This window comes from Dromiciops gliroides, chromosome 2 (genome assembly GCF_019393635.1).
Source record: "Dromiciops gliroides isolate mDroGli1 chromosome 2, mDroGli1.pri, whole genome shotgun sequence".
NCBI classification, from domain to species: Eukaryota; Metazoa; Chordata; class Mammalia; order Microbiotheria; family Microbiotheriidae; genus Dromiciops; species Dromiciops gliroides.
The window spans coordinates 605,244,106-605,300,173 of record NC_057862.1 but is presented as its reverse complement, the minus strand read 5'-3'; the positions used below and the strand labels follow the sequence as shown (position 1 = coordinate 605,300,173).

The 56,068-nt window shown below is 40.5% G+C and overlaps 2 protein-coding genes across 2 annotated transcripts; one reads left to right on the top strand and one right to left on the bottom strand.

The window, feature by feature from the left end:
- Positions 1-4,674: 4,674 nt before the first annotated feature.
- LOC122742179 (transforming growth factor beta regulator 1-like) lies at positions 4,675-6,023 on the bottom strand. The gene is given in 2 exon segments (XM_043986246.1): positions 4,675-5,385; positions 5,387-6,023. Coding segments are annotated over 2 exon segments (1,098 nt in total). The 5' UTR covers positions 5,839-6,023; the 3' UTR covers positions 4,675-4,739.
- Positions 6,024-11,387: 5,364 nt separating this feature from the next.
- On the top strand, positions 11,388-17,987 carry TMEM247 (transmembrane protein 247). Its single transcript, XM_043981653.1, has 3 exons — positions 11,388-11,513; positions 14,537-14,881; positions 17,775-17,987. Exons 1-3 carry the CDS (start codon positions 11,388-11,390, stop codon positions 17,985-17,987), a joined length of 684 nt encoding a protein of 227 aa, XP_043837588.1.
- The last annotated feature ends 38,081 nt before the right edge of the window (positions 17,988-56,068 follow it).

Sequence of the window (56,068 nt, the reverse complement as noted above, 5' to 3'; positions counted from 1 at the left end):
TTCTCATCACGAATATCTGAAAGTCTTCTTTTTCATTAAAGTCCCATTTTTTCCACTGAAAGATAATGCTGAGTTTTACTGGGTAGGTGATTCTTGGTTGTAATCCCATTTTCTTTGCCCTTTGGAATATCATATTCCATGCCCTCTGGTCCTTTAATGTAGAAGCTGCTAGATCTTGTGCTATCCTGACTGGGGCTCCACAGTACTTGAATTCTTTCTTTTGGCCAGCTTGCAGTATTTTCCCCTTGACCTGAGAGCTCTGGAATTTGGCTATAATATTCCTAGGAGTTTTCCTTTTGGGATCTCTTTCTGGAGGTGATCAGTGGATTCTTTCAATTTCTATTTTAGCTTCTTCTTCTAGAATTTCACAGCAATTTTCCCTGAGAATATCTTGGAAGATGGTGTCTAAGCTCTTTCCTCGATCATGGTTTTCAGGTAGACCAATAATTTTCAAATTATCTCTCCTGGACCTATTTTCCAGGTAGGCTGTTTTTCCCAAAAGATATTTTACATTGTCCTCTATTTTTTTTATTCATTTGGATTTGCTTTATTGTGTCTTGGTTTCTCATAAAGTCACTGGCTTCCATTTGTTCAATTCTCATTCTTAAGCAATTATTTTCATCAGAGAGCTTTTGTACCTCCTTTTCCATTTGGCCAAGTTGATTTTTCAAGCTGTTGACTTTTTTCTCATGTCCTTACTGCATCACCCTCATTTCTCTTTCCATTTTTTCCTCTATCTCTCTAACTTTATCTTCAAAGTCCTTTTTGAGCACCTCTATGGCCTGAGACCAATTCGTATTTTTCTTGGAAGCTTTAGATATAGGGACCCTGATGTTGACATCTTCCTCTGAGGGTGCCCCTTGGTCTTCCTTTTTACTGAAGAAATTTTCTATGGTCTTCACCTGTCTCTGTCAGCTCATCTTGCCTTTCTTTTACTAGACTTTTAGCTCCTTAAAGTGGGGCACCGTTTCCAGGCTGCAATATGCCAAGCTTAAGAGGTCCCAGGTGGTATGATTTAAGAAGAATCAGGTTCTTCACTCACCCAGCCTGTTTCCTGGTCCTTAGATGACCCCAGAGCAACTTGCTAATCAACCAGCTTTGTGTGTTGTGGTTGTTAGCTCCGATGAGCCTGTGCCCCTCCCCCACCTGGGCCACTGCTACTTGAGCCTACCTCCTGGTTCTCAGCAGGGGTGTAAAATCCAAGTTCTGCCTTAGCACCAGCATAGACCCCTATAGTCTCCCCCCTGCCCAGGGCTCAGCCCACTCACCAGACTGTGAGCTTAGTTCCAGACGACACTGGCACTTTAGCTGATTCAGAGGCTCTGAGGGGGTCTCCTTCTCTGGTGAGGCCTTCCTGGGACTGTATCTGTGTCAGGGTGACTGTGAGGTTGGCCTCAACTCCTGTATCAGCACAGCAGCTCCCTCCTTCTGACCTTCCAAGCCGTTCTTGGTTAGAAGATTATTTCAGTACATTCTTCTGCAAGTTTTGCTCTTAATCCATTTTTAAAGAGTTAATCCTCTTCAATTTGACTGTGGAATTGTTGTTCAATTGTTTCAGTTGTGTCCAATTCTTCATGAGCCCACTTTGGGTTTTCTTGGCAAAGATAGTGGAGTGATTTGCCATTTTCTTCTCTAGCTCATTTTGTAGATGAAGAAATTGGGGCAAACAGGGTTAAGTGACTTGCTTAGGGTCAAACAGCTGATAAATGTCTAAGACTGGATTTGAGCATAGATCTTCCTGATTCCATGCCCAACCCTCTATCTACTGTGCCATACAGAAGAATACAAACAGTTAAACAGAAAGGGTTCTAGGTGGAAAGTGAAGGAGATTTTGTCCATGTCTGATTTATGAGGCAGCTTGGTGGATACAGTGGAGGGAGTGCTGGAAGTCAGGAAGAGATGAATTCAAATGTCATTTCAGATGCTTGCTAGCTGTGGAACTCTGGGCAACTCTTCAAAGTGTCAATTTCCCTTACCTATAAAATGGGGAAGATATTAGTACCTCCTTCAAAAGGATCAAATGAGATAATTTAAAGGGCTTTATAAAGCTTAAAGATCTACATAAATTCTAGTTATGACTATGAATATGATGGTGGTGGTGGTGATGTTTTTATTCCTTCTCTTCTAAATTGCTTGAGATGCTACAAAGAAGATATGAAGTTTGAGTGGGAAAGACATGATTTCTTCAGCATCTGCTCTAATTTCTTCCATTTAAACAAGTTTTCAAAAGAAGTCCCCTTTCCAAGCTACCGTGTGGTGAAAACAACTGAAGTTTTGACTTCAAAGGTCATAGCCTAAAGTCTATACACACTTATAGAAATAGCAAATATTTGTCTGACACCCAGTTTTTGTGTTTTCCTTTATCTTTTAAAGGTTAGCTTGGAAAAAAATATATACATCTATATACATATATATGTCTGTGTGTATATATGTGTGTGTGTGTGTGTGTGTGTGTGTGTGTGTGTGTGTGTGTGTGTGTGTGTATGAGAACTGTGGAGAGTCTAAAAGTAAACCAGAGGCTGGCTAGAAAAGATTTTCCCTTAGGAGAAACTGCCATCTCGTGGAAGAAAAATGTTACAGCTGTTCTGGGAAACAATTCTCTTTACTAAGCCCCACAGCCTCTTTTGATTTCTACAGCATTGAAAACTGAAGTTTCCATTAGTGACTTTGGCGGGGTATGTGTGTGTGTGTGTGTGTGTGTGTGTGTGTGTGTGTGTGTGTGTGTAAAGGAATAAGAAAGTAAAGGCAAGTAGAGAGAGTACAACTAAAGAAAATTATAGGAATGAAAAATAATCCACATTAAAAGATGAATAATTTATAACAGATCATGGGAAATGATATTTAATCATGCACTATACAGTATTATTATTTTACTATTTCATAACACTATGGTATAGAAGAAAAATCTTACACCTATCAAATTGGCTCAAATGATAAAAGGGGAAAATGATAAATGACCAAAGAAATGAAAAGAACTTGTATATACTAAAATATTTATAGCAGCTCTCTTTGTGGTGGCAAAGAACTGGAAATTGAAGGGATGCTCATCAATTGGGGAATGGCTGAACAAGTTGTGGTTTATGATCGTGATGGAACACTATTGTGCTATAAGAAATGGGGAGTAGGTTAACTATTGAAAAAACACAGAAGGGCTTGCATGAAATAATGAAGAATGAAATAAGTGAAACCAAGAGAATTTATATACTGTAACAGCAATATTGTTTGAAGACTAACTGTGAATGACTAAGCTATTCTGAGTGTTATAAATATCCAGATCAACTACAAAGGACCTATGAAGGAAGATGTTATCTATCTCCAGAAAAGGAACTGATAAATAAAGTATGGTTTTACCCATGTACATATAGATATATCTATTTCAAATGGTTGTCTTCTCTAGTTCGGGATTGGGAGGGAGGAAGGGAGACAGTTTGGAATTTTGATTTTAATTATAACAAAAAATTTATTTAAATTAAAAAAACACACTGGTGTTTTCCAGGGCAAAAGACCTAACCTAAAACCCAATTTCTGACATCTACCTTTCTGGGCCTCAGTTTCCCAATCTACAAAATGAGAGGGCAGGAACAAAAGATCTCTAAGGTCACTTCTCATCCTAAATCATATGATTCTAATTGTATCTTGCTTCTACTGATATTTTAAACAACTTGGGATCAGAGACTATGGCTTCTCCTATGATCATGTTAGGCACTCAGTAAAAAAAAAATATATATATATATATATATGGGACAGTTAGGTGGTGCAGTGGATAGAGCACTGGCCCTTTATTCAGGAGGACCTGAGTTCAAATCAGACCTCAGACACTTGACACTTACTAACTGTGTGACCCTGGGCAAGTCACTTAACCCCAACTGCCTCACCAATATATATGTGTGTGTGTGTGTGTGTGTGTGTGTGTATGTATATATATATGTATACACACACACACACACACACACACATATATATATATATATATATATATATATATATATATATATATAATTGAACTAAAATGCTGAATTGGAAAATGCTCCCAGTAACTATATATAGTCATTTTAAGTTCATGGCCATCAGCAGCACCGATGCTACAGCATAGATTCTCATGGGAGGCCATTTTCCTTTTCAAGATTTGGTTTTAAACTGTAAGGCTATATAATTATATGTGCAGTAGATCTGGCTAAGTTTGATCAGTGGTTACAGCATTATGAGCTTGAGCTAATCACTTCATCGATGAGGTTTTCTCATCTGAAAAAGTCTAACTCCAATTAACATCATCTCCCCAGCCACAGACTACATTGGTGACCTCAGTCAGGCATCTCTAAACCACAGACCATGTGCTGTTGACAGTCACAAAGGTCTTGGTTAGACACAAAAAGCAAGCAGAGCATAAGATGACTGAAGAGAATGTTGCCCTATGGATAATTCATTACAACCTCTTCCCATTACTGAAGAAAAAAAACCTCAAAGTATAAAGCCAAAAAGAACCCGAGTGATTGTCTAGTCCAACTCCTTTTACAACAGGAGCAAATCATGTATCAGAGAAGTGGAGAGACTTGATCAAGGTCACATAGATAGTCAAGTGTTGGAGCTAGGATCGGAGCCCCTGGCTCTTAGGCCAATGTTTTTTCTACTATACCAATGATCCCCAACCTTTTCTGGTATGAGAACTTCATATGTTCTGAGTTTTATCGTAAGTTAAAAATTTCACCATGACAAGCCTGGTGTCATCTCTGTTGCCTTGTTCAATCTGAGGACTGGGCTGGGCTGCACTGGGATGGAGACTTAATGTGCTGCAGGTGAGTGTCTGGCAGGGACTCATGTGTCAGGAGCATGGGCTGATAGGATGACACAAATGATGCAGGCTGGAGCCCTGGGAGATCCAGAGATCCTGGTAGAATAGGATCATTGTGATCTTCTTCAAAGGCCTGTCTCTGAAAGGCCTCAAAGCTCATAGCTGCATCATTGTCTGGCAGCCCCTGGGGGACCTGACCATCCCCGGGTTTACACACATCAAACTTCACCCACTGGTAATTGACACATTTCCGAGCTCCTGGACAACTCTGGATCAGGTTGTGAATGGTTGGATGAGAAAACCCAAAGAAATCAGCTCCAGATGGAAGCACATTAGGAAGTAGCTTCCCCCGAGTGGCACTGATGATCTTAAGTAGTTCAGCATGACAGGCATTTGCAGAAGAGCCCACAATGGCATTCTCAGGGTCATCCTCAGGCACAATCTCAAACTGGGGCTGCCTACCACCATCCTTGATTTGACAGGTGTATAAACACTTCTGGTCCAGGCACTTCATGCTGGCATACACTTGGGTACTGCAGAAACCCACAGGGTAGATAGCGCTCTCATCATGGAAGCCAGGCCGATCAGTGATGATCTTCCACTTTGTTGTTTTCTTTTCCTTTTTCTTTTTTCTCCTTCTTGGGTTTCTTCCCAAATGGTTCTTCAACCACAGAGCTGGATACAGGAATAGGTCCAGCTCCTTGAATGGGACCCACAGAGGTGGCCACACCATAATTCAAAGGCAGGTTAGAACTATGGGTGGTTGCTATAGTCTGGGTCTCCCCTTCAGTCAGAGTTTGCAGTTGAAGTAGCTTTTTCAGGAGGTACCTTCTTTCTTCTTTTGCTTTGATAAACTTCTCCTCAAGGCGGGCAATTTCGTCACAAATAGCTGCATTTTCAAACACCGTGGCCTTGGCTGCCTTCCGCAGCCGGAGGTACTTCAGCCGGTACTTCTCGTTCTGACTCTTCTTTGGGGGCTTTTTCATCCTGGGCTTGCTCGCTTGCAGCGGGGACAGAGGAGAGGAGGCAAAGCCGCCCAAGAGGCTCATGACCCGGTTCGGCCGCCGAGGCTCCAAGGAGCGCGTTCCGGAGGCCCCGCCTGGGCTCGCAGCATCGGCTACTGCTCCCTAAAGAAGGAGGAGAACGGTTCGCCGGCTCCGAGTCGGGAGGGGCCGCGAGGGCCCCAGGACACAGCTGCCCAGTCCCGCTATATGGTACTGGCGCTGCACTTCCGGGTCCCCCAAATTGCTTTCTAAAATGATTGTACCATTTCACAACTCTACCAACAATGTATTAGTGTGCCTATCCTCCTACAACCTCTCCAACAGTGAATGTTGACATTTTTTGTCATCTTCTCCAATTTGAAGGGTGTAATGTGAAATCCCAGGATTTTTATTTGTGTATCTCTTCTTCTTCTTCTTTTTTGGTGGGGCAATGAGGGTTAAGTGACTTGCCCAAGGTCACACAGCTAGTGTCAAGTGTTTGAGGTCAGATTTGAATTCAGGTCCTCCTGAATCCAGGGCCTGTGCTTTATCCACTGTGCCACCTAGCTGCCTCCGTGTATCTCTTAGCATTAATGATTTGGTACAATCTTTGCAATATTTTGTAATTTTTCTTTTGAAAATTATTTATTCATATCTTTGACCATTTATCTATTGGGTAATAACTATGAGTGATAGATATTCACAAACACACACATATGCATATATATACATATATGTATATACATACAAACACATATATAATCTTTATATATCTTGGATACCAAACCCTTACTTGGCATCGAAGTAGCACAGTAAAGTGCCAAGCCCCAAGGCAAAGCAAAAACACCTGAGTTCAAAGCCAGCCTCAGACATTTACTAGCTATGTGACCCTGGGCAAGTTGCTTAACTTCTGTCTGCCTCAATTTCCTCAACTGTATCATGGAGACAATAAAAGTCCCTACCCCTTACGGTTGTTGAAAGGATCAAACGAGGTGATATTTGTATGAAGGATTTAGCATAGTGCCTGACACATAGTAGGTGCTTAATAAAAGCTTGCTTCTTTCCTTCTTGGTACGCTGCCAAGAAGTAGTCATCCAGCCTTTTCTTTCTATCTTCTTTTTCCCCCTGGGGTGCCCTGTCCCCATTTTTCATTGTCGGGAAGTCTTTCCTTCCATCAGATCTTTTCCAATAGCACAGCCAGCTGAGTTAAGCTGAGTCAGGGAAGGAGAGAGAGGTTCACAATAATAATAGCATTTCTATAGTTTTGCACATTATCTCAGTTGATACTCAGAATAACACAGTAAAGTTGGTTCTATTATTATTACCATTTTACAGATGAGAGACCTGAAGAGGTTGACAGAGATTAAGTGACTTGCCCAGGGTGTTGCACAGCTAGAAAGTGTAGCTAAGATGGGATTTGAAGTAAGGTCTTCTTGACGTCAAGTCTAAAAATCTAATCACTTTACCACCTAGCTACCCTTCATAAATGGTCCACTGTCCAAGGAAGGCAAGCAACAAGAGCACACTTATGTACACATCTATGGAGGGGCAATAAAAAATGGGAGGCAAGAGCACAGAAGACAAAACTGGTTCACTTCATAGTTCTGCAAAGTGTCAGATACATAAACCCATATGTACATACAATAGCTAGGTAGTACAGTGGATAGAGCACTGGCCTTGGAGTCAAGAGGACCTGAGTCCAAATCTCACCTCAGATACTTACTAGTTGTGTAACCCTGGGCAAGTCACTTAACCATAATTGCCTTAAACATTCAGGGCGCCTTCAGATCTATATCTTGCCACTGGACCCAGATGGCTCTAGAGGAGAAAGTGAGGTTGGTGGCCTTGCACAGCCCTCCTTCACTTAAATCCAATTCAGTGCAAGTCATGATATCACCTTAATGTCATGGTTCTCTTTGAGAATGAAGGACATGAGTTCAAATCTTACCTTAGACACTTGACACTTACTAGCTGTGAACCCTGGGCAAGTCACTTAACTCTCATTGCCCCACCCAAAAAAATGAGAATGAAGGACAAACAACAAGCTAAATATATACCTAGAGTAGATACACAGTGTATAGTATAAAGGACTTGTAATCAGCAAGACCTGAGTTTGAATCCTGCCTTAGATACTTCCTAGCTGTGTGACTCTGGGCAGGGTACTTTAACCTCCATCTGCCTCAGTTTGCTCAACTGTAAAATGGGATAATAATAGCACCCGCTTCACAGGGTTGTTGTAAAGATAAAATAAGTTAAAAGTACGTAAAACTCTTTGCAATTCTTAAAGCAAAGTTTGGCAACTGGTTGGCTCCCTTTTGTTCCTCTATCTTTTAAAGCTAGTGTCATTTAACCCCTACTGATTGTTTCAGTACTTCTTCAGATCCTCTGGCCAGCCCTGGTAGTAGCCAGGGTAGGTTTTAGGGAGCCACTGGCTCTGCATTAATTCAGAGTAGCTGCTCTGATGTAGGTCCAATGATTTGACCCAACTCTTGTCTTGCCCATATCAGCAAACCTCCACCTCACAGCTAATAATAATAGTAACATTGATAGCACTATGTGCCAAGCAGTAATTTGATCTTCACAACAACCTACCAGAGAGGTAGGTGCTATAATTATCCCCATTTTACAGATAGGGAAACTGAGGCAAACAGTTTAAGTGACTTGACAAGGGTCACATAACAAGTAAGTATCTGATGTTAGCCAAACTTCCAGTGGAAGAACTTTTGGAAGCTATTAGGCTCCTCTCATGTGGCAAAGGGCATGGTGCTGATTCTATTCCAGCAGAGTTTTACAAAGATCTCAGCTGCTATTCCTACTTGGTTCTGGCTACCTACATACCTGGACTCTAGACTTGGCTCTCTTCCAGAGACTTGCCAATCTGTCCCAGTGTCCATTTTATTGCCCAAAGATAAATCCCTACCTCAGTCTTTTTCTGGGGCATGCAATTCTTAAAGAAAAGTTTGGCAACTGGTTGGCTCCCTTTTGTTCCTCTATCTTTTAAAGCTAGTAACATTTAACCCCTACTGATTGTTTCAGTCCTTCTTCATAGCCTCTATTCTAGAAATAGAAATTGCCTCCAGTGTGTCCAGGAAACAGTTCTCCAACTGATAGCGGGAGACCATCCCATTGATGTCCACTCCCTTTGCATAAGGGGCTAGGCTAGGGAGTGGCCACTATCTCCACCCATACCAAATACCTTCCTATCCCCACTATTCCTCCTCTACTCTCTTCCCAGTACAGACATTGAATAAATTAGACATGACCACAAGGGGGTGCCCTTAGCCAACATAAGACACATGACAGTATTTTAGGGTACTCAATTCTTCCCAACAGAAGAAAAACAACTCCATCCAAAGAACAGGATTTTACATACATACATGCATACATACATACACACTGTGATTTTTATCTATGTGTCTATATATATATATGTATCTATATGTATCTATCTATCTATCTATCCATCTATCTATCTATCTATATATTTTAAGTAAACCACAGTGAATCAGGAATTATCTAATCCTATGTTTTTAATTTGAGGGGATAGATTAAATAATCTCTAGGGCCCTTCCAGGAGGCAGCTAGGTAACTCAGTGGAGAGCACTGAGCCTGGAGTCAGGAAGACCTGAGTTCAAATTCATCCTTAGACACTTACCAGCTGTATGACTCTGGGCAAGTCACTTAACTTCTGTTTGCCCTAATCCACTGGAGAAGGAAGTGGCAAAATACTCCAGTATTTTTGCCAAGAAAACTCCATTGACAGTACTGGAATGCTATGGTCCACTGGGTCATGAAGAATTAAACATGACTGAATGACTGAACAACATCACGAAGGTCTCTTCCAACTCTAAATCCTAGATGTTTGATTCATTTATTCTCCATTATTCCACAATGAAAAGGTAACTAGTAGAATGAGGGCCCAAAACCCCTTTGATAGAACTGTTATAGGTAGAGACCTCTTTTAAAGTTCTCCTCTAATACCTGCCCCATGGCATTTGGAGGTGATCATGGATGGGTCCTTATGTCAATGGGACACAAGCTCTGCTAGGTTGTATATAACAAGATAGAAAGGCTTCAGGCACATACCTGGTATTACCATGGGAACCAGGCTAGCTGGGTTTGAAGATGTCCGTGATGAGGTTGACCACTGGATTATGAATTTTTCATATGGACAAGGGAGAGATCTTTTTGCAGATGGGAAAACTGGAAACTAGAGAAGGGAAATTACCTTAGGCACATGGTAAGTCAAAGTTAGTACTAAGAAATGCAGAGCCTGTCTCCGGACTCCTAGTCCAATGCACATGATACAGTGCCATAGTTTTCTGTCTCCCACTTAATCAATCATTGAAGCATATGCTGGGCTCTAGGCTAGGCACTAGGAAAGAGACAGAAGTCATGTGACATCCTCAAAGAAAGGAGGATTCACAGATATAAGCCCTGCTCAAAGTCTATTTGCATAAGATTCTACTTGGTGGTGATGGATTACTCGATTCTCTATGTATACATGAGAGGAGGAGTTGACCAGAACTGGAGAGAAGAGAGATGCTTTCTGATCTTCTGACTTCAAGATCTGAGAGGTCCCATTGTTCGAGATTCACTTCAGGGAGAAGTCCATAAAAGGAAAAAAAAAATCTGGGAAGAGGCCTACCTGCATCATACCTTCTTCCTTTCTCTCCCTTCAAGAACCTTCCCAAGAAGAGCATCTTCTCCCTCAGAATCAAAAGATCAGGCTCCCTCCTTTCCCAAGCTCTCACCAACCCTTGCCATCTTCACCCCTCCAGGCTCCAGCATCAAGTAATCAATCTCCACCAGTGCAGATAGTCTTATGCAAATGAACTTGGAGCCTCTTGGCTACCCAACTAGATTGCATCATCCAGAATAATAAGGGACAATTTAGATACCCAGATTCCCAAGTACTAGGAGGGGATGGTCATGAGGGCTAGAATAATTATTGGAGAGCTTCACAGAGAAAAGAATGATTTGGTGTGGGGCTTGGAGGATGATGGGATTTGGACAGTCCACTGGGGCAGGAGGTGTTCCTTGGCAAAATCATTAAAGCTCGTACATTCCTCTTTATGACCCCCTTCCCCTAACCACTATCACCACACACATACCCTTTCTATGAGCAGATTGACAGACATCCACACTTTGCCGATAGGAGCTGAATGTATTTACCTTCCCAGGAGAATTTGCATTTTCAAAAAGGGGTTTGGAAAGGACAATACTCAACCCAAAGGAATGGATTTCTAACACTAGAATTCTAAATTCCCTGGCAGGTCAGTGGGGGAGAGAGAGAGGGAGAGGGAGAGGGAGAGAGAGAGAGAGAGAGAGAGAGAGAGAGAGAGAGAGAGAGAGAGAGAGAGAGAGAGACTGAGACTGAGACTTTGGAGCAAGGAAGGCTTTCTAAAGACCCTTACCTGACACCGAGTCAGCAACCACCTTCTCTGGTTCTGAGTAAAGAAATCTCTAGTCCAGGCCCCTAGCAACTGGTGGAATGTGGGATATTATGAGGGCAAGGGATTGTGATGGCGGCTGAGGATGGAATCTGGTGAGGCCAAGCCAGTGCCCTGAAAGTGCCCCCTTTGACTTAAATGAAATCCATTTTGGTTGGTTGGATGACAGCAAAGGGCAGAGAGATTCTGAAGGCTGCAAGTGAGGGCTGTCTGGTTGATTCAGTGTATGCCATCTACCCTCTAGTCCTGGCAGAGATAGGGGTCTCCATGGTAAGAGGAAGATTCTGGGCCTTGACCACCCCTATTCTAGTCATGACTTCTCAGTGGTATGATTGGGGTTTTGTTATGCTGGGGCAATCAGGGGACTGGGGTTATCCAAACACATTGGATTTCCTGAAGGCCACCAATGATGCTGGATCAGATGGCATACTCTTCAGACAGGAGGGAAATTTTGCACTGAGATATCATCCCTTCAACCACATGCTATTTCTTCTATACCTCACCATATGCCTCATTAGGCAACTAGGTGGCACACTGTATATAGTGTGCAGGGCCTGGAGTCAGGAAGACTCATCTTCTTTGAGTTCAAATCTAGCCTCAGACACTTAATAGCTATGTGACCCTGGACAAGTCATTTAACTCTGCCTCAGTTTCCTCATCTGTGAAATGAGCTGCAGAAGGAAATGGTAAACTATTCCAGTATTTTTACCAAGGAAACCCCAAATGGGGTCACAAAGAGTCAGATATAACCGAAAAATGACAGAACAATATACCTCACTTATCTCTTTACAGCCTTGTTGACACTTCTACCTCTCTAGGTTTTTGTGACTCTTCCCTCTCCTGGTTCTCCTCCTACCTATGTACCTATGCTCAGTCTCTGCTGGATCATCATTCAGGCCATATCCATTAACCATGAGGGTCCCCAGAGTCTCTGTCCCTGAGTTCTCCTCTCCCTCGACACAATTTCCCTTGCTGATCTCATCATTTCTCATGTATTCCTCTCTCTGCCTCCTTGTCTGCCCTGGATTCAAGTTTCAGTCAAAGTTCTATCTTCAATAAGAGGCTTTTCCCCAGGCCTCAATCTTAGTTCCTTCCCTCTGAGATGATCTCTAATTTACTTCTGTATGTATGCTGTTTTGTATAAAACTTTTTTGTGTTTTTTCTCTCTTTAGAGCTTCTTGAGAACACGGACTGTCTTTTGCCTTATTTTGGTATCCCCAGTGCTTAGCCCAGTACCTAGCATATATATAGAAGGCGCTCAATAAATAAATGCTTGTTGACTGACTTCTTGGGAGCCTGGGCATCTTTCACAATTTCCTGGGCTCAGGTCAGCTCTCAAAAACAAAACAAAACACATCCATTGGGGAAAGGCTAAACAAGCCGTGGTGTACGATGGGGATGGAATATTATTGTGCTCTAAGAAATGACAAGCAGGATGACTTCAGAAAGGCCTGGAAAGACTTGGATGAACTGATGCATAGTGAAGTGAGCAGAACCAGAACGTTGTGCACAGTGACAGCAATATTGTTTGATGAAGAACTGTGAACGACTTAACTATTTTCCATAATACAATGATCCAAGACAATCCCAAAGGACTAATGATAAAGCATACTAACTACCTCCCAAGAAAGAACTGATATTGATGGAACACAGACTGAAGCATGCTATTTTTCACTTTCATTTTTTCTTTTATGCACGTTTTCTTATACAAAATGACTAATATGGTAATGTGTTACATAATTGAACATGTATAACCTATATCTGATTGCTTACCAACTCAGGAAGGAGAGAGGGGAGGGAGGGAATAAAGGATAGAATTTTGAAACTCAAAACTTTAAATAAAAATGTTTATTATTTAAAAAATATATAAAAACAAAACAGTGACACCAGCAAAGCTCTTCCATGATAACTCTTGCCCCTCTTATCTGTGTTCATCTTCCCCCTCCATCTGTTTCACCTACCCTGAACCCCTTTCCACTCACTATTCCTATCAATTAATCATAGGATTGGGAACTTGAAAGGACCCTAAAGATCATTTAGAAAAGGGGATGCTTAACCTGAGGTCCATGAACTTGATTTTATAATGCAAAGACATGCATGTGTATATGTGCATGCACGTATGTGTGCAGACATGTATGTGTATTGCATGTGCATTTATTGTGTGTGCGCACTGTGTGACATGTACATGCATGTATATGTGTGTGCACATACATATATGACTATTTCAATAGAATTATTTTTCTTTGAGATGGGGTCCATAACAGAAAAAAGGTAAAGAACCCCTACTTTAGAACAGTCCCCTCACTTTACAGATTTTTTTAAAAAAGACAACTAAAGACTCATAAAGGGATCTTGCATGTAGTAAAAACTCTCGGGTTTTGCCAGGGTATTGTTTCCAATCAATGGAGTGAAAGTGCCCCTGAAAAGATGGGAGGGACCAAGGTCTGTCTCCTCACAACAGGAGGGTGGGGACCATATGTCTTCTCTCCTCACAACAAGTGGGTGGGACCAGGGCTGTCGCCTCACAAAAAAAGGGTGGGGACCATAGGTTGGCCTCCTCCCAACTAAGAGGGTGGAGACCACAAACCTGCCTCCTCAAACCAGAAGATCCCTCATGGAGGGCCATGTCTCTTCCATCCTCTGTACCTCCCTTGGCACACAGTGTAGGGCTGACCTCATGTTGATGGAGGTCATAGAATCACAAGATTTTAGAGCTGCAAAGAGGCCTAAGAGATCATTGTAGTCCAACAGCCTCATTTTATAAATGAGGAAATCAGAGAAGTGAGAGTTCTCTAAGGTCTTGCAGGAACAGAGAAGGGAGGGACTAGAACCCAGGTCTCCTTATTCCCCTGCTCCAGTGATCATCACTACCCCCACCCCCATTTTTCCCCCTTGGTCTGTTTCTAGGTCTGAAATTCTACCACTGGGAACTTTGCTATTAAGCCTGCCCTGTAGCACACTTTTTAAAAGTCACAAATGCCCCTGAAAGGGACAAAGCTTTCTGTGTGAATGAGTTGATTAGAGATGTTTTCTTCCAGATAGATGGGTGAGGAGAAGCTAGGAGCAAGGGAGGGAGGAAGCCCTAGGGTATTTCTTTAAACTGTGCCCAGTTCATCAGATTCTCTCTCTCTCTCTCTCTCTCTCTCTCTCTCTCTCTCTCTCTTTCTCTCTCTCTCTCTCTCTCTCTCTCCCCCTCCCCCTGTCTCTGTCTCTGTCTCTCCCCCCTCCCTTTTTCCCTCCCTCCCTGCCTCTCCTTCTTCCTCTCTCCTTCCTTCCTTCTCTCTCTCTCTCACACTCTCTCTCTCCTTCAGGAGTTGGCCTATGTGACCCAAGCCTCTTCCTATGACTTCCTGGAGGACAGTGGGGCAAATGTGGAGAGCAGCCCCCAAGAGGAAGTGAAGCAAATGAAGGTCCAGGCCACCGAGCTTCTACCCTCAAAGCCTGCTCCCGGCAAAGGGCCTGCAGGCGATGAGCTGGAGCCTTCAGCGGTGCCGCGGGAGGTGCCGACTGAACGCACCACCACAGAGATGGAGCTGGAGAAGGTGCGGATGGAGTTTGAGCTGACCAGGCTAAAGTACCTGCATGAGGAGAACGAACGTCAGCGGCAACATGAAGAGACGATGGAGCAGCTTCACAGACAGGCACCACACCAGCTGGTAGGTGCCTGAGCGGGTACCGGGGGGCCTGTGGGAGAATCTGCACCTGATATATCGATCACCTGCCCTTGGAGTTGAAACTTGGACCTAACCATTCCCATAGATCACAGGTGGAGTTGATCATAGGATTAAGAATGGAAGGGGGCCTTTGACATTGTCTAATTCAAGCCCCCTTACTTTACAGATGAGTAAACTGAGGTCCAGAGAAGGTAAGGGACTTTCCTAAAGTCACACAGGTTGGTGATAGATGCAGAATTTGAATTCAGGTCCTCTCACTCCTCCTGATCTAGGGACAGTAAATCAACAGGCATTTATTTTGCTATCCTTGTGCTAACTAGTCCTTTAGCACCATACTGAGTGCTGGGAACACAAAGAAAGGCAAAAACATCATTCCTCCCCTCAAGAAGTTTACATTCAGTTGAATGGGGAGACAACATGCAAATAATTTGACATTACAAGATGCCTACAGTGCAAATGGAAGGTAATGTCAGAATTTTTTCCTGTGTCGACTTAGACAAGTCACTCTCTCGCTGGGCCTTGGCTTCCCTATCTGAAAAACATAGCAATACTAGCCCCATATGACTCACATTAAGAGTTTTGTTATCATCATTAAGTCTTTTTTTTTCCCCGGGGCAATGAGGGTTAAGTGACTTGCCCATGGTCACACAGCTAGTAAGTGTCAAGTGTCTGAGGCTGGATTTGAACTCAGGTCTTCCTGAATTCAGGACTGGTCTTTATCCACTGTGCCACCTAGCTGCCCCCATCATTGAGTCTTAAAAGTCGGTGGGACCTGGTAGGTCATTCCTCCTATTCAATGCAGCAATTTTCTTTACAAATCTTGGCTGACAAATGGTCATCCAGTTTTTGTTTGAACTTTTCCAATCACAGGGAGTTCATCACTTAGGAGTACTGCTCATTCCATTGTTGGACAGCTGTTACAAAGATCTTCCTTTTATTTAGTGAAATCTTGTCTCTTATTAGTCCTAATTCTAACCTCTGGTGATAAAGAATGTTTGACAGAATTAAATCCCATGGGATAACCTTTGAAATATCATAGGCCCCTCCTAATCCTCTTCAAGTTAACCCAAATTCCTTTGATAGTTACTTTTGTGTAGACACACTCTAGTTTATCAATGTAATTCAAGTATTTTTAAAATCAATATCTTCATAAAATGTGACATCGAAAGCTATAAATAATATTTCAATAGCATTCAGACCAATGGAATATTTAAGACCCCTTCTACCCCTTGGATCTGGAATACTACATCACTTTCAATAGAACCTACAATCACATTAGGTTTTCCAATAGCCAATCATATTGTTGGTTCATATTGAATTGCTGTCACACCAGGTCTTCTGCTTTCTACTCTTAGCCAATTGATTTTATGACATAAAATACCTGATTTTCTGTCCTTCTATACTTCAAGGTGCTATGATTTCAATGATGTGGGTACTCCTTCCACGTACAAAAATCACAACCCTTCTACAATTTAGTGGATGGATTTTGAGAAATGCTGTAGCTAAATAGACAGCCTACCTGGATAAGTCTCCCCAAACTAGGCTAGGCTCACCTTGGACAATAGGCGGTCCCATACTCAAAGGCTTGTTCACCTTGATGGTAATACTTGCCAGTCTTTGTGTTCTGATGACATAGACTTTGAGACTGTATTATTAACCCTGGTAACCCATTATAATTCTGCTGCTTTTCCTCATCTTGGAGTGGAGGTGGTCCTCAGTTCTAGAAAGCTAATGCTAGAAGTGTACAAGTTCTGGCAGGGCCTACCATTTTGAAAATATTTTGAGCAAGGGTCACAATGAGGATTGGCCTTGCTACTAAATAGGTTCAGCACCAGGTTGGCCACCAATTGAGTTGTTTCCAACCACAGAAACCCATAAAGATCATCTAATAAGGTGTGGGGCAATTGTGAGCTGTGTTAATTGTTGGAATTTCCACACCAAGGAAATTATGGATCTTTGGAAATGTTGAGACTTTATTGTTCTTATTATTATTAATAATTTTGACCAATTGTTATAGCCCATCAAAACCTTTTGTATTCTGATTCTATCTACTCTATTAGCTATATGAGCTGTAATCTCAGCTTTATGTCATTGATATATTTGATAAATATGCCTTTTATGGTTGTTCAAGTCATTCATAAAAAAGTTAAATAACACAAGATGAATTCAGAACTCTGTGGCATACTATTTAAAGATCATTGTTCAACTTGATATGGATCCATTAATGACACTATTTGGGTATGGTTTAATTTTCTCCCAAATTCCTCAGTGTTCCTATCAGTGGCAGATTCCTGGGCTTGCAGGGACCATGACACTGACATAGGACTCTCACAGGTCTTTATAGGAAGGGGGGAAGTCAGAAACAATAAGGCTCCCCAACATGGCCACAAAACAGCCCATGCTCAGTCTTGTCCTACAGTTCTCCCAGAAGTTGGTTAGGTATGAGGTTGGGTATGGTGGTAGATAGATCATTCTACAAAGAGCTCCAATTGTATTAGCTTTTTCATCCTCCATTCCTGGCTCATGTTGAGTCAGTGGTCTTCTTATCTGATGCCAAACCAGGTTTCTCCCTGGCTGTTCTTATGCAGTTGGATTTGGTCTCTGGGACCAAAATCCTCTGGGAGATTAGAATGAAATTGTCAGGCGTCAATGACACTGATGCCTGAAGGTGGGCCACAGAGACAGCTGTCTGGGCTAGGAAAGGTCAGTGAAGAGGAGATGGCCCCACCCTCCCAGATTCAAGGTGGAGGCAGAATGGGAATGGTGGTTGGGGCCATAGCCATGGGAGTCCTGTGTCCAGAGCAGGCAGAACCCTTCAGCTATCCCAATGACCTGAGGCTGTGCTGAGTTTCGGTCTCTTTTTCTCCCCCTACAGTTCCCAGGAGGATTCCAAGACCTCCTGCTCCCCCAGAATCAATTTGCCATGTTCCTGTATTGCTTCATCTTCATTCACATCATCTACGTCACCAAGGAGATGATTTTCTTCCTCTTCACCAAGCATTACCTCTTCTGCATTGCTGCCATTCTGCTCTGTTTGATTAAAACCTTGTGGTCATACGTCCCTGTGCCCCCTGCTCTACCTACCTGATGGTCCCCTATGGAAACTTAACTTTCAAGTAGGCAAAGTCGGTCCTTTCTTTTCCTATCCCAATTCGTCCTTCTCTGGTATTCTCTCTCATTCTCAGGCACCAGATGATTGCTTCCACTACTCCCAAACGTGTTCTGAAGAAAGGGATAAACCTTTGTTCCTGTGCTCCCTCCCTCTCACATGCTTTTGTCCAGGCTCCTCTCATTTTGAAAGGGAATGTATTTTGTTCCTTGATAAAGGAATTTTATACACCAGCTAACAGGTGGGAGAGCTATTTTGGAGAGGAGGGGGCCTTTCAAGATCCATATCAGGGGCAGCTAGATAGCGCAGTAGATAGAGCACGGGCCGTGGAGTCAGGAGTACCTGAGTTCAAATCCGGCCTCAGACACTTAACACTTATTAGCTGTGTGACCCTGGCAAGTCACTTAATCCCAATTGCCCCGCAAAAAAAAAAAAAAAGATCCATATCAGCTCCAAGATCAGTAATTCTGGAGGGGAGGAGGCCTCCTGAGATCAATCAGCTCCAAGTGGGGAGAAGGGAAATGATTTGTGGCCCACCCCATGACCACTGACCTAGCCAGCTTTTCTATGAGATTTGTGGAATCAGGATATGTAGGATTCTTTTTGACTATTACCTGGAAGTAGATGCATTATTATCAGAAAAAAAGAGATCCTGTTAACCCAGGACCCTGAGTGAGGCAATGTGTAAAAACAAGGACATAGACCACAGCAGACAGACTGACAAGAACATAACAGATGCACAGGCAACCATAAAATGTAGACCTGTGAAGGATCTCAGAGGCCAGCTTGTCCCAGGTGATCTCATTAGTACTCATAGAGTTTTGAGCTATAAGGGAGAGAGAGGTGGGTGCCTTAGCATCTATGCCAGTGGTTTCCAATTCCCCCCTTTTTCGTACTTTTCATAAAGCGATCTATGCAAATAATTTTCTTAACTTGTATTTTATTCAAATAAAGTTAAGAATTTATTATAGGGGCAGCTAGGTGGCGCAGTGGATAGAGCACTGGCCCTGGAGTCAGGAGTACCTGAGTTCAAATCCGGCCTCAGACACTTAACACTTACTAGCTGTGTGACCCTGGGCAAGTCACTTAACCCCAATTGCCTCACTAAAAAAAAAAAAAAAAGAATTTATTATATTGGGGCAGCTATATACCTAGTGGATAGAAAACCGGCCCTGGAGTCAGGAGGACCTGAGTTCAAATCCGACCTCAGACACTTGATACTTTCTAGCTGTGTGACCTTGGACAAGTCACTTAACCCCAATGGTCTCACTTTTTAAAAATAATAATAATAAAGCCTTTGTATCCCTAAGAGAGGGAACGCGTCTTCCAACAAGAATTTATTATATTGTTTATGGCACAAAAATCTTAAATATATAATAAAATCAAATAGTACAACATAAACAGGAATTATTGATTGATTAAGTTCTTCATAATTTACTTGATTCCCAAAAAATCCATCACAATAATAATTTTTAAAAATTTTTTTGGTTTTTTTTGGGGGGGTTTGCAGGGCAATGAGGGTTAAATGACTTGCCCAGGATCACACAGCTAGTAAATGTCAGGTGTCTAAGGCAGGATTTGAACTCAGGTTCTCCCGAATCCAGGGCCGGTGCTTTATCCACTGTGCCACCTAGCTGCCCCCCACAATAATAATTTGATGGTAGTGTGGCATAATAGAGAAGCAGGCTTCAAGTTTAAGAAGACTTGAGTTCAAGTCCCATGACACAGGGGTTGCATGACTCTGGGCAAGTTTCTTAAGTTCTCTGTATTCCAGGCAACTGTCTATAAGACTAAGTTGCAGATGTAGATTTGCATTGGTAGAAGGTGTTTCTTCCATGTTCCTTATACCAATGAAATCACAGGTCCAGTCTAAAAACAGTCTACAATTATAATTATCCCTTCCACATCTCGGTGGCATCCCTATGATCTGGAAAATCCACATAAAAGTTCTTGGCCCTTCTTTCATACCAGAGAAGAAATCTGAATGATTATGATATTAGGAGATAAAATATGTAATATACAACACTATACATATATTTTATGCATTTCTGAGTTTCTACACTTTTTCTATGTCTTCAGCTGGCCTTTGCGTGTCATCTACAGTTTCCTCAAACACTCCCCCAAAATTGCCATTTAATTTCTTATGCCAACCCACGATATATCAAAACCACAATAGGGAAAATTGAGACGTGAATGGGATAATTGTTTTACTAATATTATCGGTAGGCTTATCTTTTTGGGGGGGTGGCACAATGAGGCCCAACTGAGATTTGAACCTAGGTCCTTTTGCTCCAAAACCAGTGGTTGGGGGAGGAGGGGCCTTATTTATTTTTCCATTGTTCCTCTCTCTTCCCAGCTCACATTCATATCCATTCATGCCTCTAATCCAGCCTCTACCCTCCTGTCTCTTATACAAGGACATTATCTTTGCTTCCAGAGATGCCTCTCCAAAGTGTCCATTTCAAATGTGTACATTCTACTCTCCACAACTCTCCCCAAGACCCTTTTCTGTGCTCTCCCACAAAGGTTTATGTTTTCCTTCTATCTGCATCCCTGTCTGCATCCAGGGTCCTCAGTTTCTTTCCTGTGTGCCTGCATTCACTATCTTCTGAACCATCCCTCTAGTGCTAGGCTCTTTCTTTTTTCAGAGTGGTGGGAGGTAATTGGGGTTAAGTGGCTTGCCCACGGTCACACAGCTAGTAAGCATCTGAGGTCGAATTTGAATTCTGGTCCTCCTGACTGGTGTTTGATCCATTGCCCCACCTGGCTGCCCCTATTCTCCAGCACTTTCCTGCTCTAATTCCCCCATAACCGGCCCAGTGACTCATTGGTTTGGTCCACTAGTGCAGCCCATACCCTGAAGGGCCAGGTGTCCCTATACCTGCAGCACAACTTTCTGTCCTTGGTCATCTCAAAGAAACTGCCCTGAGGATCACAGGGCTCCCAACTGCTGATGAAACAGACAGTTTGGGACTAGGTTAAGTCCTGCTTTTTGAAGTTTCCACAGCTAGAGGTGACTCCCCATCTTCTCCTGAACCAGCCCACAATCTTTCAGAGGAGGAAGACACAGAGACCCAGCAGCTAAGTTCAGCTGTTGCTTGAAGATGTTGTGACCCTGAACTTATCAGGTTCTCTGGTCACCACTTCCTTGGCAGGTATGGTCTCACGGCAGAAAATATCCAATAGTTTTGGCCATCACTTCGTGCCCCGCCTCCCAGAGGTGTATCTCAGATTTTGGAAAACTCTAATCTAGTCCTACCCCCTTGTTTTAACAGCTGAGGAAAAACTCAAGCCCATACAGGTTAAGTGACTTGCCTGAGGTCACAGAGAACAAAGTCAGAATTAAAACCCAAATCTTTAGACTTCAGATGCTGCACTCCTTTCATAGAATCCTGCTGATATTCTGCACTAAATCTGGGACATAGATAAAATAAGCACCAAAGTTTGGATTTGAAACTAATTTCTCTAAACACAGATTCACTTCCCTTACCACTCTATTCCTCTGTTCCAAGTCACTTTCATTCAAGTGTTAAGTGCTTACTAGGATATGTATAACATAACAGGGCAGCTAGGTGGCCATGCTGGTTCTAGAGTCAGGAAGACCACAACACATCAAAACTTATGGGATGGGGTGGCTAGGTGGCACAGTGGATAAAGCACCGGCCCTGGATTCAGGAGTACCTGAGTTCAAGTCCAGCCTCAGACACTTGACACTTACTAGCTGTGTGACCCTGGGCAAGTCACTTAACCCCCATTGCCCCGCAAAAACAAAAAACAAACAAAAAAACCCAACTCATGGGATGCAGCCAAAGCAGTTCTTCAGGTAATTTTATATCTCCAAATGCTTCCATGAATAAAATAGAGAAAGAGGGGATCAATGAATTGTGCATGCAACTAAAAAAGCTAGAAAATGAACAAATTAATTTCTAATTAAATACTAAATTAGAAATCCTAAAAATCAAAGGAGAGATTAATAAAACTGAAAGTAAGAAAACTATAGATTTAATAAACCAAGAGCTGGTTTTATGAAAAAAATCAATAAAATAGATAAACCTTTGGTCAATTTGATTAAAAAAAAGAAGAGGGGGCAGCTAGGTAGCACAGTGGATAAAAGCACCAGCTCTGGATTCAGGAGGACCTAAGTTCAAATCCATCCTCAGACACTTGACACTTACTAGCTGTGTGACCCTAGGCAAGTCTCTTCATCCATTTGTCTCAGTTTCCTCATCTGTAAAATGAGCTGGAGAAGGCAATGTCAAACTGCTCCAGTATCTTGATCAAGAAAACCCCAAATGGGGTCATGAAGAGTTGGACACAATTAAAACTAAAATGGCTAAACAACAACAACAAAAAAATGATGTGTGTAAGATTTAAAATCTTTACTCTTTAACAATTACTATCATTAGGGTTTTTTGCTCTTTAGCATCTACCTCTATCTGAAATCTCTTCACCTATGCATGGTGCAGGTTTTACATGAGAGCAATGAATCCATGAGTCTTTTTCACCAATTTTAATGGCAGTAGGAGTTGTCAATAATACCTGAAAAGGTCCCTCCCAAGCGGGCTGGGTTCCACTGATTCTCTGAAAATTCTTTACATATATTTTATCCCCTGGGTTGAAATTATGCAATGAAAAGTCTAATGGTCCTGCCTGGACCACAGCTCCTGCCTCATGGAGTTCACGTAGCCTGTTCTGTAATTCCTGTATATAGGAGGCAACAGAAGTATCACCTCCCACCAGTGATGTATAAACTGGGGAAAAAGTTTTAGCTTGGATAGGAGGGTGACCAAAAAGCATTTCATAAGGAGATATATGAAGTTCTCCTCTTGGTCTACTGCGTAGATAGAATAATGCCAATGGTAGAACATCAAGCCATTTCAAATGGGTTTCAGTACATAATTTAGTTATGTTAGGCCCTAAGAATTAAAAAGGCAAGAAAGCAAAAGGAAACATTCCCCACTCTCAAGGAAACTTACTTTCTACTTGGGAGGAACAGTACATACTGGCTAAGTACATACAAAATGTGTGTGGGTGTATACATATACATACATACATACATACATACACATATAATATGTGTATGTATATATATATATACATATATATGACATAAATTCAAAGTAATTTCAGATGATCAATGGGAAGAGAGCACTTTCAGCTTGGAGCTAGATCAGAAGAGACCTCCTCTAGAAGCCTAGAAGGGATCCAGGGCTTCCAAATGGCAAGAGGGTCAAGAAGGGAGAACACTGCAAACTTTGGGGGTTGGGTTACACAGACACGCCCATGAGATCTCTAAGAAAACATGGGAGATACACTTTTTATTCCTTGTGGTCTCCCTTTTTTAAGAAAAACCTTCGGGGCAGCTAGGTGGCGCAGTGGATAAAGCACTGGCCTTGGATTCAGGAGGACCTGACTTCAAATCCTGCCTCAGACACTTGACACTTACTAGCTGTTTGACCCTGGGCAAGTCACTTACCCCCCCCCCAATTGCCCAGCAAAAAAAAAAAAAAGAAAGAAAGAAAAAAAAAAGAAAAACCTTCTCTCAATCCTCATATTTCTTGAACTTCTCTTCAGCCTTTGACGATGTTGATCACCCTCTCTCCTAGATACCCTTTCCACTATAGGCTTTCATGATTCTGTATTCTCTTATCATTTAGTCAATAAGCATTTCTTAAGTGCCCACTGTGTTAAGTGATGGATTTCGTTGTCATCCTATCTGTCTAAATGCTCTATCTCAGTATCCTTTGCAGGTTTTAAACACTTCTTTCAAATATTTTAATTTTTACAATTAAATGTAAAATATTTTAACAGTTTTTTTAAAAATGTTGAGTTCCAAATTTGCTCCCTCCCTCTCTACCCCTTCATTAAGAAGGCAAGCAATTTGCTATAAGTTGTACATATGCAGTCATGCAAAACACATTTCCATATTAGTCATACTGTGAAAGAAAACACATACTAAAAAAAATACACCAAGAAACATAAAGTTGAAAAAGTATACTTCAATCTGCATTCAAACTATCATTCTTCTTTCTCTGAAGGGGGATAGCATTTTTCATCATGAGACCTTCAGAATTGTCTTAGATCATTGTATCGCTCAGAATAGCTAAGTCATTCACAGTTTGATCATCAATATAATATTGTTACCTTGTATAATGTCCTCCTGGTTCTACTCACTTCACTTTGTATCATTTATTATTAATTGGGGAATGACTTGTACTCTTATTTCTTAAAGTAATAAACATTTTTATTTATAGTTATTTATAGGTTCCAATTTTTATCCCTCCTTTCCTCCTCCCTAAGGTGATAAGCAATCAGATATAGGTTATGTATGTATGATTATGTAAAACATTACCATATTAGTCATTTTGTATAAGAAAACTTGAATAAAATAAAAAATGAAAGAAAGTGGAAAATAGCATGCTTCAGTCTGTGTTCCATCAATAGAACTTCTTTCTTTGGAGGTGGATAGTATGTTTCATCAATAGTCCTTTGGGAATGCCCTGGATTATTGTACTGCTGAGAATAGTTAAAATATTCACAGTTCTTCATCAAATAATATTGCTGCCTCTGTGCACAATGTTCTCTTGGTTCTGCTCACTTCACTATACATCAGTTCATAGAAGTCTTTCCAGGCCTTTTTGAAATCATCCTGCTTGTCATTTCCTATAGCACAATAATAATCCATCACCATCATATACCACAGCTTGTTTAGCCATTCCCCAATTGATGGACATTCCTTTGATTTCCAATTCTTAACCACAACAAAAAGCTGCTATAAATATTTTTGCACAAATAGGTCTTTTTTTTCTCTTTCTGGGGATGTCTTTGGCATATCAACCTAGCAGCAGTACTGCTCGATCAAATGGTATGCACAGTTCTATAGCCCTTTGGGCATAGTGCCAAATTGCTCTCCAGAATGGTTGGATCTTTTCACAACTCTACCAACAGTGGATTAGCATCCCAACTTTGCCAGATCCCCTCCAACATCCAACATTTTCCATTTTTGTTATATTTACCACTTGGATAGGTTTGAGTTGATACCTCAGAGTTGTTTTAATTTGCATTTCTCTGATCAATAGTGATCTAGAGCATTTTTACATATGATTATAGATAGCTTTGATTTCTTTGTCTGAAAACTGCCTGTTCATATCTTTTGACCATTTATCAATTAGGGAATGACTTCCATATTTATTAATTTGACTCAGTTCTTCAAAACAAAACAAAAAAATAAAAACAAAAATAATTTGACTCAGTTCTCTATATATTTGAGAAATGAAGCCTTTTTCAGAAATATTTGTTTCAAAAATTATTTTCCAGTTTTCTGCTTCCCTTGTAATCTTAGTAACGTTAGTTTTGTTTGTGCAAAAACTTAAATTTTATATAATCAAAATTATCTATTTTACACTTTGTTTTGCTCTCTATATCTTCTTTGGTCCTAATTCTTCCTCTGCCCATAAATCTGACAGATAAACAATTCTATACTCTCTTAATTTGCTTATGGTATCCTTTATGTGTAAATCATGTGCCCATTTTAGTAAACAGTGTGAGATGTTGGTCTACACCTAGTTTCTGCCATACTGTTTTCAAGTTTTCCCAGCAGTTTTTTGTCAAATAATGATTTTTTGTTCCAAAAGCTGGGATCTTTGGGTTTATCATATACTAGATTACTATAGTCATTTACTATAGTATAATTTGTTTTTTTGTTTGGTTTGGTTTTGGTTTTTTTTCTTTTGGGGTATTTTTTGGTGGGGCAGGGCAATGAGGGTTAAGTGACTTGCCCAGAGTCACACAGCTAGTTAAGTGTCAAGTGTCTGAGGCTGGATTTGAACTCAGGTCCTCCTGAATCCAAGGCCAATGCTTTATCCACTGTGCCACCTAGCTGCCCCTACTATAGTATAATTTGTACTGATTCTATTCCACTGATCCATCTCTCTATTTCTTAGCTAGTACCAGATTCTTTTAATAATTACCACTTTACAATACAGTTTGAGATCTGGTACTGCTAGAATACCTTCTTTTGTATTTTTTTTTCATTGATCCCCATGATATCCTTGAACTTTTGTTTTTTCAGATGAACTTTGTTATTATTTTTTTAATATCTATACAATTTTTGATAGTTTGATTGGTACAGTACCAAATAAATAAATTAACTTAGGTAGTATTAAAATTTTTATTATATTGACTCAGCTACCCATGATAAATTACTATTTTTCCAATTATTTAGATCTGTCTTTATTTGGGTGAAAAGTGTTTTGTAGTTCTGATCATATAGTTCCTGTGTTTGTATTGGCAGATAGACTCCCAAGTATTTCATATTGGCCACAATTATTTTAAATGGAATTTCTCTTTCTATCTGTTGTTGCTGGACTTTGTTGGTAATATATAGAAATGCTGATGATTTACATGGGTTTATTTTGTATCCTGCAACTTTGCTAAAGTTGTTAATAATTTCAAGTAGCTTTTTAGTTGATTCTCTAGGATTTTCTAAGTATAAAATCATCTGCAAAGAATGATAGTTTTGTTTCCTCATTCCCTTTTCTAATTCCTTTAATTTCTTTTTCTTTTCTTATTGCTATAGCTAACATTTCTAATATAATATTAAATAATAGAGTTGATGATGGGCATTCTTGCTTCACCCTTGATTATATTAGGAAGGGTTTTCCTCATTACAGATAATGCTTGTTGATGGTTTTAGATAAATAGTACTTATCATTTTAAGGCAAGCTCTTTTTATTCCTTTGCTCTCTAGTGTTTTTTTTTCTTTTGTTTTTTTTTTTAAGTGAGGCAATTGGGGTTAAGTGACTTGCCCAGGGTCACACATAGTAAGTGTTAAGTGTCTAAGGTTGGATTTGAACTCAGGTACTCCTGACTCCAGGGCCAGTGCTCTATCCACTGCGCCATTTAGCTGCCCTCTCTAATGGTTTTAATAGGAATGGGTGCTGTGTTTTGTTAAAGGTCTTTTCTGTGTCTATTGGGATAATCATATGATTTCTTTTGCATGCTCTTTGCTTGTTGTTGTTGTTCAGTCATATCCAACAATTTGTGACCCCATGAATATCTTGGCAAAGAAACTGGAATTGTTTGTCATTTCATTCCCCAGTGCATTCCCATTTTACAGACAAGGAACTGAGGCAAATAGGAGTTAAGTGACTTGCCCAGGGTCACACAGCTAGTAAGTGTCTGAGTCCAGATCTTTCTGACTCCAGACCCAGTGCTCTATCCACTGAGCCACCTAGCTGATCTTTGCTATATACCTTTGATATACTAGGCTCAGATGTTCATAAAACCTGGTATCAACTCCAGTCACCCGACCTCTGACAGTTCACCTGACCTTTTGAAGCTCACAGGGTTGAAGCCTAATCCAGTATAACTTCACCTAAGAGTAGGAAAGAACACATACAAAGAAGCAAAGAACAAAGGCGCATATTCACAAGTCAAGTCATCCTGTGTGGGAAGATTAATATCCAAAGCCTTTCTCCCCACCCAGAGACTTACAGAATATCTTCCTCACTAGAAACAGCTAGTCAAGAAAGAGGGGTTAAATCATTCAGTTAGTGATGTTTGTAACCTTTCTCAGTTCTAGCTGAACAATCAATGGAAAGCATCTTCTTCACATGGTTAGCAAAGCAAAAAAACAAACAAACAAACAAAACAATGCATGAATGAAATTAATCAGAGCCTACAGGCTCTGATGTAGAAAACACTTCCAAAAGCAGGTTGACCAAACCTCCCCACTTAGTTTGGCAATAGGCAGAGAATGCTATACATGCTCTGAAGATACAGTTCTTTTCGACCAGTCTTCTGTTACACTAGAATAGAAGCTATACTTTTTTACTTCTATACAGAGTAATTAAGTAGCCTGAGACTTTGTGTGTGTGTGCGTGTTATCTTATGCTATGTCTCATTCCTATGGTGTAGGGGTGAAGTGAGAACTCTCTTGATTTTATTTTTGTTTCCTTTTCTTACTAGCCTATTCTTATTTCTACTAGCCTTCTCACCTACCTACCCCTCCACTGAAAATAGAAAAACAAAGCCCCTATAAAAATATTCACAGTCAAGCAAATAAATTCCCACTTTGACTGTGTTCAATAATGTATGTCTTATTGTGCATCTTGAATCTATCACCTTTCTGTGAAGATGTGGGTGGTATACTTCATCATCATTCCTCTAGAATCATAGTTGGTCCCTGCATTAATCAAAGTTCTCAAGGCTTATCTAGTTCCTTTTCTTTATATGTTTTTTGTCATTGTATAACATCTTTCATTCTGCATTAGTTCATATAACTCTTCTCTGTTTTCTCTGAAGCCATCTATTTTATAATTTCTTATAGTGTAATAATGTTCCATTACATGCATATGCCATAATTTTTATAGCCATTCTCCAATAGATGAGTAACTCCATAGTTTCTAGTTCTTTGATACTACAAAAACAGCCACTATATTTACATATGAATCCTCTCCTTTCTTTGAGCTCTTTGGTGTACAGAAATCCATTTTAAGGAACGATATTCTCTTTTAAAATATATTTTTTTTTATTTTTTATTTTTCCCCAATCACATGTAAAGATATTTTTCTGAGTTCCAAATTTTTCTCCCATCCTCCCTTCCCTCCCCACCTCCTGAGACCAGCAAGCAATTTGATATAGGTTATACATTACAATGATATTAAACATATTTCCACATTAGTCATGTTGTAAGAGAAGAATCAGAACAAAGGGAAAAAATGCAAGAAAGAATAAACAAGAATAATAACAAAAAAGCAACAACAAAAGTGAAAATAGTATACTTCAATCTGCATTCAGACTCCATAGTTCTTTTTCTGAATGTGGAGAGCATTTTCCACCATAAGTCTTTTGGCATTCTCTTGCTTGGATCATTGTATTGCTAAGAGTTAAGTCTAATAGAGTTGATCATCACACGATACTGTTGATACAGTGTACAATGTTTTCTTAGGTCTGCTCATTTCACTCAGCATCAATTCATGTAAGTTCAGGTTTTTCTGAAATCCATTTGCTTATCATTTCTTACAGCATAATAATATTCCATTACATTCATATACCACAACTTATTTAGCCATTCCCCAACATTCTCTCAATTTCCAATTCTTTGCTACCACAAAGAGAACAACTATGACTATTTTTGTACACATGGGTCCTTTTCCCTTTTTATGATCTCTTTGAGATATAGACCTAGTAGTGGCATTGTTGAGTCAAAGGGTATGCACAATTTTATAGCCTTTTGGGCATGGTTCCAAATTGCTCTCCAGAGTGATTGGATCAGAGGAACAATATTCTTGCAATGATTCTACATGTCAATGAGCCATGGAAGACAAGGTACAAAGAATTTAAGTTGAGGTTCACCTAAAAGGTAATATAGCAATACATAGTAGACATAAGTGGGCTTCAACACCTTAAATTCTAAGAACTGTGTAAGAAAACAGGGGCAGATAAGTTATCAAAGATAAATTTAAAAGGAAAGTAAATGGGTGAGTCATGTGGCAAAGAGCACAGAATAACTGATGGACTGCCTACATGTTCCATGGTAATCACCTAATATCAGGAGAATTAGAAGACCCTGGGCACATTGGGTAGACCCCCCATATCTATATCTAAATATAAATCTATATCTATCTATATCTAAGTCTATATCTATATTTATATCTATATCCATATCTATATTCATCTCTGTATCATCTATATCATCTATATCTATATGTATGTATGTGTACGTATATGTATGTATATTTGTTTGTATACCTCTGTGTGTGTGTGTGTTATGTAAGGTTTACAAGAAGACATGAGCAAGAATTACACAGGATAATTTGTGGTCTGCACCACTAGAGGGAGTAACAGTATTCGTGAGATCATTAGTTCATCAAATTATGGAAGTGCCATTGAAGGTTTTTGAGTAGAGGAATGAAACAACCCACCAGATGGTCTTTTGCCAAGCCCATACCTGAAGACACTCTGGTTTGGTTGGACCTGTCAGAGCTTGTACTCCGATGGTGTAATGGGTGAGAGCCCCCTGCAAAGTCAGATCCCCAGTACAGGGACTCATTGGAATAGGATTTTAGTGAAGGAAACGAGAAACATACCAACATGAAAGGATGTATACACAAACACAAAGGAAAATGTACAAAATCATTTTTCCAAATACACATGCACACCCAGAGGCAGACATTCTAATGTCTATACTCCAAGACTCTGGAATTTAGCTGGTAAGAGTAGTTCCCTCCAATGATGTGCAGTTCCCAAGCCCCCCTTTCACTTCACAGGGGACCCTAAAAATTGTGGGTCTAGCTGGAGAGTTCATCATACTGTGGTCAAACTGGCACTGAGCATCCCTGAAATTAGTCAGGCTAGTGTTCAGAAAACAGATATACAGCCCATTATCAGGTCCGTATTGAAAGCCTTTGGAGCCTATGGGAACCTTGAAAGGCTCATGTCTTCCTTATGTAGTCTTCCAAAACCAATCACCATACCACAATGAGGTATTGGATTGAGATTTTATGGATTTTTATTCAATTCATGCATGTATTAAATACCTACCTATTAAATGCCTGCCATTTTGCTAGGCACTGGGGATGTGAAGACAATGAGACAGCATCTTTTCTGAGAAATTCCCTTCTACTGGGTGAAACAATGTGTTTATAGATAAGAAAATGCCCCAAAGAGGCAAGTTGAAACCCAAGTAATTTTGGAAGAAAGAAAAAAAGAATTAACAATGAGGGGATCAAGAATAGATTCATGTAGAAAGTAGGACTTGAGCTGAAAAGGAAGAAAAGAAGGAAATAAGCATTTATTAAGCACTTACTATAGCCAAGCACCTTACAAAAAATGTCTCATTTTATACTCACAACCCCCCGAGGTGGGTGGTATTATGATCTCTATTTTACAATTGAAGTAATTGAGACAGACAGATATTAAGTGGCTTCCCCAAGGTCACACAGCTAGTAAGTGTCTGAGGTTGGATTTGAACCCAGGGCTTCCTAACTCCAGGCTGAATGTTCAATCCACTGCACCATGTAGCTGTCTGGGGATTCCATGAGATGGAGATGAGGAGAGAAAGAATTCCATCAATGGGAGGATAGTCTGAGCAAAAACATGGAGTTAGGAGAGAGGATGTCATGTTTGGGAAACAGCAAGTAATCCAGTTCAGTTCAAACAGAGTACATAAGGAAAAATACAAAATATAGATGTAGAAAGAGAGGCTGGAGTCAGATTGTGAAGAACTTCCAATGCCAAAAAGAAAAGTTTGTATTTAATCTTAAAGGCAACATGGAATCACTAAAGCTTCTTGAACAAGAAAATAATGAGTCAGACTCACATTTTAGGAATAATGATTTGGCAGTCACTAGGAGGATGGGTTGGAGAGGGAAAAGCTATAGGCAGGGAGACCAGCTTTTGCAATAGTCCCAAGTGAGAAGTGACCCTGAGAGATAAAAAGATAGAAGACAATGTCAAAATGAACAGGTTCGGGGCAGCTAGGTGGCACAGTGGATAGAGCACCAGCCCTGGAGTCGGGAGGACCTGAGTTCAAATCCAGCCTCAGACACTTGACACTTACTAGCTGTGTGACCCTGGGCAAGTCACTTAACCCTCATTGCCCTGCAAAAACAAACAAACAAACAAAATGAACAGGTTAACTTTTGGATAGACCCTCAGTGATGCCTTTGAAGAGACATATGACCTAGTGTAGAACATGTGCTTACCCACATGGAATGAAATGGGAAGCCCTCGATGGGCCCTTAACTCTAACCTCCTACTTAAATTAGGTGGGAGTTTCTTGAGGGAGAGGATTGCCCTATGGGAACAAGTTAAAGAGTCTTGGAATTTGGATTTCTAGCTAGAAAAAAAATTATTTCCTAGTCAATGTAATCATGGAATCTCACCCTTCTATCCAGAGAAGGGAGATTTTTTTGGGGGGGGAGGGAGGAAGTTCTTAAGTCTAAAGGCTTGCCTCAAAAATAACCTCAAGTTCTAGAAATAGGGGATCTAGCCTTCTGTACAGAGAAGGGGAATTTCCTGAACAACATGACTCTAGGAGAGAGAAAGGCTCAAATGCCTGACTCCCAGTGATGGGCAGAACAATGGCAAGGGACCAAAAGCCCTAATATGGAAGAATTATGGATTTGGACTTTGCTTTCTACCATTAACATGAGGATAATGTATGTCCAGTGGAAAAGGGGTTGTCCATTTAGAAGTCCCATATTTGCTTCATTTCTGAGGGAATCCAAGCCTTTGGAGTGTTCTCATAACATGAGAGAGAAAGACTCAGTAGAATGTTAGAGAATTGTCCCCATCGGAGACCATCAGTGTAAACTACAGCATGGTATTGTCTGGAGTATTTCAGGACCCTGTGGAAAAGTAGCATGAGAGAGAGAGAGAGAGAGAGAGAGAGAGAGAATAATTTTACTGAGTTTTATGGGCTATTATGAATTCTTTATGTATTTTCCGTATTTTTTCCTGGACTCCTATGAGTCTTTGGACTTTTAAAAGATTCCTCTAGGAGTGAAATAAAGACTATACTATATAAACAAATGCCTTTGTTACCTAGCATGATTGTACAGGTTATGAAGACCCTGATTCCTACAGCTTTGGGAACCCAGACACAAACTATATTTAGTGATTTTCCTAGAGGAAACTCTAGGATAAAATGAGTCAGAGAAAGAATGATCTTTTAAGGGCCACCCGCAAGATTGAACCAAGTCCATATATGCCCAGAGCTTGGAATGCTGGGCTGTGGGTTACATATCATCATAAATCAAGAGAAACTAAAGAATTCAAAAAATAAACCAAGGAGATCTACTCTGTCAGTTATAGAGACTTCAGGGAAAATATGGATTGGTCAGCAATGAGGTAATGTTATACAAGTAAATAATGGGGATTTTTTTTTTCCAGTGAAAGAACAGTCTCAGTGGAAATGCCTAAAGGTCACATAGAGTCTTATCTCTGAGCAGTCCTCAAAACTAGATCTCAAGATACCTACTTATAATGTTTTTTAACTTTAAACCAAAACTTTTTATAAGTCACCCCCCTCCAAAAAAAAGGAAAGAATATTTTCAGATTTTAGACTTTGAATGACTTTAGATCAGACACTGAAAGAAAGGAATGGGGGCAGTTAGGTGGCACAGTGGATAGAGCACCGGCCCTGGAGTCAGAAGTACCTGAGTTCAAATCTGGCTTCAGATGTTTGACACTTACTAGCTGTGTGACCCTAGGCAAGTCACTTAACCCCAATTGCCTCAAAAAAAAAAAAAGAAAAGAAAGGAATGGACTTGAGGGCAAAATCTACAAAAACAAAGGAAAATTATGCCAGCAGGAGTATACTACCTTTACTGATTTTTTTTCTATTTTCCATTCTTTTTTTTTAATTCTTTATTATAAGGCATGGCTTGCTGGGAGGGGATATAGAGGGAAATCTAAGCAATGTAAAACAAAATATATCAATAGGAGTCAGGAATACAATTTCTGGCCAATTTAAAATGGCACTGGAGTTGACCTTTAAAGAATGGATAGAAAGATAAGGTAGATTTTTGTAGCAGAAATCATGGAATGAGAGAAACAAGGTCACTATAAATTAGTGTACCAATTATAGCTCACATTTATAAAGTCCTTTACTATTTATTATGGCAAAGATTCATTGACCAATAAAAACTTAATAATGTTGAATTTTTATATCCTGAATCCCATCATAGCAATATATTAGAGAAAAGCTGGCAGCAGCACAAGAAAAAAATAAGCCAGGAATATTATATAATATTATATAACTAGACATCTCCACACCACTGTCAGTGATAGGTCAAATAGACAAAGTATCATAGGATTTAGAGCCAGAAGGAAATGTGGATATTATCCTTTCCAATCCTCTCATTTTGCAGATGAAGCAACTAAGTCCCAGGGAGGGAAAGCAATTTGACCAAGATCATACAGCTAGTAGTATTAGTGAAGAAAAAATAGAGCTAAAAATATAACAGTGTAGCATTAACTGACATAACACAAAACTTATTGGGAGGACGAGAAAACACATTTTTCTCCAATTGAGGAAAAAAACATCTCTTAGAGCATGAAGATTTATTTGATGCAAAAAGGCTGAAAAAATGTATAATAATATATAAAATACTATATATATATATAGTATGTATGTATGCATATGTGTATACACACATGTATTATATATATATAATATATATATAAATTTCTTGGAGCACAATACAATACAATTAGAAACAAGCAACATCTCCAATCATGTAAGTTTTAAAAAGTGTTGTCATAAGTAACTCCTGGGTCAGAGAGATCAGCCAGAACACAAGAGAATTTCTTTTGAGTAATGAAAATATAAAAACAGCATTTCAAGATGCGTAGTAAAGGAGCACTTAGTATGAACTTTGTTGTTCTGTATGTAAATCTAACATAAACACTAGAGGCATCTTTACCCAGCCATCGTGACTTTCTCTGGTTCAGGTACGGAAGAACCTGATTTCTTAATAGGTAAACTTGGGTCCTCATTCTCAAAATTAATTTGCATATTCAAACATTGTCCCCCTTCTCCAGAATCCTGGAGAAAGTTGCTGATTATATAAATAGGTCTGGAAGATTATGGCATTACCCAGCAAGGAAGAAAGTAAGGAAAATACCTAATGTAGAAACACGAATTAGGTATATAAAAGGTCATTTATCTCCACACAGAAAAATGAATACTAAGCATAAAAGAATCATAATGAACATTACAGAATGTTTTGAACAGAATTTAGTAACTTACTTATAACTACCATTGTGATCTAATGTAAGGTTGTCAGTTAAACCTCATCAAGGCATAACAGAATTTGGCATTAGTCTTTTCACATTCACCTTTGTATTGGACATTGCCCAATCACACTGCTCATCTTAATTTTCTTTCTGGTGGTCTTTCTCCTGGCATTGACTGAACTGTCCAAATGTAGATGCTTCCTTCTGCCATCAGGCACTGCTGCTCTGGTAAGGGGTGGAGGGTGGGGATAGAGGTTGCCATTGCTATTGCCATGAGCTTGCTGGTGGAAGATGTAGAAGAGCCCTGATCCAATTTCTTCAGACCTTTCAGTGTTCATAAGGACAATACTAGAGGAAGAAAACATAAGAGAGGCAAAGGCAGTTGGGGTTCTGGTATCAGCCCAGATAGTGGAGTATCTGCTCCATGTGGGGAATTGTGGCCCAAGTTGCTATTATATTGGGATAGAGGACTGTCCTTCACCCCTCCTTGAGATAACATCAAGTCACCTGGAGGGTTGCATCCAAGAGGAGCTAACTAGCTGGAAATGACCTCCTCTTCTACCAGATGTGGCATTAGCTCTTCCAGCTTAGCAAACAATCCGGGAATTCTTGGCAATAAAGGCATACGTGGCCAGAAGCCAGCCCCCAGAATTCCATCAAGATTGACTGACATGGCAGCTGTACATGTTCAGTGGAGGGTTGGGAAATAGAAAAGAAAAAATAGACAGAAAAGATTATTCAAAAACAGAAGAAAATGGAAATATGGTGCATTCAATCTTTACCTAAAGAATTGGGAAAAGGAAAAAAGTTATCAGGGAAGAGAAAGAAGGAACCAGAAATTATCAAACTAAGAGTAGCAACAAACAAACTTGAGGGAGGAGGGTAGAGATGCTGGAAACAACCCAAATACCCTATGAATAGGATGGTGACTAAGCATATTATGAGATTAGATAAATACATGGATAGGATAGATAGATGGATGGGTGACAGAAAGATAGATGATAGATGATTAGATAGATAGGTAGATAGATAGATGATATGGATATGCATAAATGCATATATATATATATATTTATAGTATAAGTATGTGTGTCTATATGTATTCAACCCTTAACTCAAAGGGACAATTGCAAGGAACCATCATCATTGGTGGAGATTTATTGTTTGGATAAATCAAAGGAGTTTCTTGTCCCTCCTCTGCAAGCCTGAATGAGTGGTGGAGTTGGTGATAGCTGGAGAGAAGAAAAATCAATCAATAAATAAACATTTATTAAGCACTTAATATGTGCCAGTCACTGTGCTAGGCACTGGGAATATAAAGACAGATAGTCCCTGCCCCTAAGGAGCTCACAATCTAATAGGATCCTGTTCTTCTGGCTTCCAGCATCAAGAAGGAAGACTCACCATTCTAGAATCTCTTCAGGTCTATGAAAGGGAACATCCTGGGAAGAAGCCAATATGCAGAGAAGCTGGCACTTTAATCGTGTCCTTATTCTTAACTTTCTACACTAGCCAACAAGGAGAACTTCCCATTGAGTGAAATTTAGGACTCTCTTGGTTGAGCTGAGTTACTCACTCCCAATGGGAGAGTTAATGTCTGGTATATATTCTCCTATGTATACTTCCTCTGATTCCTGTTTTGCTATCCTCTTTGGTTTATTTGCCATTTGCCATATGTGTGTTTAATGTATAACTGGTATTTAATGGGAAGGGAGTCAAGCCTTGGATGTATACCTTGGTGTTTTCCTTCCCCATTAAGGAATGGCCATCATGAATGTGGCTTAAACCTAAAATTTATTTCCCCTGGACTAACAATATTTAAGGGGGCAGATGTAATTCTGGCTCAGCACCCTATCTTTCTGAGGAAGGCAGTGAGTGTGGCCTCTGCTCTCTACCTCTCCCCTTTCTGCCAGGAATCAAAATTTTCCTGGGAGAAGGGTGAGGGAGGAAACTCTAGAGATATTTATTCTTGCCTCCCTACAATATATACGTACACAATATGTATGTGTGTATGTATATGTGAGCATGTATGTAGTATATGTGCTCGCACAATACATATGCATGTGTGTATATACACTCATTATATATACACATATATTGTATAGATTGGATTGAGGGGAGAGGTATATTGGGCGATCCTGGTGGTGGTAGTGGTGTTCCTTCATTCTCAAAGAGGACCAATGACATCAAGAGGGTGATGTCTTGACTTGCCACACAACACAAGAATGGTAAGTGCCAAATGAATGGCACAATGAATGCAAAATGAGTTCAAAAGAGGGAGAGATCTCTCTCTGGGCTACAGTGAGTCTGAGATGGTATTATGAAACAGGTGAGACTTGTTCTGTGCCTTAAAGAATGAATAGGATCTGAACAGGTATAGAGGAAGGAAAATGTTTGAGAAACTCATTCATACGATGTTTTTGGACTTGATATAAAGCTTAATATTAAGCTTTAATAGCTTAAAAAATGTACCAAGACTTTTGGAACATATTCTGTTCATCCTCCAAGGATTGTTTATATGTTAATTATGAAATTTGCATATTCACCCTTGGAAAGCATTCCAGTCAGTCAGTCAATAAACATTTATTAAGGCACTGTGCTAAGTGCTGGGAATACCAGGGAAATGATGGCAAGAAGGCCCCAGACATATTCAGAGAGCACTGAGAAAAACCAGGTTATATCTGAGAGGAATCGTAAGTGTCAGGAAGAATGAGACTGAAAAGGTGGGTTGGTCCCAGATTCTAAAGGGCCTTAAATGCCAAGTTGAATATGGACTGTATCCTGATGCAATGAAAAACCTCTGAAAGTTTCTGAGTAGGGAAGGATACAGTGATAAAGGAAGGGGGCAAAGTAGGGGAGCTTGGTATCAATTGGATGTGTTCCCCAATCAATTTGATGAGATTTTCTAGTGGCACCACCCCCATGGAGGGTAGGAATGGGTACTGGCATGAACTGCTTGCAGAGGAGGGACAAGAAACTCCTTTGATTTATCCCCAATGGCATTATAGCTCATTTGAAGTTTAAGAGTCCCCAAATTCAAGAGTTAGGGCACTGGCTTTCTAGATGGAAATTCCCTCAATAAAGTCCTTCTAAGAGAAGGAAGAGCATGTGGAGGACTGCATACCCATGACAGGGCGGGGGTGGGGGGTGGGGAAGGAGTGAAGAGGGATAGTCAGTCCAATATATATCTGAGGAAAAAGAGATTGCTTGTTCTGAAATCCCAAATGTGTTTACCTTCCAGGAGAAGTCTAATAAACTATTGGAGTTTTCTTTGTCATCTTTGTATCTCTCCAGGAGCTCCTGTGAATACTTTGTATCTGATGTGTTTCTGTGGAGTGAAATAAAAGTTGTCTTATACTTGATGTGCATTTAATACCGTGTGTGCCTGTGTGGGATTTGGAGATCCTATTACTCACGTTTGAGGAAGCCTAAACACAACAAATAACATGATTTGATTTAGAAATTTTCCTGTAATAATCTCTATAGGGGTAAGAAAGCCAAAAACAGGAAAAAATGACCCTCACCTATCAGCCATAAGATTGGCTGTTTGAGTCAGGACACTTTGGAGGGATCTGGGCCCCAAGTTATTATGATAAAACACCAAAGCTTCTCTTCTGTGTCCATCCTTTCCCTTTAGGCTCTTGTTCCTATACAAATAGATCTTCTCTCCTATTTCTGCTTCCTCCCTTTGGGGGCACCCAATCTTCCCACCCCTGACCCTAGATCCATCTGTATTTCTTGTTTTCTAAAGGCACAACCCAGAACCAGAGCCAGGCTGCTTAGAGTTCTGCAGAAAAGAGCAGAGCTAGCTCCTAGCTCCTTTCTGCCTTAAGGGACTTTTAAACAAAGCATACCAGAAGGTTTTTTTTTCTCTTTCATACACACACACACACATAACACACCAAAAAAAATCGAATATATGTAAACACACAGAAATACCAACAAAGGGAGAGCAAAACCGCCCTCCTGGATTGCCTTAATTTCTCCCTGTGACCACCTAAAGTTTTCCAAGTCCCAGCAGTGGCTCTTTCCTTCTGGGTAATTAGAAGGAAGCAGTGTTTGCCTCAAGGTCTCTCTGTCCAGAAAAGAAGACCACAAACATGAGTGTAATGTGTAGGTGGCAAGGGAAGAGAGGGTTAGAAGGTCAGATAAAAGCAGAAAAACCCTTCTGTGCCACGGGAGCTGTAGACAGATACCTAAGGACAAGACCAACTCATACTCCTTTCCATGTTCTTTTCCCATTATCCCTCTGGTCCCAAACACAATTCACAGTTAGTTACCTCAGGCTACTCTCATCTCTCCTGTCCAGGAGAAAATTTGAGAAACTCATTCATACTAAGATGTTTTGGGACTTGATATAAAGCTTAATATTAAGCTTCCTCTTCCAAGGATTGTTTATATATTAATTATGCAATTTGTATATTCACCCTGGGAAATTAATTTCTAATAGTGAAATTTCAGGTCTTGATATAGGCTGGTGGAAGAAGTCTTTTTTTTTTTTTTTTTTAGTGAGGCAATTGGGGTTAAGTGACTTGCCCAGGGTCACACATCTAGTAAGTGTTAAGTGTCTGAGGCCAGATTTGAACTCAGGTACTCCTGACTCCAGGGCCAGTGCTCTATCCACTGCGCCACCTAGCTGCCCCCTGAAGAAATCTTTTTGAGCAAAGGACATCTCCTGTCTTCTTAAACCACAGTATAGAGGATAATGTTTGAAGGGACCCCAGAGACTATCTACTCCAATCTGGAACAGACCAAGCATCCTCTCTACAACATTCCTGAAAAATAGTCATCTAGTCTTTACTTGAAGACCTCCAGAAATGGGAAGCCCCCAGATGCTCAGGAGCATGGGGTTTAGCTGCCAAGCAAACCTCAGGCAGGAAGGCAGGTATGTTTTTCAAGGGATCTATATCTGCAATGACTGTTGGACATGAGCTCCTGGGGTGTAAGACCATTCTTAAAGGTCTGACTTAAGTCTGTTAAATACTGTTCTCCAGCCTACTCCATATTGGGCAGCTAGTGGTGGTGGCTCAGTGGAGAGAGTGCTGGACTTGGAATCAGGAACATTCATCTTCATGAGTTCACATCCAGCCTCAGATATTTACTAGCTCTGTGACCCTGGGTAAGTCACTTAACCCTGTTTGCCTCAGTTTCTTCACCTGTAAAATGAGCTGGAGAAAGAAGTGGCAGTATCTTTGCAAAGAAAACCCCAAATTGAGTCATGAAACAACTGAACAACAAAAATTGTCTTTCATAGTAAGGTGGGCAGCAGTGGCATATGCTACCAATAAGACCACTTGAATTAAGAGTCTTGGGGCAGCTAGGTGACGAAGTGGATAGAGCACCAGCCCTGGACTCAGGAGTACCTGAGTTCAAATCTGGCCTCAGACACTTAACACATACTAGCTGTGTGACTCTGGGCAACTCACTTAACCCTAATTGCCTCACTAAAAAAAAAAAAAAGAGTCTTAACTTATATTAGCTACATGACTATCCATGATATCCATTTTATGTTTCTGTGCTTTAGTTTCTTCATCTGTAAAATGGAGATAACAATAATATGTACTATATTCTTTGACTGAATAAATCATTGAGATAGCATTTACTATGTGTCAAGTACTATGGTTTTGTTTTTTTGTTTTTAGTTTTTTAGTTTTGTTTTTGTTTTTGTTTTTGAGTGAGGCAAGTGGGGTTAAGTGACTTGCCCAGGGTCACACAGCTAGTATGTGTGTGCTAAGTATCTCAGGTACTCCTGACTCCAGGGCCAGTGCTCTATCCACTGTGCCACCTAGCTGCCCCCAAGTACTATGTTTTTAAAACAGTGATCTATGCTATCCATGAGGAAAGTACTCTGTAAAGCAGAAAGTATTTTGTTAATGTAAGTCATTATTATTGTTTTCACTTTTCAAGTTTAGGCACAATGCTCATTGCTCCCACCAGGGCATTATCCTGAATAACAGCCACAAGTCCCGATTCATGATTTCTAGATTTGGGCTATGTCACCCTGAACCCAGCTGGAGCAAGCAGATCAGTTTAGGCCAATAATTTCATCACATGTGAGTGGCAAGTTCAAGTTCCTTTTCAGACACTGGCCAGGAAGTACAAATGCCCAGGCTCTATTCTCAGCTCTGTCATGTGACCTCAGAAAAGTCACAACTCCTCTGGTCCCCAATTTTCTCATCGGTAAAGTGATGTGGTTGGACTCTAAGGCCTTGCCTAGCTCTAGAAAGATTCTGATTCTATTCCATCCCTGTCTACTTACTGTATGTCCGGCTCTCCTCTGGTTGCTGCAAAAAATCAAAAGAAGGAAAAGCAAGCTTCCTGCACTGGAGGAATTTCTAATCCAGTGTGAAAGGTAAGACTCGCACATGGAACATTTAAAGAATGAGATCAGAGTATAAAGTCAAGTGCTGAATTACTTGTGCAGACTCTAACCGTTCAAAGAGTTCGGGGAAGGAAGAAAATAATACAGTGTTAAGTGTCTGAGGCTGGATTTGAACTCAGGTACTCCTGAATCCAGGGCCAGTGTTCTATCCACTACACCACCTAGCTGCCCCAAGGTTAACAACTTAACGTGGATTCAACAGAATTCTTTTCTCTTTGGCTCTCCTTAAGAGCTTAAGGTTTGTCATTTGCAAGAATGAAAACCTCTCCTATTCAAAAATTCTTCCTGCTTCAGAGTTGGCTTTCCTTAGAGAGAGAGAGAGAACTCTAAAATGATCAATCAGTTATACTGCCAAGATTCCTATGGGGATCTAATTGAAAAGAGTGGTCAGAGAAAAATATCGAAGCATTCTGTGCCCTGAGGCATGATCATTGTCTGGTTGCCCTTTTCCTATACAATTAAGTTATTCAATCTTCAGACCCTTTCTAAGGCATGCTATGCTTCCTTTATATAGGAAAGGGTTTCCCCTATACATTTTAACAACCCTTTTGATTCTGAACTTTGCTGAGTCTAAAGGGCCACATCCTTACAAATATGTATCAGGTTGTCATATAATCTATTGATTACATATATTGTATTCATCACATGCACAAATACTAGCTGCCGCACTGACGGTCTGGGAATATTTGAGGTCAACTGTGGGTTTACCATCACAGTCTCCTATAAATTTAGCCCTAGATTTCCTCTGGTTGTTATTGTTCCCTGTCCTGCCTTCTCCTTTTCATTGTGTCCTTTGAGAACCATGCTACTATGCTGTGGCTCAAAAATTGCTTAACTTAGGTCAGAGGGCCTGAGTGTAAATTCTGATTCTGCTATTTACTACATGTGTGAACTTGTGCAAGTCATTATACCTCCCTGGGCTTCGGTGTCCTCATTTGTAGGCCCAGTTAGGTGATGCAGTGTGTGAGAATCAGAGGGTCATCCCCCTGCTGAGAAAGACATTATGAGAACCAGGGCAGCTCTGACCTGAGGAGAAAGCATGTGACTAGCATCCAGAAGTTACATTTATTCATAGAAACGCCTGTAAGTTACATCAATCAATGCTACCAGCCAATTAGCTTGGAGCTGTGTGTGTGGATCACGCCTGGGCGGGCCTGCAGAGAGCTTCCTCTGGGGAGTATGGGGGAATCCTTCCTTCCTTTCCATTGGAGGTCGTGGTAAGGGCAGCTGCAGTTACAGGGAGCTAGAGTCTTTCCCTCTGAATTCCACGTGTTCTCTTTACTTACCCCTTTATACTTTAATAAATGCTTAATGCTCCAAAGACTGATGCTATGAGTTTCTAATTTAAGGCAACCACTCATTAGATTTTTAGACATCACAATTAGATTTTAAACAACACAAGTGGATAGAACCCTGGGTTTGGAGTCAGGAAGACCTAAGACACCTAGCTACAGAGAGAGAAAGAGAAGGAGGGAGGGAAGGATAGAGGGGGTGGGGGAAAGACAGAGAAAGACAGAGACAGAAACACACAGAGACAGAGACAGAGACAGAGACAGAGACAGAGACAGAGAGGATGGATGATGCCAACCTCACTTACAGGTTGCTGAAAGAAAAGAGAGAGGAAGCCAACATGAGAGTAGGTGGGAGTCTGCATCATGTCTCTATCTCCTACTTTTTTCCTGAAGACCACACACACATCTTTCGGCACCTTCTCCAAAGTTGCTTCTCCTTTTCTCAGACTCCTGGACACAGGAGGATGGGTTGGAATACTCTGCTCCCCAGTACTTTTTTCAAACCCCTCCCTCTAACAACCTTGATTTAGAAAGGCCAAGGTCACCCACTGCATCCCAGGCCATTACTGTCATCTTGACTTTAGTTGCCACTGGGCTCAGATGACTCTTGAAGAGAAAGTGAGGCTGATGACTTTGTGCAACTCCACTTAAATCCAGTTCAAAAGCAAGTCAAAACATCACCCTGGGAATGTTATTGGTCTTCTCCCAAAAAGGAAGGATAAACAGCAACAACTGCTCCATTCAAGATCACTTCTCACCATTCCAATGACTTCAGGCCCTCATTGCTATATTCTACATACTTCTAGGTCATTCTCCCTCACTCCCAGTAAGTTCCAAACTATGCCTTGGGTCACAGTCTTGTTCTCCACCAGCTCCCATGGAGAACACTGGCCTCAACTTTCTTTTCTCCAATCTGCTCCAACTACACGCAGGAGTGGCCATATCTTAGACCAGTGATGTCAAACTCAAGTAGAAATGGGGGCCACTAATCTGTACATAGGAATCCCTGTGGGTTACATATTGACTAAATTTTAAAATGTCATATTATCCATGTTTTATTGTATTTTAATTTATTTTGTTGAGTATTTCCTAGTCACATTTTAATTTGGCTGGGCTCACTAGGGAGTGCTGTGGAATGTGTGCCAACAGCATGTCTAATACCTCTGCCTTAGACTACAACAACCCCTCCCCCCCACCAATACCACTCAACTCAATTTGCACCAGATTCTAAAATTCCTAGTTAAGCCTCCGCTCAAAGGCCCAAACCAAATGGTACCCTCCCTATGATTCCTTGCCTCTGGTCCCTGGTTATCTCTCCCTCTTTCTTTTCTGTCCATAGCATCGTCTTTGTGGCTGTCTTTTTGGGCTTATCTCTTTTTACTTGTTTCGAAGTTATTTGTTATTTATTTACATGCCTTGTCTTCCCAACACTAGATAACAGTCATCTTGATTAATAACAGGCAAGGAAATGTTTTAGTGACTGCACACGTATAATCTATATCAAATTGCTTGCCTTCTCAAGGAGGGAAAAGGGGAAGGTGGGAGAAGGAGAATTTGGAACTCGAAATTTAAAAAAACAAATATTAAAATTGTTTTGCGGGGCAGCTAGATGGAGCAGTGGATAGAGCACCGGCCCTGGAGTCAGGAGGACCTGAGTTCAAATCCGGCCTTAGACACTTAACACTTACTAGCTGTGTGACCCTGGGCAAGTCATTTAACCCCAATTGCCTCACTGAAAAAAAAAAAGAAAGAAAATTGTTTTGCATGTAATTGGATATATAATATTATTATATTATATTTTTATATTATCATATTATGTTTTAATAAGAGATACTGGTATATAATAATATATAATTATATGTAATGATAATGATTGTTGTTCAGTCATTTTTTTTCAGTTGTCTTTGGCTTTTTGTGACTCCCTCTTTTGGTGGGATTTCTTGGCAAAGATACTGGAGTAGTTCACCATTCCCTCCTCCTGCTCATTTTACAGATGAGGAAATTGAGGCAGACAGGGTGAAGTGACATCCAGGGTCACACAGGCCAGTCTTCCTGCCTCTGGGCCCAGTGTTCTAACCACTGCACCATGTAACTGCCCCTCAAAATAATAATAGGCAACATTTCTATAGCACTTCCGATGTGCTAGGCACTATGCTAAATATTTTACAAATATTATTTCATTTGATCTTAACAGCAACCCTAGGGGTAAGTGCTATCCCAATTTTACAGATGAAGAAACTGAAACAAACAGGTTGTGACTTGCCGAGGATCATACAGCTAGTAAGTATCTGAAGCTAAATTTGAACTCAGATCTTCCTGACTCCAGGCCTGCCTCTCTACCCACTGAGCCATCCAGCTGTCTTTAGGCAAGCAAGGGGCTACGTCTTATCTGAATCTTTGCATTGCCTGATTTCCCCTAGCCACTGCTGTACTCACAGGGCTGTGTGTAAAAGACAATGGCTCAGTATATGTAAGCCAAGGGAAGTAAGACACTGATGTAACCTCCTCTGTGCTGAGGTGTTAGGGGAATCACATCTGTTCCTTTTCAACTGAACTCTTTGCCCAGTCCTTGCTTGCTCTGGACCTTAGAGGAGGAGGAGGATTTCACCCAGAGCTTGCATAACCCATCACTGACTTTGGGAATACCCCAGAGCTATCGCTTGTCTTTTTTCTAATCCCTTTTGATCAGGATCCAGTAAGTTTAGCTTTGGGCAGAGAGGAGAGGGAAGCTTGCTAATATACTTTCATTTATTATTTAAAAGATGCCACAGTTCCTGCAGGAAGGTTAAACATAATTAAAAGATGGTGTTTTTCCAGGAGGCGCAGCAGAAAAACAATGTCTCCCGCATTTCAAAGTCATTTTGGCCAAGCCTCAGTGATCATTTATAAAGTCTGGGATTTATTTGGATTCAATTAGCCACAGACGCAGCAGCTGCAAGTTCATCAGTCAGAATTTGTCAAGCATATTCGGAGAAGGCAGGACATTGTCTACCATCCAGAATATTGCAGAAGTCCCACCTTGGATCTCAGGAAACTTTCCTTAATTATAATTCCTTGCTATGAGCTCTATTTTCCTCAAAGTACTTTCATTGATCCTCCTAGCTCAGAGCTGTGAGATCAGAAGGTTATTACTAGTGCAGTAAAAATAAATTTTTTAAAGAGCATTGAGGGGGTGGCTAGATAGCACAGTGGATAAAGCACCGGCCCTGGATTCAGGAGTACCTGAGTTCAAATCTGGCCTCGGACACTTGACACTTACTAGCTGTGTGACCCTGGGCAAGTCACTTAACCCTCATTGCCCCACAAAAGAAAAAGAAAAAAAAAGAGCATTGGATTTGGAATCAGAAAACTGGGATCCAAATTGTAGCCCTGTTATGGAGTGGATATAGTGCTAGACTTGGAATCAGGAAATCCCGGGTTCAAATTCTTCCTTCTACCCTTGAAATTTGGATGACCACAGACAAGACATTTGATCTCTTTAAGACTCGGTTTTCTCATCTGTAAAATAAGGGAACATAATCCCTTGTGGTACCTACCTCACTGGGTGATTGTGAGGATCAAATGAGATGATTGTGTATAAAGCGCTTTGCAACCTTAAAGTGTTATGTAAATGCTAGTTATTTTTGTTACTACCCAAGTGACCTTACACAAGTCATCTTATCTCTCTAAGCTTCAGTGGTTTCGTTTGCAAAAATGATGGGGTTGAATGAAGTGATCCCTGAGGCCCCTTCTAGATGTAAATTCTAGGCTCCCCATTTTATAGACGAGAAAAGTGAGCTTAGAGAATTACAGTGACAGGTTCAAAGAGTAAGGACACAAACCTAGATCTCTGGCTGCTCATTTCAGGGCTTTCTACTCTATCTAGTGTCAATCTAATGCCCAAACTTTTAGATGGCTTCATTGGAAAACAATTTACATCCCTTAAGTAGTTCCCACCTCATAATTAGACTCCAGAGACCAGGGAATTGTGGAGCTCAGCTGTCAGGTCACAGTTCTATATTCCAGAGGATTGCCAAACCCTTACAGAGAAGGTGTAGGCTGGAGACAGATGCCGAATTGGCCAGCGAAGACATTTCTTAGCATGCTGCTCACGTATCTACCTTTCAGCTCCTCATCACATGGTTAACACAAAACTAATGTTCTCTAAGTTGACTTTACAGCATTCCCTTCCCCACAGAGGTAGGCGGGGATTCAACTAAAATGCCTTTTCTCTGGTATTTGAGCTATGAACCTATTCAATCAACAAAGTAGAGAATCTAACTGGATGGATTCCCCCTGCTTTGCTAATGCCAAATGACTCAACCACTTTGCTTCAAACTTCCCATCAAAGGACCCTTTGTAATGTTCTTGAGGGAGAAAGCAAACAGTGGAAGCTTGCAGCCTGGAAATGTTTTTTTCTGGAAAGTGCTGAGCAAGCCAATACAAGTAGGGTTGGATACTGCTGGGAGCACAGAGAGCCAGTCCCTCCACCAAAATCTGCCATATTGAAAGCTCAAGCAATCTGTAAATTAATCAGCATTTCCTAAATATCAATTGTGTACCGAACCTTATCCTAATACCTATAGGGGATACAAGGAACCATAGGATGAGTTTTCTAAACTCAAGGAGTTTATTATCTAACTAAGGAAACAATTCCCTTTGGTGAACAATTAGAGAGCAATTCTGTTGAATTAATAAATATTTATCAAGCATCTACTACATGCAAGGTACAATGCTAGGTTGTAAGGCTACCAAGACAAAAAAAAAAATGGCCCTACCCTCAAAGATCTTACACCCACAGATAAGTATGTAACCTGTGGCCAAGCTCTGAATTTATATGGACTAGATTCAATCTCATGGGCAACAGAAAAAATTATATCTCTTTGGTTCATTTTCCCTGCACCTATATTTCTCTCTTGGAAATATCAGAACAAAGCTTGTGTCTAGTCTCCATAGATGTAGGGGAAAGGGTAAGTGGGTCCTATACAAGCACTCAGGGTAACAATGTATATCAGTATATACAAGATAGTCTTTATTCCACTATACAGAATTTGTAGAAAACATATAATAGGCTCACAATACACCAAAAAGAGTCAATACAACTCTTCTTCCCTCACCACTAAGGCTAACCTCCTACTCAGGGCCAGTGTAGTCCTGCAGACTCATAACCATCTTGTGGTTTGGATAACACTGAAGGGAAATGAACTTTGGATTGCTAAAGAGGAAACCCAATGACTTAGAGACCTGTATCGAAATCTAGCCCTATGGGACTTCCATGAGAAACTGGACTTTCCCAGAAGGGAAAATGAAATGAGGATTGCTAGAGAGACAGCTCCCTTCCCATCAGAGCTAAACAGTGAAGAGCAAAACCCATGGCTTTTGTTTCCACCCCCACCCCTGTGTTATAGCTTCAGTCCATTGCCTTTCCTCCAGCAGTGAAGACCATGTATGTAATCCTCTTAAGGTAAGAGGATGGTGTAGTTGTCCCCTCTCTCTAGAAAGCTGGATCCATGAATTCTAAAACTTGGGGGCTTCTAAAGAGGCAATTCTAAGTCTGATGCCACTCAGAAAATACCAATTCTCTCTCTGGAATGCTGGATTCCCTGAACTCTTGAACTTAGAACAGTCAGCACCCCAAAGACTGGTGTTGCTTAGGAATTTCCCCTTCTCTCTCTCTAAAAGGCTGCATTCCAGAATTTGAGATCCAGGAATTCTCTAGGAGAGTGTGGGCAAAAGTACACGAAACTCCCATGTCTTCTGTCCTACAGTAGTCACTAACTGTTGGGGATGGGATTAGCTGGGCATGCTGTGCACAAGCACAAGCTTCCTGCCAATCTCCATCCTGAAGGACTCATGGATGCTTTTAGCTCTGATGCTCCAGAAGGGGGGAAATGGGCACAATCTCTAAATCTAGCTCTAAGTCCTATGACCTATGTTCTCTGGGAATGAGTTTTCTTGCCTGTAAAATGAAGAAGCCGATCTCTTCCAGTCCTCACATTCTATGACTCCATCTCAAGAGGCTTTAAGGCAACATTTTGTTCTATTCGGTTGAATGCTTTTTAAAAAGTCAATGCACAATAGACACTGAGAGATCTTGTATTCTCTATATCTTTCAGTCAGATATGTGATTATGAAGATATTTTGACACTTTTCCTAAAAGTTTTATTTCAATGTGAGCACTCCCTCCAGCAATGCAAACCACAACATATACATCTTATGTGACTGTGGTTTATGTCTTCCCAGAATCCTTCATAGAGGGTTCCACCCAATATGCTCAGTGCCTTCCTCTGATATAGTCATCCATTGAATGGATACCAATGGAGCATACAGGCTGTCTATTGTATCCTTCACTCTCTCCATTTTCCTTTCCCATCACACAGCTGATGACATTTTGTGCCCCTTTTCTCTTATACAATTCTTCGTTGGCTATGTGTGGCGTCTAATTCCCATCTACCACATAGTCTGGAGAACTTTACTCTTTAGTTTTTTGGAAAATGGCTTATTAAAAGAAACCACTGGGGCAGCTAGATGGCACAGTGAATAGAGCACCGGCCCTGGAGTCAGGAGTACCTGAGTTCAAATCCGGCCTCAGACACTTAAACTTACTAGCTGTGTGACCCTAGGCAAGTCACTTAACCCCAATTGCCTCACTAAAAAAAAGAAAAAAAAAGAAAAAAAAAAAAAGAAACCACTGGGGGGTGGCTAGGTGGCGCAGTGGATAGAGCACCGGCCCTGGATTCAGGAGTACCTGAGTTCAAATCTGGCCTCAGACACTTGAAACTTACTAGCTGTGTGACCCTGGGCAAGTCACTTAACCCCCATTGCCCCGCAAAAAAAGAAAAAAAAAAGAAACCACTAACAAGGTAAGAAGATGAATGTGGGTTGAACTAGAGTAAACACATAGTGCTTTCAGTGATTCCAAGCTCTTCTCTAATACAAAAGGCCATTTTTTTATTCTTGAGATGACACTATCTGGCTGAAAGTCAAACACCACCATATTAGCATCAGGTTTACAAGTCACCCAAAAGGCAATGGAAAGATCCACTGAGGACATAGACTGGAGAAGGAGGTGGGCCAGTTAGATAGCAAGAATGAGAGATAACAAATGGCCAGTCCTGGTGTTATATTGATGCACCCCAAATATGAAAAGAACCAGAGGATGGTTCTCTGAAGGTTTGGTGGAAAGAGAAAGACAAGAATTACATGGAATGAGAAGGCATGAATGAGTACATGATCTTTTTTTTTTGGAGGGGCAATGAAGGTTAAGTGACTTGCCCAAGGTCACACAGCTAGTAAATGTCAAGTGGCTGAGGCCAGATTTGAACTCAGGTCCTCCTGAATCCAGGGCCGGTGCTTTAACCACTGCACCACCTAGTTGCCCCAGTACATAATCTTTATTGGTGGAGGGAACCATGCATCTATCCAAGGACTTAACTTATTACTTATTACAATAGCTTATAACTTCTCACAAGAGGATTCCAGAGGAACATCCTCATAGAGACACATGTTGCTTCTTTCTAAGCTGTGAAGGAATAAAGAAACAAAATCCCTAAATAAGCCACAGTTCAAACTAACCCAAACAACTCCACTTCCTCTATGCATACAAGCAAATCTGAAATTAATACTGTATATTGACTTCTTCCAACCCTTGGATAGGATCATCCCTGCTTCCCTCTCTCCCAATCTCCAGTGGTAGGCTCCCTGTGCCTCACTAGGAGTGTGTCTCAGGAAAGGAATACGGCCTGATTAGAAAATACATTTCTTTTTTCCCTTTCAGATATTTGTCCTGAATTCTCTCAATCTCACTCAAATGAAGGCCAGATCCCAGATCAAGAGAAAAATAAGGATTAATTACAATAGTCCCACTTTAAGCAAACCTATTAAACCAGATGCAGTAAGAAATAGATTGACTAGAAGGTGATTATACCCATTACTACAGAATTATTTGGACTTGAAGAGTCCTCTAAATAGGAAACCCTTAGAGTGTATTTTTTTTTAAGGATGGGAAAAAAAAACCCACCTCCATGATTCAGTGATAAAAATTTGACCAAAAGGAAGGCCACATTAGGAGGTGATTTCTCCAGTTTATAAGAGGATTCACTATAGAATAATATGAAAAAGCCTGTTAGGGGACTTAGGATCAGTTTGGGTTTATGGAAATCTAATTAAATGCAACTTTTCAGAATCACTTAGAACCAGGGGAGTATTTATTCACTAGAGGCCCAAGATAAGCCTTTCATAAAGGTTAGGGAGTGTGCAGGGCTAGAATTGGCAGGTTGAATGGGCTGTAGAGGGAAAATGGTCCCAGATATCAGTGCCAGGACTTAATAATGTCTGGGAGAGAAAGGAAACAGAGGGCAAGGGGATCAAGGAGCCCATAAAGTTAATTAAAAAGGAAGTGGGAATGAGAGTAGGAGTAACTGTCATAGTAAGAAATAGGGAAAGGAAACCACACAATAGTTGGATTAGGGCTGGATGAGAAAGAAAGAAGATCTCGGGGCAGGGAGGTGATGCAGTAGACCTGGAGTCAAGGAGACCTGAGTTCAAATCCAGCCTCAGATATTTATTAGCTGTGTGACCTTAGACAAGTCACTTAACCTCTATTGGCTTCAGTTTCCTCATCTGTAATAAGGGAATAATAATAGCACTTACCTGCCAGGGTTGTGAGGATCAAATGAGATCAACGTAAAGTGCTTAGCACAGTGCCTGCTACATATAGTAAGCGCTATACAAATGTTAGCTATTATTGTTGTTGTTGTTATTATTATTATTATCTTCTTAGCTAGCTGTTCTGTGTTACTGGAGACCCTGGAACAGGCCCTTTCTCCTCAAATCCACAACATCTTCAGATGTTTCACATGTTCTGCAATAATTGTTGTGGCTTCCTGACTCTGGGATACCTCTGGGATACCAGCTTTTACCCTTAATCTTCCAGTCCCCAACATATGCACACAGATCCTACCGTGCAATTTTCCATAGGCCAAATCGTAGCAATGCATCTTCTCCTTATGCTAAGTAGCCACCTAATAGGTTTCTAAGTGAATGACTTCTCCCTTTAGAATCAATGAATTCCTGAGAAGTTAAAGAAGTCGGGGACATTTAATACAAGCAGGAAATAAGCAGAGTAGGCCAGTACACATAGATCGTTCATTACGTGAAGGTCTCCAGGAGCCTCAATCAACTCTTCCACCTGCCTACCACCACCCCAAGTTCCACTATTAAGGCTTTGTTGCCTATCAAAACATAAATCCACCTAAAGGGAAGAGTAAGATTTTCATTATCAAACATTGACACCTTGCCTTGAATTATCTTATCATAAATTGGCAAAGTAGCCACCCAGGAAGGCTCCGAAGGAATGAGGCAAAGACGCAATAAATGTATATGGTAGACTGGAGAGAAAAGATGGGGAAGATCTGGAAGCTAGATAGATTTTTTTTTCAGTAGTTTCAGTCATGTCCAACTCTTCATGACACCATTTGGGATTTTCTTAACAAAGATATTGAAGTGGTTTGCCATTTACTTCTCTGGATCATTTTACAGATGAGGAACTAACTGAGGCTGACAGGGTTAAGTGACTTGCCCAGGGTCACACAGCTAATAAATGTCTGAGGATGGATTTGAACTCATGAAGATGGGTCTTTCTAACCCCAGGTGCAGTATGGTATCCAGTGTACCACCTAGCTGCCTGGGTAGATAGACAAATAGATTTGGATAGATGATAGATAGGTAGATAGATAGATAGATAGATAGATAGATAGATAGATAGATAGATAGATAGATAGATAGATAGATAGATAGATAGATAAACTTATCTACTCATAGAGAGAGAGAGAGAGAGAGAGAGAGAGAGAGAGAGAGAGAGAGAGAGAGAGAGAGGATGATGGCAACCTGAGATCTGGGAGTCTGTATCATGTCTCTATGCCCAGCTCTATACTTCCCTGGTATGGAAATGCTTGTTTTATTCTATAAATTAAAAATAACATTTTTAAAAAAGAATCTCTATGGGCCTGGAGGGTAGGGTTAGTTGGCTGGCAGCCATGTGGCTAAGAATATGTGGCATCTCTGTTTCTTTCATCTCCTGTTTTTATTATTTCCTGATCTTAGATGACAAAATACTCAGAGACAGAATTGACCTGTTTATGACCTTTTAAACTTTGAAAGGTTAGAAGAGCCATTAGGGATCCAGCAACTGTCACCAGTAGCAATATCTGCTGGGAACTGCAACAACCTCGAGAATGGCCCAACTCAGTCCAGCTTAGCAATGGAGAGGCTCATCCATGGGCTACACGGGGATATGCCTCCCCTAGAAGTAAACTCTGCTGGAGATTCTATAAGGGAAGAAAAAGACTCCCAAGATCAAAAAAGGACTATCTCTTAGTTCGGGAGTGGGGTGGGGCAGTAGGGTTAAACTCAAACAGAGGAGGCCAAAAAATAGTAGGTAGTAGCATTTCACATTGTCTGAGAGAAATGCACATTAATATTATCTATGTTTTGTTGTATTTGTATTTATCTTGTTAAAATTTCCAGTTACATTTTAATCTGGTTCAGCTACACTGGGATAGGCCACATGCAGTCAGTCAATGAACAGTATTTAATGCTCCTGGTATGGGGGGATGCTATTTTCAAGCAATCAATTTAAGTTTGAGGATACTTTCCTCAGGGATCTGGTGAGTGTGTAAATGACAGTGTATCTCCCGGTTTAGGAGGTCATTGTTTGATCTTTCCTATACTTTTGCAGTAAACATTCTCATTTGTAAGAGCCAATTGGTATTGATTGAGTAATAGATATTGGGGAGATATTAATTGGTTAAATGATAAATGGATTGTTCTCATCCCCCAATAGTAATTTCTCTTTCACTGTAGGACTTCAAGCAAATTTCAATAATGGTTTAATGAGTATGTTGTTAACGGGGTTCTTTTTTTCTCTTTTAAAATGCATTTTGTCCAATTTTACATAAAGACAATTTTTGCATTCATTTTTTATAAAATTTTGAGTTGCAAATTTTCTCCCTCTCTCCTCTTCCTTCTCCCTAAAATGGTTAGCAATTTGATATAGGTTATATATGTTCAATCATGTAAAATACATTTCCATATTAGTCATGTTATGAAAGAAGAAAAAGAACAAAAGGAAAAACCTATGGAAAAAAAGAAAGTGAAAATAGTATTATGATTCAATCTACATTCAAACCCATTCCTTTCTCTGGATATGGAGAGCATTTTTCATCATGAGTCTTTTGGAATTAGCTTAGATCATTGAATTGCTGAGAAGAGCTAAGTCAATCATGTTGATCACTGCACAATGTTGCTGTTATTGTGTGCATTGTTCTCCTGGTTCTGCTTACTTCACTTTGCATCAATTCATATAAGTCTCTCTGGCTTTTTCTGAAATCTGCCTGCTCATTGTTTCTTACAGTACAATATTATTCCATTACATTCATATACCACAACTTGTTCAGTCATTCCCCAATTGATGAGCATCCCCTCAATTTCCAACTCTTTTCCACCCCAAAAGAGTTGCTATAAATATTTTTTGTACACATGGGTCCTTTCCTCCATTAAGGGGATTCTTGAGATATGTTTGCAGACTTGACATTCTTTGAATTCTCTCCCAGCTCTGAGAATCTATGATTCTTTACTGAGTACAAGTGCAAGAAATGGTTCCTGCTCCTACAGATTGAGGAAATAAGAGTAGCACATAAAATAATGACACAGAAGCAAGTATAGTAGGAAGCCAGTAGAGGGAGAAAGCAGGAGAAATTAGGAAATGTTTCAGGTAAGCCTTAAAGGATGGGTAGGACTTGAAAAAGTGGAGGAGAATGGAAAAGGATCGATTTGAGCAAAGCCATGGAGGCAGGGTATCCCTGTTTAAAGGATAGTGGGAAAACTGCCACTATATCTAGAAGACAGTCATGTCAACAGGGATCTAAGCTGTCTCCATTCTTTGCAAGGCCATCTCTTGACTACTACTAGTATACCAGGAAAATGTGCCCTAAGTCTTTGTAAATCTAGGAAGGAAAATGAGACAGGGAGTGAAGCGCTTATCAAAGCAGGATGAATCCAAGGGAAAAAGGGGGCCCTGAGGAAAAATTACCAGGGCTAGATTGGGCCACCTTGTCTAGACGGCCTTGTAAGACACCAAGCCACAGGGTGATATGTGCAGAATATCCATTGCTCCCTCCTTCCTAGGAAAAAAAAAGTCAAGTGGGCAAATCCCTAGGTTACCCATAGTTGCTCTCAGGAAGTGACCTCTATCCAAGAACATGCCATCTCCTGTAAAGAGCAGCTTTGGCAGCTACAAAAAGAGTATAAAACCCTCACCCATTCTCTCTATCATTCCCCCTTGCCCTATAAAATATTCTGTGATCAATGGGGCAAGAGCTCATTACAGAATCCTAAAGTCTCAGAGTAGGATAGAACTTCTGGAAATCATTGTCCTAGGGCAGCTAGGTGGTACAGTGGATAAAGCACCGGCCCTGGATTCAGGAGGACCTGAGTTCAAATTCGGCCTCAGACACTTGACACTTACTAGCTGTATGACCCTGGGCAAATCACTTAACACTCATTGCCCTGCCAAAAAAAATCATCAAGTCCAGCCTCCTACCTCAGATAGGATGTTGCCTAAATCATCTCTAACCAAAGGGAACACAGTCAGAGAAGAAGAGATAAGCAAGGAAGAGGCATGGATGGAGGATTGGTTGTGAGAAGCTCACTAAAGGCCAGTAAGCTTGATTTAAGTATTTGATACAATTCTAGAACATATTAATAAATGTATGGTTTATGAAGCCAAAAAAGTGGTCATTATTAAGAGTTTCAATAGTGGGGCAGCTAGGTGGTACAGTGGATAAAGCACCAGCCCTGGATTCAGGAGGACCTGAGTTCAAATCCGGCCTCAGACACTTGCTGCTAGCTGTGTGACTCTGAGCAAGTCACTTGACCCTCATTGCCCTGCCCCCCAAAAATAAATTTTTTAAAAAACAATAGTTTTAATAGCTTCATCCAGAATAGGTCAGGTCCTAAGTGAGGTTTCAGCTCCTCTCTCAGGCAGTGTTACCAGATTGGTCAATCAAGGGAATGCTGTAGATATAGTTTTCCTAGATTTTAGAAAAGCATTTGATGAAATCACTAATGCTATTTCTTAGCATGGACATTGCAGAGAGATCTGTGTTAAATTATAAGACAATAACGTGAATGCAGAACTAGTTGAATGACTAGGCACCAAAAAAGCAACATTGTGTATGGAAAAGATGCTGGCTCTGGAGTCAGAGGGCAATGGCTTCCAATTTCACCTTTGATGCTTTTTATTTCTGTTATCTTAGGCAAATCATTTAACCTCTCTGAGATTTGGCATCCTCACCTGGAATAGAAAAAATTTGACTAAAGGTCTCTGGTTTCTGTTCCAGCTCTAAGTCTGTGATCTTACAATTAATTATTCGATGTCTGTTAGGAGGGAAGTATCTAGTGGAGCATTCCAAAGAACTATCGTTTACCCTGAACTGTTTGATATTTTCATCAAGGATTTGGATGAAGGCATAGATGGAATATTTCTCATTTGGCTGATTACACACATCTCAGAGTAATAGTTAACACATTGATTGGATACAATTTAAAATTTTCTCTACAGAATGATTAGGATGAATCTAATAGGATGAAACTTAATAGAG

What these genes read in the sequence shown, in the direction of transcription:
- TMEM247 (XM_043981653.1), top strand. Translation starts at nt 11,388, where the DNA reads ATGACAGCAAAGGGCAGAGAGATTCTGAAGGCTGCAAGTGAGGGCTGT. An exon ending in TGGTAAGAGGAAGATTCTGG is followed by an intron (nt 11,514 to 14,536) that starts GCCTTGACCACC and finishes TCTCTCCTTCAG; the next exon opens with GAGTTGGCCTATGTGACCCA. An exon ending in GACAGGCACCACACCAGCTG is followed by an intron (nt 14,882 to 17,774) that starts GTAGGTGCCTGA and finishes CTCCCCCTACAG; the next exon opens with TTCCCAGGAGGATTCCAAGA.